The 72,089-nt window shown below is 41.2% G+C and overlaps 2 long non-coding RNA genes across 2 annotated transcripts; one reads left to right on the plus strand and one right to left on the minus strand.

The window, feature by feature from the left end:
• Window positions 1-10,798: 10,798 nt before the first annotated feature.
• LOC132648104 (uncharacterized) lies at window positions 10,799-41,238 on the minus strand. The gene is made up of 4 exons (XR_009586479.1): window positions 41,196-41,238; window positions 39,136-39,404; window positions 37,598-37,666; window positions 10,799-11,484 (listed from the first exon to the last, which is right to left on the minus strand). It is a non-coding gene; the product is annotated as an uncharacterized LOC132648104 (long non-coding RNA).
• LOC132648105 (uncharacterized) lies at window positions 33,478-37,488 on the plus strand. The gene is made up of 3 exons (XR_009586480.1): window positions 33,478-34,561; window positions 35,881-36,024; window positions 36,988-37,488. It is a non-coding gene; the product is annotated as an uncharacterized LOC132648105 (long non-coding RNA).
• Window positions 41,239-72,089: the final 30,851 nt, after the last annotated feature.

Genomic DNA, 72,089 nt, shown 5'->3' on the forward strand with positions numbered 1-72,089 from the left:
AGGGGGACATGGAAGGGACAGGAGCCCCACAAGGAGACCAACAAAGCTGAAGGATCTGAGCCTGGGTGGGGGGAGGGGGTCAGAGATTGATGCACCAACTGAGGGCCTAGACCTCCTGCTCAGATGTGGCCAATTGGCAGCTCAGGCTCCATGTGGATCTCTGAGTGGGGAGAGCAGGGGCTGCTTCTTTCATGAACTGGGTTGCCTGTCCTTTCATCACTCGCCCCTGGTGATGAAGCCTTGCCAGGCCACGGAGGAAGAGGATCCAGGAAGTCCTGATGAGACTTAACAAGCTAGGGGCAGATGGCAATGGTGGAGAATTCCCCCTTTCAGTAGATTACGGGAAGGGGATGAGGAGAAGGATGGAGGGTGGGACTGGGGGGAGTTGAGGGAGGGGGCTTCAATCAGGATATGTAATGAAAAAAAAAATTTAAAAAAAGGAACAAAAATCTAAAGAAGTATGGCTCAGTCATTTGCTCACTGGTAGATTTAGGTAACTTGCTTGGTCTCTAAGGCTCCTTTTCGAGGTCTGTAAAATGGGTTTGCTCATATACCTACTTCAGTTTTTTGGTATGACAATTATGTGACAGGTGCCTAGCATAGGTCCCCTTTCAATGGGGACACATTTAAGTTATATAAAGTGATAGCAGAGGCTGAGTGGAGCACTTGCCTAGTATGCATAGTGCTGACTGAACATGGTCGCACATGGCTGTAATGTCAGCACTTGAAAGGTGGAGGCAGGAGAATAAGGAGTTCAAGATCCTTTCTAAATAGCAAGTTCAAAGCCAGTCTGGCCTATACAAGGTTCTGTCTCAGAGAGAAAAGGGGGTGCAGGTAGGGAAAGAGAGGGAGGAAGGGAGGTGAGAAGAAGGGGGAAGGGAGGGAGAAAGAAGGGAAGATTAGCTATAAAAAAAACTGAAAAGAACAATCTCTATCACACACACACACACACACACACACACGCACAGACGTTATTATGAAAGCAGGCGTTCATCCACACCACTGCCTCCTGTCACTGTTTCCCTGCTGACATTACTGTCCTGTATTGCTGCTTAATGCTGAGTGTATGTGTTTGTATATTTCTAAGCTAAGCACAAACACTTCCTCCTCTGCACCTCCTTGGAACATTTTTAAAGGACCGTTCATTGCTTTTGCACAGATATCTGTTTCAGTCACGTAACTCAGCACTTCAAAGGGGCTCAGCGAACATTTTTCAATTGTTTCACACAATTATGTTCACCATGTGATGGATATGTTATAAAATTTAACGATATCATAAAATTTGAGGGTGCTATCGTAGGATCCCTTGAAGTCACACTGGCAGCCAGTATCCCATTTAGGGAAAGACCTGCTCTAATAGAAAGAAATCAAGCGAAGTATTAAAAAACAAAACAAAAACAAAAACAAAACAAAACAAAACAAAAAAAAACAACACTGGGGCAGGAGAGATGGCTCAATGTTGAAGAGTACTTGTTACTCTTCAGAAGCCTGGGTTCATTTCTCAGCACCACAGGATGGCTCACAGCCATCCTAGGCCTACTTCCAGCCACTGAGGCATCAGGCCCACATGAGGGACACATAGGTACACATGTGTGAGACGCACATACTCAGAAAACAAAAATAAATAAAATCTTTTAAAAGTAAAAAAAATACTGAAATGGTGGCAATGATGTTGGTTTCTGTGCGGGGGTTATCAAAACATTAACAAACACAGCGGATCATCTCTGGCTGTGACTTCATTCTGGTTCTCAGCGGCTTGGGTTGTCTGTGAGATCACACATGCTACTTCTTTACCAAAGGAATAGCTGGAAACTCTTCAGCGTCTCTTCAGGCCTCTGAGGTTGTTCTGCCCTCCTGGGTCAGAAGGGGAAATATATAAACAGTCCTTTTGTGCTTGAACTTGAAAGAGGAATAAGTCATCTATACATGATCAGTGCAAGATGTAATTTTTCCCTGTGACAATGTGTTTGTGGTTCTTACGTTATCTTGATTGCCAAGAGAAATCTGTTTCGTGTGGCAGGCTTTTCTGACTTTAAGATGTCACATGCCACCCCACCCCCAATCCCCCAACCTCTCAACTAAGTCACAAATTGACTTGACTCTCAGCTAGGTTAAAAAAATAATTTCCCGAAAATTAAAAGTCTGGCACAGTACTACACTAAAAATCCATTTATCTTGTCTATTTCTATAAAGCTTTGCTACAGCATCTGGCAAAGAGCCCACTTCGAGTAACAAAGGTCCCCAAGGATACTTGGCAAGAGGGACTTTGCTTCTAAGAACCTGAAAGTGATCCTGAGCTTCCTAACACACGGTTTTAAAAGCTTACAATTAGGGTCTGTAACAGTATCTTGTGTATGATCTTAAATACATAAAGAACAAGTGAAAGGATGGAGACCAGAAAGTGACACTCGAACGGCCCTGTATGTCACGCACGGGAAGGGCGCACTCACCTCTTCATAGACATCAGTCAGAGGAGAATGGACCCCTCAAGAGTCCTCTGTTATTATAAAAGATAATGGCTGGAGATTATCTAGATGTGGCTGGGCAATGATTCACTCTTGTTTAATTAGCTACAACGTGGGCTAAGCCCTCTCCTCAGCTCCGTATAAACCAGGCTAATCTTTCCACTTCCCTGCAGGAAACGACCACGGGCACTTGTTTACGAAGCACTCTGGTATTGAGTAAACCCTTCCTTTCTCTCCTGTCTTTCCCCCACCGATCAGTTGAGAAAGAGATTTCCAACGTCCCCTGGCTAAGACTGATTGTGCTTTCCTGTTGATGTCAAGTTGAAGCATTCCATCCACAAAGCAGCCAGGCAGCCTGAGGACTGTGGGCTTTCCTGGTGACTCTGGAACTAACCGAAGGATTACATGCACCCTCCTGCCTTTGAAGCTGTGAAAGAGAAATGGTCTGTGAGGAATCTTTTGCTCAGAATGCCTCTGGAGGAACGTTGTGTCCACCAGACTGCAGGCACACATCACCCCATTTGATAGGAGGTTTCCCTTTTCTGACCACAGCTCCACACAATAGATCCTTCTTTTATATTGGCATAGGCTAAGGCAAAACTACTTTGTCCCTGACATTCCAATCAATAGTCATTCCGCTTCAGTGATTTACCCTCAACCTATGACCCATAAACGCAGTGCATATTACCAGTGAATTCCTTACACCGAAACTATTGATACCAAATTCTTACATGATTGAGAATTAGCCTTTTTGTTTTATTGCATTTAGAATCTTGAAGGATCCCCCCCCTTTCTTTATTAAATTAAGTATTTTAGAAGAGCTTGAAACTGTTCTGGGGCATGACCAAAGACGTAATTCCATCTGTTTTGTTTTTCTTATTCATGACATAGATGATTTTTATTTTAAACAGTGCATGCATTTCACTTTAATTCTTCATGTCTGTCAGAAAACATCGCCTGTGATGTTCGGAGACCCGGCCACAGTTCTCTGCAAGGAGATTTAGGCAGAAAGTGAAAACAGCTTTGAACAAAAAAGTCAGCTGAAAGAGGAAGTAAAATGATTATGAGGTTGTTACGTACCCCTTCCATAGTGAGCAAAAGGGTTGGTGAGAATCTGGTGGGCACCAGAACCCTTTAGGAAGTTGTTTTCATCTAATTAGTGCATGTTGGGCCCCTTTGGCCTGGACAGGTGTCAAATGTCTGAGGGACTGTAGCCAGTGTCTCTTTTGAGTGTTTTGTGGAAAGGATGTAAGCCAGGGATGGAGCAGTCGTGTAAATGAAACCCTCCTTTGGGAATGCTCCTCAGTCTCCCCTCATTAGAACTGAGTTGTCCCAGGGCAGACACAGCTACCTCTAAAGCAGTGATTCTTGACCTTCCTAACACTGCGACCCTTTAATACAGTTCTGCATGTTGTGGTGACCCCAACCATAAAATTATTTTCATTGCCATTTCATGACTGTAATTCTGCTACTGTTCTGAATCTTAACATATACACCCAATATGCAAGTGGTCTTAGGCAACCCTTGTGAAAGGGTCATTCGAGCTCCAAAGGGGTCATGACCCACAGGCTGAGAACTACTGCTTTAAAGGATCTTGTCTGTCATTATCACCACGCCTCTGAATGCTTGGACTTACAAGACCTCCTCTAGCTACAGCACTACGGAGAACTGAATTCTAAGGTCCAATGGACAAGCAAGTAGTTACTCCCAAAAATATCAGTTTTGCAAGCTGGGGAACATGTGACTTGAGACCTGAGTTTAATTTCCAGAAATCTCACTAAGAAAAAGAATCCAAGTACAGAAAAATACCTGTAATCCTAGTACTTCCAGGAAGAGAGGAGAATGGAGGAGACAATGACACAGAAAGGTGCACACACAGGGCTTGCTGGATAGCCACTCCGAGCCAGTGACCTACAGGCTCAGTGAGAGATCATAGCTCAAAGATTAAGACAGGGAACCAGCACGATGGCTCAGCATGTAAAACCATTTGCCACCAAGTTTGATGACCTGAGTTCTATCTCCAGGACCCACATGGCAGAAAGGGACAACCCTAAGTTGCCTTTGGACCTCCATAAACATGGTATGATATATGAGCAAGTTCATGGATACAAACACACAAACACAGGCACACACTCACAAAATGTAATAAAACAAAATTTAAAAGGTAGCCTTGTTTTATTTTAAATAAATAAGGCAGAGAGTGATTGAGGAAGACAGTTGACATTAACCTCTGCCCTTTGCAGAGGAACACACACATATGCAAGACCACCAGCTTTACACACTACTGTGAAATTAAGAATACCTAATAAGGCAGAAAATACCAGGGAGCAGAATATGAGTTCGACAAATTTCTCAATATAAAAGGCTTTAAGGAATCATAGGCCTTGTGGGTGAACCCTCAGAGCACATACTGACTCCTTGCCTTGCTAAGATGATGTGATTCATGAGGTTGTCTTGCTGTTCTGAGTCTCCTCTTCAGAACTGTACCCGATCTCACAATGTCAAACAAGCAGCTTCCCAGTGTCAAAGGAAATAAGAGGGTTAGCTCTGCAGCACTGAGAGGCCACATAGCTGAACCGCGCATTATTACATTCTTTTGGTTTTAACCCCAGAACTGTCTAGCCCTTAAACTTCTTTCTTGCATTCCTTCAACCCCTACCCAGTCAAAATCTAACCCATGGAAACTCGAAAACTATTGTGGATTCAAGTTCATATGAGATGTATTTGCAGGTCATAATATTGCTCAGTGCTCACTTACACAGCTCCAATTATGAACCTTGGAAATAATTTGGGGTTAGTTTATAACGTCTTTCCTGGTAAGATTCACAAACCTCAAATATTTTGAAAAAATATGATTACAGAACTCGGTTTTCTTTCTTTTATTTTTTTCATCTTTATTGCATTTTGAACACTGGAAAGTCTTTTTTCCATTCAGTTAAATACTTGAGAAACTGCATCTCAAAGTCACAATTCTATTTAATTCAAGTATATTATATATATATATATATATATATATTATACTTAATATAATATATATATTCAGTATCGTTCTTGGGTTCTGGAAACAGTTTGACATCACTTTTATGGTGTGTGTCCAATAAGGTTCATTAAGGGCAAGCATTCAAAGAAATTGTCATGTTCCTAATTAGTCATTATATCACAATTTAATCTTGCACTAAATGCTCCAAGTTTTCCTGTCCACTCTCTTTCAAGGTCATTATTCCTTTTCCAATGTTACTCCCCAGATAAGAAGCTCATGGCATTTAAAACTCTGCTTCTTGTGGGAGACTTGCAGGATACACTAAAGAATAAAGCTACTGGCTAAGGTATTATATCATATACTCTCTGTGATTTGATCAGTCATATCTTACCTCAGGCTCCGATAAATATACACAATAACTGACTTTACCCCATTAGCCACCAGTAAGCAAACCCTACCTGAAACATCTGTCTTTTCTTTTCTTCCTAAAGTGGCAACTTCCCAATGCTTTATCACAAAGCCATCATCTTCATGAATGTGATACCTGTCATAGTACCCAAGGTAGGATAATAGCCATGGATGTATAGAGGGTAAATTGTGGGACTATTCGCTTATTTTAAGGTACCCAGAACTGGGGCAGAAGTGATAGCTCAGCAGTTAAGAGCACTTAATTGCTCTTCCAGAGGATACATGTTTGGTTCTTAGCACCCGTGTCTGGCAGCTCACAACTGCCAGATTCCAGTGCCCTCTTCTGGCCTCCTCTGGCCTACTGCTGCTCAGGAACCTCCTGGAAAGGAGTTATTCAGTGTATTTTTGTCTGTCTGACCTCCACACTCTGACAGCTGGGTCATGGTTGTGGTGATCTGAGGCATTCTTTTGATGCAGGAATCTCCTATACCACAGTAATCGTTGTTTATGTTTTTCAGCTTAGGTATCAACATGACGGAGTGCGGCATCACTAAACACAAGAACCAACATAAGAGTGTGAACTCCAAATAGTTTACCAATGAGCAACCAAAGCATAGTTAATGCTATCTATCAAACAAATTATAAGTGAAAGACACATATCTACATGAGATATGTGCTTTCCAACAGAGTTGCTGGGGCTTTCAGTGGGTGTGGTTAAAGCAGCTATTTGTTTTCAGGCCTACTTAAATTTGCTCTTTCTGTGGCACTATGACATTGTGTCTGTCCTATACCAGCTATCTTGGGATTCCTGCATCAGAGCCTTTAAAACAAACTGGAAACAAATATTGAATATTGCTACCTTAAGGAAACTGCCTACTTGCATTCACCCTCACCCAGGGAGCACAGAACTCCAAGCAAGGTAGAATCGGTTGCATAGACAAAAGTATGAGTGGCAGAGCATGAACTAGATCGTCTTGGTCTAGGGTCCCACATAGTTTACAAACTACCTTACTGTGGGGAGGGGAGTTTAATGTACAGGGTGGTCAATTTTAATTATTGCAATGACCCAGGACACTGTATTATGTTAGACGTTAATTCTTGGACCAGCAATATGATTGATGTTAACAGGACTCGCTTTGAGTGCCCTTTCCATCCAAGAATAGGTATAGAAGTTCTGTAGAGACAGGACATATTTTCTCTATTGTTTTGTCACCTTCTCTAGGTTCCAGTGGATCCTTAGAATAAACCTGGAGGGTTCATCAGCCTGGCAATCCTTCCCCTTATTGTAAAACACTGCTGGAAGTTTATTCCTAAAAGAAAGAACAGGGATAAGGTTGTTGTTCTTGATAAATTTTATTTGGGAGATTAGGTGTCATTATGTAGCTGAGGCCGACTTTGAACTTGTCATCTTCTTTCCTCTCCCTATAGCTCATTCCTATCTGTGTCTCTGGCTAGATTTCTTAGACACTTTTTATTCAAAGAAACTACATAAAGATCTAGAAAATTATTATGGAGTCTTTCCCTTAAAATAAGGAGGCAGAAGTAAAATTTTCCTTTCCAAGATTAGGTAGATAATATCGCTTCAGGACCTGAAGCCTTCCCACACGTGAAGGAATTGTTACACAGCTCATCCAGCCAATGGCTTTACATCCCCTTTCTTTCAGCTTGAATGTTCCACTGTGCATTTCTACCCCTCAGAATGCTTTCAATAGTATCATGTCTCACTGCAAGGATGAGAGGCTGTTGCCAATACAGCATTTCACCTAGCCCCACCATGAGTAGGCCAGGTACATCACTATGGTGTCAAAGTCTTCCAAAGCAATAAATTAACTGAGTTACTGCTCTGTGGTGAGTCGGGACGGGAGAAGCCTCATGACCACATCTGCTCCTTTCAAGTCGATGCTTAAATTCCCTGGGCACAGAAAGGAATTCCCTATAAACCCAACAAATGCTCCATCCCTGCATGATATATCAATGTTTAGTATACCCATAGGAAGATGATGATAGACCTTTTTTATCCTAAAGCAGAAATATTAACAAACAAGATGAAGCTATGGCTCTCAAAATGGGATGATTTCTTACTTGAATAGCTGTGGGATATATGCCAAGCTCAGGCACGAGCAAAAGAAATCAAGAAAAGAAATGGCATAGACATGGTCTCTTGAAAGTTCCCTTTAAAACCACAATCTCTTTATTTTGTACCCAGTAATCTTTCCCTCTAAACTCCAACTTTTGGTTTAGTACACTAAAAGAGTCTCTGAAAGTTTTTTTTTTGTTTTGTTTTGTTTTGTTTTGTTTTTCCCCTCTGTAAATTCAGTTAAAAGCTATTCTGAATTTCTCACTCACTTTCCAGGTAAGCTCTATATAGTAATTTCAGCAAGGTTGGAATACTTAGAGAAAATATTGGCAAAAACATTACAATCCAACATGATAAACGCTTTGATAAGAAGAGAAGTTTAGCTGTGACAAGAGTGTGGCTGGTCTGACCAGACTGACCTCCTTGCGGAGTTCTGGGGGATGCAAAAGAAACCAGTGATATAATCAATCTTCACAGGGTAGCAGTGACTTTGATTCTACCCCACACAACACTCACATCAATTAAGTGAAAAAACAAGGTCTGAACTACTCAGCTATGGGGTGAGTGGAAAAACAGCTGGAAAGTCAGACCCAGGGAGAGGTTATCAATGGATCAGTGTCAGCTAGGGGACATTCAACAAATGGTGCCATGGTTACCCCAGCATCGGCTCTGAGTGCTTGGGAGTTTAACATGTCTCTGGATGACCTAAGGAGACAATCAGTAGAGAAAATGTTCTCACTAAACTCTGCAGATAAGAAGGGGCAGGCAGATTCCTGGAATTTGGATGATATAGTCCAATGCAATGGAATGTGTTGCCAAAGCAATTGTTTACAACTAAAATAAGGTTTAATGGAAAGAAGAGAAGGGGGATGAACAAATTCTGCCGAACAAAGATGGGAACAGGTCACATGCCTGGAAGTCAGGCAGCAGGATCTCCACCAAACTGTGGGTCTTTGGTAGCTATAGGAGCTCTTCACGTGGTTTGTCCTCACATGAAGTTCATTTTGAGGTATATGTGAATATATATATATACACATACACATGACTGAGAATTGAAAAGAGAAGGCAAAATATTGTGATGAACACATCAGGTTGCTTTTTAAAAAATAATCATTTAAAATTTATTCCTTTTATCTGTGTTTATACCACTTATATGCAGTCGCCTTTGGAGGCCAGAAGGGCATGTTGGAACGCTGATGCTGTTAGAATTACAGGGAGGTGAGAACTGCTTTATTCTTCTGAGGCAGGGTCTCTCCCTGCATATGGAGCTCAGGTTTTGGGGTTTTGTTTTTGTTTTTGTTTTTGTTTTTTTGTTTTTTGTTGTTAGGCTGGCAGCACCAACAATCCACTTGCCTACATTGCCAAGTTTACAAGCAAACGAGACCACAATTGGCCTGGGATCTGCACCTGGGTCATCATGCCTGTGCAGCATGCTCTCTTACTCTCTTACCCGTGGAGCCATCTCTCCAACCCTATTCTCCTATATTTGTTTCTGTTGCTTAATCTTATCAACCCAGACTTTCCATAATTGCCAGGAAAGGAAAGTGAATTTTTTTCAGTTTCCTCTTCCATTATTCCTTCTTATAACCTTTTAAATAGATGATTATTTCCTGGAATCATTCTTGTCAAATGAAATACATTAGGAAAGATCTCAGACTTGAAGGGGTGACATGGACCAGCCATCTTTACATTAGTATTCAAAAGACTTGGGTGAAAGTACTGGAAGTTCAAGTTTAGCTGAACTATATAGCAAGACAGTATTTAAGAAAGAAAGAAAGAAAGAAAGAAAGAAAGAAAGAAAGAAAGAAAGAAAGAAAGAAAGAAAGAAAGAAAGAAAGGAAGGAAGGAAGGAAGGAAGGAAGGAAGGAAGGAAGGAAAGAAAGAAAGGAAAGAAAGAAAGAAAGAAAGAAAGAAAGAAAGAAAGAAAGAAAGAAAGAAAGAAAGAAAGAAAGAAACAGAAGGCAGAAGTGAAAAGATGGCTCTGTGGTAAAAAGGAGCACTGCATGTTCTTTCAGGGAACCCAGGTTAAATTCCCAACACCCACATGGCAGCTAAGAGCCAACTGTTCCAGGGCATCTGACTTCCTTTTCTGGGTCCCATTGGCACCTGGTACATAGACACATATAGGCAAAATACAAACACATATAAAAATAAAAATAAACAAACTGTTTTTAAAAAAGAAAGAAAGAAGGATGATGAGAGAAAAAATAAAGGAAGGAAGAAAAGGAGGAAGGAAGGAAGGAAGGTGGCAGGCAGACAGGCTCAAAAGAACACAATATAAAAATAAAATCTTCCATAAAATGTGCTATCTGTCACTTAGCTCTCTGCTCATGCAGAAAACATCAATGATCTTCCTTAGACATGAAGTATCAAGTGATTTCCAACATGAGAACTTGTTGAAATGCCATAAATTGGAGAGTTTTGAGTTGTTTTTACAAGTGTTAATAAACTTCTGTTTTAGGCCTAATCTTCCCTGCTCCTTCTCCATCTCCCCAAACTTTATGTTGAACATGGTTTCTCATGATGGGAATTCACACTTTCTTGAGAAAATCATTATCTAGAATAGTTACACAGTTTTCAAATTTTATATCTTTAATTATTAAATAATTCCAGGTGGCAATAAAAATATCCTGCTGAAGATTATACAGATATGAGAATGGGAAGGCACATTTTAATGTGATGGGAAACAAAAGCGGATTCTTCAAATATGCCTCATAGAATTTTCATGACTATAGATGATATTCAATTATAAGTGGCCAAGACAAATAATGAATATACAAGTATGGAAAAATCACTAAAGCACAGGTTTTCCATTATATAAATTTATTTATACATCGATGCATACATTTCCACTCGAAAATTTCCACACACATAAATATCTGTGTTTGTGCCTATATGCTGTTGAAACTGAGACGCCTGGGAAGGGAGCCATTAATTACAAAGACATCTTGTTTATTCATGATGTCAAATCAAATCATTCAAACATAAGGATGTTATTTATTTGGGTTCTGCAGAGCGATTGTGCTAAATCATCAGAGCTGACCAGTAGAAACACTTAGGTTCTCAAGATAATATACAACCATCCTTTCTCATGGATGTATGAAATAGAAACTAAAATCAACTGAAGTCAGAATGCATTATCCTTTCCAGATTGTGAGACAAAGTCTGAGACGTATTGATTCAGAATAGGTACAGGATGAAGGGGCTATCAGACAAAGTGCTGTAATTCCCATCCTTATCCCATCATCTGGGTTTCAAGTTCACAAAAACTGGATTGAAATCCTTCCTTCCTCTTGTGGTCTAGAAAAAAAATTACCTTCTCCATCCTCAAGAATTCCCAGAAGACATATCAGAAAATCTAAAGGCTTTAAAGGCTTTATGGAACAAAAAGAAGCATCCCTACACAAGTACAGAATAGAAGGAGGGGACACTAATGAGATACGTAGTTGGGGACAATGTGACGAGATTGCTCTCTGGCTCTTCGGCAATGATGGGTCCGTCGTCTGGGTAAGAGAGTGATGGTCCTTCTCAGGGCAGCTACTCAGCAGCTGTTCCTGAAGGGAAAAGAAAATGCTTCATTCGGTCCAAAGAATTAAGTTACAGAGTCTGAGGGAAGAATGAGAAGCCACATCGAGCAGAGTTCAGCCAAGTTAATGAGGAATGTTTGGCCAACATAAGAAATCCGTGCTTGTATTCAAGTTAAGTATAAGACTCTAGGGAGGTGATGGACGCCGGGAGCAGTCAAGTGCATCTCATCACTGAGGATGCTTTCTAAATTCATTCTGCTTTCCAGATCCTAAACAATTTCTGAGAATTTATGACTCGGTCATCGACTGATTTGGGTCTTTCAATCTCAAGCCAGTTGTGGATTTAAGTCTCTGCAGGCATATGGGGAAACTTTTCAAAGGTCTCCTTAGGGGAAATGGCTCAGTGAGTGAAGTGCTTGCCTTGCAAGTACTGATGCCCTGAGCTTGGTCCCCAGAACCTATATTCAAATGCTGGGTATGGTAGTGAGCACTTGTAATCCCAGCATGGGAATGTGGAGATATGTGATATCGCGGGCAAGATGGTCACCAGCCTTGCTTCCTTGTTGAACTGCAGACCACTTCATTTTTTTTTCCCCAAAGGAAAGAAAATGATGACACCTGAGAAATGACACCTGGAGTTGATCTGATCTCTCCACTACCCCCCCCCCCCCCACACACACACTGTGGAAACTTCAATTATATTTATTGCCTAATTGTTTAAAATTTACATTCTGGGCTGAGCTGGAAAGGACTTAGGGGCTACTGTACAGGACAAGTCAGAATACACTGATACAGTGTTTAAACTCTCAGAACGAAGCAGCACTTTAGAAAATGCTTAGAAGTAGAAGACTTTTTTAATGTTTAAAAAAAAAAAACAAGAAAGATCTCTGAAAGTAGGTTCCACTAGCTATGAGAAGGATGGGAAGAAGGAAAGTCAAGGAAGATAAGCTCTGTGGAAACCATGTTTGCTATACAAATAGAACTCTTGTTCACATAGACTCACATTCACACTAAGAAAACACTGATTAATAAAAAATAAGATCCCGAAAGACCTTGAGAAATACTGTCTTTGCCATGTAATTATTAAGAAAGAAAAAGTAATCCAGTGCCTTAGTTAATTCCAGATGCTATTTTTAAAAAAAATATAGACTGGCTGACTTATAAATAATAGAAATATATCTCATAGCTCAGGACACCAGGGATCTAATAAGAAAGTATCAATAGATGTGAGGTCTAATGGGTACCTATTTCCTAGTTTGTAGATGGCTCTTCCGTGCACATTCCTAGTAGAATTGGAGAAGAGTGTCTCAGAGCCTTTTACAAGGACAGTATTTCCACTTTTTACAGCTCTGTCCCATAACTAAATAGGCTCCCAAGGCTCCAATTCCTGATCCATTGTGGTGGGAGTTAATATTTTGTCATATTAAATTTGGTGGTTGTGGGGGACCATAGCATTTGACAAGATAGGAATGGAGAATACCTTAAAATATAAAAATAAACTTACCATAAAAGGAAACTAACTCTGCCTTATGTAAGAAGACTCTAAGAATATCAGAAACATTAAACAAAACAGGTGAGAAACTAGCAAGGCAGAATGCATCTATTTTCCACCTTGAATTGAGCTGTGCATGAATTGGTTTGCTGAGGTACCAGCTTAGGGTAACTCCCTGTCTTCAAAAATAATGTTGCTTACCTGGAAGGCCTCCAGATTACTTTAAAAGGGACAGTTTGAGAGACCAGTATTCACTCAAACACTTCTTAAGGTTACATGTAGAATGGTTGTATAACTGTTAATTCATAGAAATGCATGATTATATGTTTGTATATGAAAAATCACATAAATATATGTAGGGAACTTGCTATGCAGATATCCATATGCAGTTTAAATATCTTTATATGTACCATATGTATATATACCAGATATGTAAATCTCTATACCTACATTTTAAAATATGCACATATGTCACCCTGATCATGAAGCATAAATTTATTTCAAAGCATTACTAAACTCAAAGTTGTTTTTTGTTATACTTAAAGAATCATGAAATAGTGGAGCTATCATGTGAGAGTGTTTAAAAATGCTATTTTTAGAAGAAGGCTGTTTGGGCTCAAAAACTACATTTTACTGTTTGCTCTCTTTCCAATATTTGGCATTTCTAAGCCCTTTAAAATATATTAAAAACAAAATTCTTGGTACATAGGAAGTTCCCAGTAAATATTAGTTATAATTACGTATTATGCTTTAAGATAGGGCAGTGGTTAGCTTTTGGTCAACATGGCCCAGGCAAGAATTATCTGAGAAGAGGAACCCCAAGTGAGAAAATAGCTCCTCCATCTGATGGCCTCTAGGCAAATCTGTAGGAGATTTTCTTGGTTAAGGATTTATGTGGAAGGACCCAGTCCACCGAGGGGAATGCCACCTCCTAGACAGGTGGTCCTGGGTGGTATAAGAAAGCAAGCTAAGGAAGCCATGCCAGTAAGAAGTGCTCCACCATGGTCTCAGCTTCAGTTCCTGCCTCTAGGTTCCTGCCCAGTCTTGAGTCCCCATTTTGTCTTCCTTTAATGATGGGCTGTGATCAGGACTTGTAAGCCAAATTAAGCCCATCCTCTTCCCAAGCTGCTATTGATCATAGCATTTTATCACAGCAATAGAAAGTAAGTAGAGGCATAAGTTTTCCTCATCCTGGATTTCCAAGGCAATAGAAAATAGGATATGGAAGGGCACACTGCGTTGCTGTTTGATAAGACAGATTCTCACTCAACGCTGACTTACACTGATTGTGAAGAAACACTTACCATTAGGAAGAACACCATACCTAAGGGTTACCGTTCCACTTCAATGAAGACCGGTTTTGTAGATCCCTTTGTTTCTATATCATCTACCACGATGCACAATACATCATGGTAGAAAAAATAAGCTTAAATTGTTGGTTGATTATCCTAGTTTTCCTGTCACAAGCCAAGTAAGTAATGCCTACTTATTCTAAACTTGCAATTAAGGTTAATTTTAAGTTGAGGGTTACCCACAAAAAAATTTTTTTAAAGCCACCACTTTTTCCCACTGCAACTGTAAGATGTCTTATTATATATTATATTTCAGCCATTTTTAATCCTCGAGGTATACATGTTTCTACAGACACATAGATTTCTAAAAGTAAAGTAGTTCATGAACTTTCAGATACTGTAGGAAATTCAGTTTTTCCTGCCATTAAGTCAATGTCACAGTCTTCTGAGGGAATGAGGTGAGAGTTGTGGCTCACCTTCACAGAGAGATGTGCATACCTGCATCATCACTGGCCTTGGTCACCTAACTGAGAAATATATCAGAGATAATCAATATATTCTCTTGTAAATGTTATATAAAATGCCTTTCTCCAAATGTTTAATTTTTTTTAATCCCCCTGCCTATCTAGTGTTACATGTGAAGAATAATTTTAGGAAAGTAAATCCATTTGAAACCAATATGTGTAACTAAATCATAGGGTTCGTTGAAAGGTCATGGAGTCCAACTTTATGTTGAATGAACATATTTGGCAAAGCACATGACTTTGAGAAAATAGATGTATGATCTGTTTTAAAGTAAGTTCTAGTATAGCAAGCACCATACCCAACATGCTCACTACCTGGCATATGTATGTGTTATTAAATTATATGTGTATATAATATGTTATGTATGTGTATATAATATATATTAGGATGAATTACACCTTTGATAAAGGAAAAATAAAAAAAAAGTTTTACAGCAGATGGAAAACTATACCTGGACACAATGCAGAAGTCAATAGATCATGGAGACCACAGTGGAACTATCTGGAGCACAGCTCTTGTACGATGGTTCAGGGAACATCACAGAAGATGGGGAGGAAAGACTGTAAGAGCCAGGATGCCAGGAAGTCTGCAATGAGACTGCCTGTGCTAGAAAAGGCTTGCACAAGCAAGACCTGAGCAATGGCAACACCAACAGACATGCTAACTCAGAAGGGGTTTGATCTCATGGGGCCCCACCTCTATACAAAGAACTGCAGGAAAGTAATGGCTACTGAGAGAGGGAGAGTTAACCCCTCCCAGAGATGGGCCTCTAATTGGTTACTCAACACAAAATGGTCATCCCTGAAACCATATACATGCAAACAATGAATATTAGACTCAGCCCGTTGTATTTTTGTATTTGTGCATAGATATTTTAATCAAAGAACAAGGCTAGGAATTTGAGAGTACACTTGGAAGGAGGAGACATGGAAGAGGATGAAGAAAGAAAAAGGGAAAGGGAGAATGAGGTATTAAACTTTAATTTAAATATATTTAAATTAACAAATACATAATTTAAAACATTTTTAAATTATGTAGTAAGTATATGTAGTAATATATGGTAAATATATATAGTCAATATAAGTAAATAAAAATATATAGTATTTATAACCCACAATTCAGTTAATAACTTTTATCTAACAATGAAACAGCTATTAAAAATATCATTATAACTTTCTCTGTGTGTGAGTGTATATGTGTGTGTGTCTGTCTGTCTGACTATCTTAGCTGTCTATCTTAGCATGTGCTAATGTTTGTAGGTACCCTTGGAGGACAGGGGAGAAAAATCAGTTCCCTGAGATTTGGATTCAAAAACAGTTCCATGTTCTGCCTAACATAGGTGCTGGGGTCAAGCCCGGGTCTTCTGGAAGAGCAAGCAGTATATATATGTACTCTTAACTATCTCTCCATCCCCAGTCATTGTATCTTGACAGGTAAGTTGAAACGAATCTTTCAGCACTTTGCTTCTCTTCATATAATTTGCTGATGTGGGTGACTTCCTGTTGCTTGCGTAAGCTTTTAAAGAGATGTCGTCTGTCCTTATTTTAGGCAATAGCAGAAGTATGACAGTATATAACATAAACCTTCCTCTCAAGGAAGACATCACAAGCACAAGTTGCTTTGGAAAATTAAGTGTGTTAAAGCAATGCCCATTTTTAAAATAATGTCAGAAAATTAAGAGTCAAAAGACATAAGTTTGAAATGAATCTTCATGTCTGTGTGAGCATATATGGTGGCTAAACTGTTTCATCTCAAGGGAAATTGTTTCAGAGCCAACAACAGGTTTCTGAAGATGTATCTGTTCAGAGATTAAACCTGTAAAGAAATATCTATCTTACAAACAATGAAGATAAATTACAAATGCATTTGTAATGAAAATGCTTAGCTTTATTTATTTATTTATTTATTTATTTTAAGTGTCTGTCACACTCCAGGGTAAAGTAACTTCACATCAGTGGTCACAATTTTTCTGACTTGAGAAACAAGACATTGTTTGGACTTTGTGCTACCTAATATTACAGGATTCCTAAGGGAAATAAAAGTCTCCAGGATCAACATATATGAAAATATATAAAATCTCTATGCATACAATTGAACGAATATCTGTTATTCTTTTTTAACATCAAAAGATGGTGACCTTACAATCTCCATTCCTCTGGAATCTTATTTATCCCTACCTTTTGAGATTCATTTACAATGAGGACCAGATGGCTCAAGACCACCCATTTTCACATGCAGAACTACTTACCTACTTTTTTCCATCTTTTAACCCAAACATCTCAATTCAGCTTCTAAGGGCTTGCAGAAAGTATGAAAATACATGTAAGGCATAAGGAACATGAAATAACATTTATCTGTGGATTAAGATATGTACTCATAAAAAGAGAGCCTTTCCATTTCAGTGTAAATAGACCGTGTTGGCTATGAGACCTTGGTACATGATGCTATACATAGTAATGATAATAGACTAGGCTTAGTCTACTTTGCAACTCAATCTCTCTGACCTTGTTTTAATGGTCTGACTCCTCCAATATTCATTTCCTCTTCTCCACATGGACATCTTAGCCTGAGTGAGTACCAAGACCCCCAGCTCTAAATGCCAAACTGGCGGTCAGTGGAGACACGATGAACCGTGAGATCATTCTCACATGCAGAGAAATCCATGGGCTGAGGTGTATACAGCTCAGAGGTAGGGAGCTTTCTGAGCATGTGTGCAGCCATGGGTTCAACCCTCAGCATTGCAAAAACAAACAAATACAGGGAAACCATCTTTGTCACTTTTAGTCAAGGTTCTTTACTAACTGACAATTGAGGTGTCTGATGATACAGTGTTTGTTGGGGCTGCCCCAGATGTCACTGGTACCTGATCTTTCTGTGCCAGATTCAGTAATATGTCTCTCTATCTTTTCCTCGGTCTAGGCCTTTCTTCCCTGTTCTCTCTTAAAGGATGTATGGGAGAATTTAATCCACGGTGAGAAGCGGCATTTGCCCCCATACTCCCCAATCCATGGCAGGCAAGGGGTGTGTGTAGGCTACCATTGGGAGGATTGTACATCTGCTAGGCACACTTTGCAAAACACAGCATCCAATTATGCATATCCTTATTATCACTAATTAATTTTCATGAGACATTTTTGTAGCTCTCTAGAGAGACTAACTACACAGTACTATGGAAGATGAAACAAGTGCTGAAAGTTGACATTTTGCAGAAGTCTAATCGATTATAAGTACTAGAAACACGCCAGAATCTCATTTGTCCAGTCATTTTGACAATGACCTCCCATCTCAGAAGTGAAGGCATTAGAATCCTCATAAATGAAATTTGTGGCTAAGCCTATGGCGCAATTCTGTGATCCCAGCTGCTTGGCTGGATGGCATAGAAAGATGGGCAAATTGAAGACCTGGTTAGGTCATACAGTGAATTCAAAGCCGTTTGGGGTGGCTTCCTCAAACACTGTTTCCAAATAAAAACAGAACGAGCAAGGGTGGAAGGGTTGTAGAGCTTACTGGTAGAGTACCTGCCTGGGCAGGTTGTCAGGTTCAACCTCAGTGTCTCAGGCTAACTCATTAAATTCGTACTGCCAATCATGAGTTGTAAGCCTTTTGTCCAGCCACTCAGGACTAAATAAAATGCCGGATCTTTTCCAGGCATTATGGCAGGCAATAAAAATATAGTGTCAAAAAAGGTAGATACTGTCCTCATGCGCAATGATACTTAAAACACTAATTATTTTTCCATCTTGGGGTGACATCATTCTAATAGATTTTTATTTGCTTTTTAATATTTTGTTCATTGTCTAAATCTAGTATGAGTGTAATAGCTTGCAAAGCCTGGAAAAATACTTAAAGCAACATTTAGTCTTTCAGAGTTGTGTATAGGGTTAAACTCATTCTACTGCCTCTGGCTTGGCTACAGTTAGCAGAAGCTAGGCATGATTTTTAACAAAATTTGTTATGGAAAGCATCTCATTGCACTGAGAAATACACAACAGAAGGGATATATTTTTAAATGATTTATGTTAAGACATTCAGGGTTGATGAGCTGTCTCAGCAGGTAAAAGCAGTTGTCCTCAAACCTGGTAACTTGGGTTTGATCCCCAGGATTCACATGGTATAAAGAGAAAGCCTGTGTATATGTGCGTGTGTGCACTCGCGCGCGCACACACACACACACACACAACTATATAACAAATTTTTTTAAATATACTCAGAAGTGAATATTTGAGGAGAAAAAAAATCACATTTGTGCTGTAGATCTCTCATGGCTAAATAAGTTGAATATCTTATTAATTCCTTAGCACCAGGATCCACCCACAATCCTCATTTTCTATTCTGGTGTTCTCAGTTTACTTTTTATGTTTTATTCTGTCTCTGTCTCTGTCTCTATCTCTTTTTCTTTCTTGTGTGTGTGTGTCTGTGTGTGTCTGTATTCGTGTGTGTGTGTGTGTGTGTGTGTGTATGTGCATGCTCTAATGTTCTTGTGGGGATCAGAAAACAACATTCAAGAGTTGGAACTTTCATCATGTTGGTCCCATTGATCAAACTCAGGAACCAGGCTGCTAGGCACTGTTTTAAACTGTCATTTGATTGGGTTAAATTTATGGAACTAACCAATCTCAAACAAAGCCTTTATATATTTCAGAATATTCCTCTCCTTCTTTTTCTTAACAGTGAATGGAAGTAATTTTATGTTCTATGATTTCTTTCGAGATAGTGAGCTCCGTAAGTCAAGCCCTTTTATAATTATATCCTTTTTCCCCAGACAAATGCAAGGGAATGTTTCCCAAAAATCAACCAGTACATGGACAATAATAAAAACAGCAATCTCCATGTCAACTCCTGACCCAGAAGCAACAAATTCAACCCTCCCAGGTGATTTTCTCCTCCATTATTTCAATATTCCTTACTGATTTCTTACTATTTGATTTATAATTCTAGGCATTGACTTTTTGTACCAATAACTGCACTCAGGCAACATGCAGCATTTTTAGGCCCTATATCCTCTCTCTTTTTCCCTCTTACACTATGATGTTTTTCTTATATAAAATGCTGCTAACCATTTTACAACTATCTAAGTATTAACAGTTGCTGAGCAAAAAAATATGTGTGTGAGGCTCATTTTCTTTTTTATCAACATGGCTTATTTTCTAGGAGTTAAGGGTGTCCTTTAAAAGAATTACATAAAAGTTCTCTGTATTAATTACTAATTTTTCCCAAACCTTGAAACTGAATTTTAAAACTCTTAAGTGGTTTTTAATCACCTGGCCAAATAATTCAGTATTGTATAAGTTGTTTGGATTTCTTTTTTCTTTTTCTAAATCTTTTCTCCTTAGAATTCCTTGGAATCCTTCCCCAATTAGTGACTGTTGTCAGAGTTTGATGATTCTCCTAGTGTACAACACAATTATGTTTATCAGTTAAATAATTTGAGGAAAAATCATAAAAGTTTGAGTGTACCATTTAGTGCTTTCTTAGAGTAAAATTTCATGATGATCTACACAGAGTAAGCAGACTGTATTTGAAGATCATAAAAAAGAGAATGTTCGAGGTCCTTCAAGGTAGAAAGCCACTGTGCACATCGGTTTATGAAAGTTAGCCTGCCTTCTAGATTAGAGCAGTCAAAAGCTCTCTCATCAAAGTACCTGTCATCCTTCCTTCCACTCCCCCTAGGTTTTTTTTTTGGTTTTTTGGTTTTTTTTTTCTGAAGAGGAAGAAGAGAAAGACAATTGTGTATTTTATAGTCAGGGGATTGTATACGAATTTAATACTTTATGACTGGAGCAGATACTTCAAACACAATGAAGGTCATAATTATTAAAAATATAAGGCTGGGGACTGGCCAGAGAGATAGCTAAGGGCCCTTAATGCCCTTACAGAGGACCTGTATTCAATTCCCAGTACACACGTGGTAGCTCATAACCACAGTTCAAGGAGCTTTTTTTTTTTTTAGTTCTAATTTTTTTTAATTTAAAAGGGAAATAGTAATTCTTTATGCACACAGACAGATGCATAAAGACCTCACAGCTGTGAGCCAGAAAGATAGTTTATGTTGCAATGTATTATCATTAAGTATGTTTTTAAAGTAACAAGAAATACATAAAAATAACTTTTTATTATATTTAAGTCGATATAGCAAAAATACTGTCCCAATACATAATCAGCATGTATTATCAACAAGAAATCAGTTTCTCCTTGTGTTAAGGTTTGAAAGTCAATAATTAGTTTACATTAACATTTTAATTTGGATTAGCCACAGCCTATGGGCCAGGGGTAGATACTGGCTACAATACTCACTGCAGGGTAAATAATCTATCTTTGCCTGACGGTTTATTAGCTGTAGAAAGTGTTTCTTTGCTTGCGTTGGTCTTTATTTATTTTACAGAGAAAAAAAAAAATGCTAAGATAGGAGATGTCATATGAAGATCTCAGATTGTTAGATGTCCTTGGGAACTGGGGATTTGAACAACATTGGGCCATTTGGCCACATTCTCCATTTGGTGACCTGGGATCAGCTGCAGCTCAGCTGCCCTGTCACTTACACAGCATTTCACACATGAGGGTCACCTGCCTGGCCCCATAGGGATTTATCTTTCAGATAAGAAAAGAGAGAGAGCCCGAGAGGTCACTAGTCATTCAACCTGTGGTTGGTGACAGAGCTCAGACTAACACCAGAGTCTCTGATAAGCCCTCCCAGGAGCGCCATACTGTTTTCTTAAGAGCAAACACAAATTGTCCCATTTTAATTACCCAATTTTTACTCCTTTCCTTCACAATGTGCCCCATTCGGTATCTTTTCTCTAAACGCAACTAACTGGGCTGCCTGCAGAACCACAGTTTCCAGCTAGGCTTCTCGTCTCTTAGTCTGACTTTAAACAAACTTGACTTGAAATCAACAAAAGAAGCCCATGAGTATTAAAGTTTTAGAACATCTGTCTTCCTTTCCTAATCTTGGTTTGGTTTATTTAGAATTTCTAAACAAGATTTAGGGAAAAAATAATTTCTAAAACACATGTTTACTGTATGGTAGAATTCCTTCCTAGAAATATGATTAATGCTGAGCATGGAAAAATATTTTACCTGTCATTTTCCTTTATTAGATTGAGATTAAAGTAGTAATAATTTTATATATGAATCTAGATGCAATATATATGGGGGGGTGTGTTTCAATTAAAATAAATGTTAAACATAAAATTATTGGTTACCATAAAAATTAGAATAGTTACTGCTTTCCAGAAAAGGAAAGGTATATCAAGCTGGAGAAACTTCCCGACTGATGGACATGGGTACTTTTTATTCACATGGTGACCACACAGCTTCTGCAAAAATGAAAGTGTTTATGTTACTGCGGCCTCCTGCTTTATTATAGAATGCAAGTCACTTCTTTCATCGGTTCCTAAGGATTCTCTCTTCTTCTCCTCCTCCTCCTCCTCTCTGTCAGTCTCTCTCTCTGTCTGTCTTTAACTGCCAGGTAAGATGTAAAAGGATTGCTGAATGGAGTTAAGCATATGCCATAAAAAAAAAAGCAACAAAGCTCAGAGTCCTAGGCCACAAGAGTTAGAAAACAGTAATATATGCCCAGCCTAGTTGGCAGACATCTTTGGTTTCACCCAAGATACACAATAATCAACTTTCTATATGGTAAAATATACAACCATCTAGTTTGGAATCTTCACAAATCAGATTTTACATCAGCCCATGCCCCAGGCCATTCAGACAGTGACTGGTGCCAGTGAGGGTGATGTGTGACGAATATAGGCAAATTGCATTTTTTCTGGTTCATTTATTTTGTTTAAATTGTGTTAAGTACCTAAATAATTAGTTTAAACATGTTCAAAGCCAAACTAAAATAATAATAATAAAAAAATACTGCAAAGGGAAAGAAAGAATATGTTTGCCTTTATCCTTAAACCAGTGGTATACTGTGGGGAGTTGAGCATGACTGACCACTCTAATTGCTGTCGCAGCAACCAGGGACAACCATGCCCTCATTCCTTTGCCACCACAAGTACTAACCAGTCACTGGAATGTCTCCTGTGGTCCATCTGTGGCTTCATATCATGTCACTTCTACTAGAGTTATAATCATTAATTGCTTAAGAGTTCATTCAGTTGAAAATATTTTCCATCAAAAGCCACTCTTGAATAAAAACTCGGAATAAACTGGGAAGTGCATACAAATGGGTTTGGAAAGCAAAGCTTAACCGCCCCATACCCTGCACTATAAACTGTTTCAAAAGCAACTTGCACAGCAATTGTCTTCTATTTATGAACATAGAATTATTTCTTGATCTCATACTGTTTTCATTCCTGTTGGTTTATAGTATTTCAAACAATTTTTTAAAAAGGCATTAAGAGAGAAAGTCCTCACGGTTTTTGGCAGCTAATCCAGAAGGTTCCTTACAACAAACCTGCAGGGGATAGATTCCAGTAGGAAAATTGCTTTCCACTGGTTAATTTTCTTTCTGATGTTTCAACAATGAAGAATCAACCCATGTTTCAAGTTAATACGAGGCACAGAAAGAGATAATGTTCTAAGATAAATTTCACTCTTCACCTCCAAGTCTTTAAATATTAAAATTTTCCTCATTCTTGTAGAAAATAATAAATTATTACCCTCTGATAGAAGGAAAGAAATAATTGAGGAACGCTAGCTCTCTGTTCCCTTGACAATTGATCTCCCAGTATTCAGAAGCTGTTTATATAAATGGGATATTTGCTTTTTAAGCTTTATTTACAGATTTTGCCAGATGAGCATGTACCCTGTGAACTATAATTATTGGTTTCCAGCTGTTCCCAGAAATCTTGGTATGCACAGTTTTGGAGCCTGAAGCATGCTTAAGAATCAGCCACTGGTTAGCCTAAAATAATATCAACTATTAATGACTGGTAAACCTACTGAGAACAGGCTGCTGATTCATGAAGACCATAGAATTATAGGGGTGAATGTGCTCTTAATAAGCTTTTTTTTTTTTCTCCACTGCAGGCTTGAATCCACTCTACTTACATGAGCCTAAATAGGGGAGACATTCTGTGTTTTAAAGACCAGCCATTAGAGTAATTGAGCAAGTCCTTCAGGAGAACTCTATGGTGTTTCTCCTCTTTTCTTTTTAGAATATTTTTTTCCTTATTTATAATCAAAAGCCTTCTGCTTGCAGTTGAAATATGGGCCATGTCTGCTATTTTTTTTCCATTTTTTGTAGAAGTGGAATCTTTTCTGGTCTGTTTTTCATGGCTTTGGGGCCAACTTTTAAAGCAGAGAGACCATTAGAGTCTTAGAAGGGGCACCAGCGGTTTTTCCATCCACCATCACTAAGTGCCTTCACTCTTTCTAGTCTTGTCCTGAGCATGACGACATGACTTTATTTGTGAAACATAACTACATAAACTCGCCCTGAATCCTGGATTAGGAAAAGAGGTGACTAGTAAATATTAAATCTAAACTGAGTTGTTCTGGATAAGTGACAATCAGTAGTAGGTGAAGGGCCAGTACCTGAGGCCAAGTCAAAAGTCCAAAGATAACATCAGAAGCACAAAATACAGAAGTGGGGAGCAGGGTAGATTCCTAACCCATCTGGGGTCGAGGGTGAGCCTAGCTCAGAGTCCAGGAGCTTCTAAGCATTCTCTTGTTCCTCAGGACACAGTTGATGCTTAGAATGGAGTGAGAAAAGTATGATGGCATGAAAATCATTGCTACCTCTGAAAACCGAGAGGATGGCTGTGTAGGTGAGGGCTCTCCCAGAGAGAAAGGACCAATAAAACCCCAACAAAAGAGGACTTGTACACGAGTTTACATACTCAATATGATTAGTCCCACCATGGCCACCCTCGGGCTATAGAGCTACAGAAACCAGTAGCTGTTCAGTTCAAGAAGCTAGAAGGATGTGCAAGGAGGCTGCTCCAAGCTGAGGCTGAAGGCCTAGTCCTAGAGAGTCACTCGTTGGTGTGAGTCTGTGCTCAAAAGCTGAAGAAGCTGGCGTCGCAGGAAGTTGGAGTCAGCTGCTCAGGGTTAACAGCAGTGGCAAAAAATCTCACCCAGTTGAAAAGAGTCCAGCATTCCCATGTGAACCCACTCCTTTGATTGTCAAGTGTGGGTTTTGGCTTTCTTCTGGCATTGGTTTTTGTTTCATATGCCAATTGGACCTGATACTCGGGGCAGGTCTTCCCCACTCACTTTGCTGACCCACATGCCAGTCCTCTCTAGAAATGCCCCGGCAGATATACCCAAAAGTAGGCTTTAACCAACTTTTTCATTTCTTTTTTCAGTCAAGTTGTTAACCAAGATTAAGAGCTACAAAATTATATATTTGTACGAAAACAGTCTTATGTAACTCTGTATAATAAAATTTGTTAAAAAAAGAAACCAGCCTGAGCCTGGAAAGGCTGTTTACATTGGAACAAGAACAATGAAGTTCTGTTTGAATTGTAGACTTTGCAGCATCTCTGGGGCATAGTACACAGCCGTTCATACATGTCTGTGAACAGGCAGTCGTGTAGTCCTGTGCGAGAACTGGTATGGTTTTGGTGGTGGTGGTGGTGGGCTTTGTGTGTGTGTGTGTGTGTGTGTGTGTGTGAGAGAGAGAGAGAGAGAGAGAGAGAGAGAGAGAGAGAGAGAGAGACTGCGTAACAAAATGCCACAGAGTGGGTGGGTTTACCAAGCAGAAAGTAAATTTCTTGCAACTCAGGAGGTCAGAAGACTGAGGTACAGGTGCCAGCAGGGATATTTTCTTCTAAAGTCCCCTCCCTTGGCTTATGAATGATCTCCTTCTGATGGTGTCTTCATGAAGGTTTTTCTCCATGCAGTTCAGACCTGATATCTGGGTCTAAATTGTCCCTATCAGGGTTACACCGATCAGAATGGACCTGCCCTAAGAGGGCCTCCTTTTAACTTCTTGAAGGGGGTCTCTCTTCAAACATAAGCTGTAATCTGAAAAAACAACCTATAACCTAGTATTTTCCAAAGTGAGATCCCAAGATTCTATGCATTAAAACTACCTGGAATGGTTGTTTCAAAGCTGATTTCCGAGCTCTAGTCTAGTCAAGACCGGTTGACCCAAACTATCTGAAGGCTAAGGCTGGGAATGTCGATTTTTAAAACTTCTTACACCGCATTGTATGTGTGTGAGTGTGTTACCCGCATTCATGCCGATGCATTGCATGCATGCAGCATCCGTGGTGGCCAGGAGGGGTTGTTACATTCCCTGGGACCAGAGTTATATAGGGTTGTGAATCTCTTATGGGTGCTAGGGATCTAACTTCTTCCTCTGGAAGAGCAGGGCCATTTCTCCAGGCCGGAATCTCAAGTTTTAAGAAATTGACACCTAAAATGTGTGATTTCTTAGTCTGTAGGTGACCGTGTTCAACTCCACACTGACTGCCTGCTGCAGTAAAATTTACCCCCACAACTCAGTGGGGCTTATAACAACAAATGCCTTTTATTCCACAGTGACTCTGAGACCAGGGACTGAGTACAACTTGTTTGTATGTCTTTGCCTCAAGGATCCACAAAACCTGCCAAGAAGGCACCTCAGAGTTTTGGCAAAAGGAAGATGAGCTTTTAAGTCCACTCATGTGGTTATGGAGGACTTTTACCAGCTAGGGGACTGAGAGCCTTTGTGCCTTGTCAGCTACAGCCAGAGACCTCTGTTAATCTTGCCACAGAGTCCTATAGACATGACAAGCAAAAGCCAAGAAAGATCCTTTGTGTACCCTGCTTTTAAAAGGGTCACCCCATCCACTGGCCACATTTATTACTCGTTGAGTAGCCCTGTCTGAAATGCTTGCAACCAGCAGTTTTTAAGATACTAGATTTTTGTGAGATTTTGGATGGTTTTTATAAATATCCTGAGATATCTTGGAGAGAAGCCTGGATATAAACATACAATCCCTTTATATTCATATACAGCTTATAAGAATAGTTTGAGAGTAACTTTATACAATATTTTTGATGTGTCTGTATTTTGGCTATGATATCTCATCAAAGGTCAGGTGTGGAATTTTCCCACTTGTGATATCATATCAAAGCGTAAAAGTTCTTAGATTTTAAACCATATGGGATTTCGAATTTTAATATCAGGAATGTTCAACATATAGTTTGGAGCAAGTTCTAGCACAAACTCAAGTATAACGATATGGACAAGAATGCCAGGAAGTAGAGAGCCTTCTCAGAGAGCTTCCATTGCCGCTGGCCCTCAGCAAAACTCTAATGTCAGACTTGAGGACTAGAGGCAATGTGAGGAGAAAAAGAAGAGCCCAGGGATGATGCTAGAGAGTGAGGGGAGCCCTAAGACCAAGGCTGAAGCAGAGACACTGCCTAGAAGGGAAACAAGCTTCTCCTCACATCCCACTTGAATTCACGGGCACAGTTTGTGCAAATCTGAGGACTTGAAAATAGTCCTCATTTTAAATAGAAAATCACCCTCTGTATTACAGGTTATAGAGCTGTATTGTCAGGATGTAGATGATTGCTTTCCAAAACAAACAAACAAACAAACAAAAACACGTTTCAATTTTACCAAAATCAGGCATAACAAAGAGCAAACTTGGTTCGTGTTTTTATTATTAATTGAAAAAAAGTAAAATCGTAAAAATAGTTTCAAAGTGTATTTAGTTGTTGGACTATTTACTTTGAATCTGCCCTTGTCACAGCATCAGTCTGTTACTCATAATGAGGCTCTTTTTCTTTGCCCAATTTCAAGGTTATTTCTTTATAGATACATAGCCTAGTAAAAACCACAAGAAAGAGAAAGGATAAAGAGAGGGAGGGAAGAGGGAGAAAGGAAAAGAGAGAAGAAAAAAAGGATGGATGAAGTAAAGAAGGACAAAAGGAAGAAAGGAAAAGAAAATCATTGGATGTTTGGACTCTTGTTGCTGACTGAAAATTTGTCTCTCCACAGAAGCCAATCCAAGCAGCAGCGTGGACTGGAGTGAATTCATTTGGAACTTTCAGTGTGTATCATATAACTCCCATTCAAAGAGGGGAATTGTGGTATCCTGGACAAATGCTCTGGCCTTAGTGTCTGTGAGACTTGGGTTTTGCTGTTGTCAGTCATTGGTTCACTTGATGAGTAAGCATGGGTAATTCAATTAACTTGGCAAGGTTCGTTCCCCAGGCTGGTAAATAAATAGTTTGAGAGACCAGAGCGATGGTCACCAGAGCGATGTGGTGAGCGGGACAGTGTATCAACATCGCCTAAAAAAAAGTTGTTAGACATCCAAATTTGGGTGCTGGTCTTACTCCTCCTGAATCAGAAAACATTACAGAAGTAGGGTGTAAGAGTCATTTCAACAGGCAATCCAGTCTTTTCTGAAACATGTAATGTTTGGGGGTTTCCAAAGCATATCATGTTGTCTTTTACAAATTACAAGTCTGTAGGGTTTAGGAAGTTCTATAGATAGACTGATAAAAAACAATACAATGGTAAGATTCTCTAATAATTTTCAAAAGGTTGTCTTGGAAACACTCCAGTGAAATAAAAGCAACTGTAGCATGTCTTACCACGGAATCAGCAGGACAGTGGTGTCTAGACACACTGATAAGTCCTTGTGTTGTACAAGTGAAACTGGACACTGTAAGAATGGGCATGGTGTAGCCAGCTGTGGTGGAACACACCTTTCATCTCTGCACTTAGAAGGCAGAGGCAGGTAGATCTCTAAGTTTGAGGCGGGCCTGGTCTACAGAGCATGGTCCAAGACAGCCAGGCAACACAGAGAAACCCTGTCTCATAAAAACAAACAAGCCAACACACACACAAAGTGTAAGCATGGTCATCCAAAGTCACAATTTATGTGATAGCAAAGCCAGAGCTCACATCCAGAAACCCTGACTCCTAGTTCAGGACATCTTCCATGCCACAGGCTATTACTGCATTTTCATCAATGTTGTTTCCCCCAAATACTAGACACATAAACCAGACACTGTATATAGTAGTCCATGTTAGCTCTGACACCGATGGTGTGTGTGTGTGTATGTGTGTGTGTACATGGATGCACAAGTATCTAGGGCCAGGGACAACCTCAAATGCCATTCTTTAAATGCTACCCACCTTTCTTTTTCTTTATACCGGGTCTCTCACTAGCCTGGAACTCTCCAAGTGGACTGGACTGGCTACTCAGTAGACCTCAAGGATGATCCTATCTCTATTTCCCCAGCACGGAGATAGGAAGGGCACATCACCATGGCCTGCCTTTTTAATGTGAATTATGAGGATCAAACTCAGGTCCTTATGTTTGCAAGGCAAGCATTTTATAGGCTATTTTCCCAGCCACAGCGGTCTGTTTTTTAAAAAGAATACATTCACATAGAACAAAGATATGATCATATCAAGAAACACACACATGTGAGCTCAAATGGTGGGGCTCTTAAGCATGGTAATTCCACTTTGGCTGAGTGCCTACAAGGAAAGTTTCCTAAAGTTTTTATTCAGACTTTCATCTATAAAATTGATGGTGCCATTAAAATGAAGGGACATAGGTATTAACTCCTCAGTAATTACTGACTATTAGATCTTTCATGGCAGTTGAAAACATCCTCCCTCTTAAAAGATATAGCAGGTAGTAATGGCTAATGGCTTCCTTTTCTTCTAACTTTTATCAATGTGTAGTAATAATATTATTAGAAGTATAATAAACAGAAATCTATTTAGCAAAGATGATGAAATCCTGGGCCAAAATACATTTTCAAACTCCCTTCTATAAGATGAAAAGGATATTAAGCAGATGTTCAGGGCCAGTTGTCCTCATTTGAGATCCCATAACCTTTGTCATGAGGCTCAATTTGTTAACCCCAGTGCCCTGCCAAATTCCTGCATGAGTAAGCCAATTCTGTCTGCTTAAACTCCATTACAACTGGAAGCAAGTAAAAGCCTTTCTTTTCTGAAATAACTGTATAGTTTTACATGTCATCAGCCCTCATTTTCTCGTTCTCACCATCCACCATCTCTGTTAATGTTTGCTACCTTCCACCAGGACCCCGAGTTTAGAATTAGAAAACAAAGAGTTAATAGAGAAACATAAAGTCTACTGTATTGCTGGCTCTGTGACGTCTTGAAACATTCATCAGAGTGGAATATGGAGAGTGACACCATCATTTTTAAACCTTCCATTATTCTTATTGATTTATCTATCTTTAATTTCCTATATTTTGAAATACACCTGTCTGATTTGAGCTGTCTGCCGTCTTCTCAAGGTCATTGTTTAGAAATCCATCCCCACCTGACGGAATGGGGGCTGACAGAGAAGGGAGGACCAACACTAGAGCTGACACCAGCAGGGTACTTGACTGAGGCTGTCTTGGATATCCTAGGCCCCTGGGCTCTCCTGAGTGAAGGTAGTGGGAGCCCTCAGCTGAACCCACACAAACAGATAAAAACACTCAACTCGGATCAGCTGACATGGAGAATAATAAATCAGTGGGTTAGGACATGGTCTGTTACTCCACAGCAGAAATGAAAGAAAAAAAAATCATGTACTTCACCACTGAAGCTTACAATCTTACCTCTGCTATTTCTGTACTATTCCTAAAAGTAATATGCTATACAAAGTCAAATGCATTTTGTTGACAATTCCTTTATTCTTCAACTTTCTAATGAAATTTCTCAGTTCACCACACACTATTTAAAATCAGCTAAGATCTGCATATGAGCCAATTTTTGTTTTCACTCTTCTATATGCTGTCTCGAAAGTGTCAGTTAAGGTGCAAAGTTTTATTGCTCTTTTGACAATTCCACATGCCTTATAGCATTTGTCCACGACCTCTACCCCTAAGCACAATATCACCAGAAAAAAAAAATCAAACAAAACAATGAAAACAAACAAATGAATGCCACTATGCCGCTGAGCTTGGGTACACGCACATTTGGGTGTAAATGTGTATGTGTGTGTGTGTGTGTTTTAACCTGTGTCTACTGTAGTTAAACTTGTCCCTGCTTGTTGTAATCTGCGATCTGAAAGGCTTAAACTAAAATTCATCTGGCTCAATCCCCAGAATGTCTAAACTTTTCCCGGCTCTAAGAAGAATGGCTTTTACACCCTCTGTTCACATCTGTCCCCCATACTCCCACAGTCAGCTTCCCCCACTCACCATTAATCCCTGAGATTTTTCCTTGCCAAAGATGTTCTGTTGTTTGATAGAACACTAATCTCCCAGAATCTCAAAGTATCAGCTTACCTGTGAACGCCCAGAAACTGTCTCCATCCTTAGCCTCATCCCTTTTATGTTTTCTTCAGCTTTGAACACATGTATTGCGCTCTGTCTGAGAATGAGACTTACATTCTGTTGTGGTTAGGGAGGATATTGACCTGAAGGCACACTGCTCTCACTTAGCTCAAAGGAGCAAGATCAACATTCCGAATTGCTTAGCGACAAATATCAATCAGTGGAAGAACAGGGTACCCGTGGACAGGAAACTCGGGTAAGGTGGGGAAGAGTCCTTCGTTTAATTCACTTGAAAGCCTTTGCTGGACTGAAATACGTCATAGAGAAAGTAGTAAAATGCGCAGGTATGATGGAACAGGGGGAAGGTTCTCTTTCAATATTAATATCCTGTCATGGCCCTACACATTTGTGAGGAGAGAGTACAAAGGAACAGTGCAAATTGACAGTCACAGGACTCCGATTCCGGTCAATTTATTACTAGGAGAGAGGGTGAGCTGTGAAATGAAAAACTCAGTCCCTAAGCCGATGAGGAATCTAACACTATAGAGTTCCTTCGCTGGGAAGCTGCAGTGAATTTAATAGAGCCCCATCAAGTGCAGCTGAGGGATCCATCCTGCCCCGTGGTGCAAGCCTGATTTCCAAGTCTAATGAGGGGCAAAGTCCTCATACTTCATCCTAAATGGCAATGGTACCAAGCCTTGTCTTTTGCTGGGATGACATCTTTTACATTCACCAAAATAATATGGAACCTCTTGGGGCCCATTCATGACGTGGGGATTAAAGGTGACATTACAGTGTCCAGGCACCCCGTCCTAATCACAGTCGTACCTTCCCTTCCCACCTTCCCAAAGCTGCACTTCAGAGCTCTGCAGAAAGCCCTGGAATTTCCTGGAACTTGAAGGTAAGGTTGTATTTGGAATGTTTATTCATGCGGCTCAGGAAATACTCTCATCTAACAAGTTTCAACAAGTGTTCTGATGTTCGCCAGATGATCCACAAACCACATATATCCTCTCAGCTCTTGAAAATAATGGGGAGATTTGAGACAAGGTGAGCTCTTATTAGAAAGGCCAAAGGCCCCACGGGTTAGCAGAATATGTCTTTGAGACCCAATGTCTTGAAAGATAACTCCGGGCCCTGGGATACCACCTCCTTTAAAATGTGAGTCTGGTCTGACTGGGATGTGATGTGGAATAACAAACAGAAGAGATTTTTCTTCTTACTGACGGAGAAAGACTGGGATGCCTGCAGGAAGAGGGATGCTGAGTGTAAGGCAGAAAAGCCTGTTTGGTTTTGAAATGGAAATCAGAATAAGTGTAAGGATCCTCAAAGACTCCTTAGCTGGAATTTCCCCTCCTCAACCCACAGAACTGTGAGAAGACCACTCCTAGACATCTGCCCTGTAACTTGAATACTTGCCGACCCAATATCTTGAGCTGAGTTCAACGAAGGTAATGAAAGGAAGGAGAACTAGAAGGGCCTGACTATCATCAGGAGAGAATAAAAGAGGCAAATCAGGGAATCTGACAGAGCTGTAGCTGGGGGGCAAAATGATAAAAGCTACAAATACCTGAAATGTGCAAACTTCAAGCAAGGAAAATACCCCCTGTTGTAAATTAGTGTAGGAAAGAGTTGGCTTCCAAGGAGAAAGAGGTTGTGAGAAAAAGCATTCAATTAGCCCACCGATGGCTGCCTAATGAAAGTGGAGGCTGGAGCAGGAAGGGCCTTTTACAAGCAGGCAGGGGAAAGCTCCGGAAAGCACATGGTAATGAGTGCCTGGGCACTTAGAAGGCACAGCCTCCCCCAGCCAAACTCCAGTAATCGAGGCTTGTCAAGTTACAGATCATGTTCGTTGCGTCCATTCCTTTCAGTCTTTTCAGCAGTAACTGATTAGCCAAGGACGGACAACAAAAATCTTCAGAAAGCTGACTCAGAAAGCCAGGTTTCACGTCAAACAATTTACTCCAGATTATAACACGAGAATTAAATGCATAGTATTTTAGTGAACTTAATGAGGTGAGCAACAACTCCAAAGGCTTCTAATGAAAGTGAAAATAATTGAAAAAAGGCATCCCTTGCAAAGGCTGGCTCCGGTAATGAGGACTGCAGCTGCTTTGAAGGTTTCAAGCAACCAGAAAGGATCCCTTATGCTGGAGAAAGTCTCTCTCTCTCTCTCTCTCTCTCTTTCTCTTCCTCCTGAAATTCTGATCATGAATTTGCTGATAAAGGTGTGCAAGTTTCTCCCAAAGAAATATTTTCTTTTTTAGACTCTTCGAAGGTTGTAGACCACTCAGGATTTGCATAATTACAGACCAACTAACTTGCAATATTAAACCCCATCCCTTAATTTAAGTGTTAGACCAAAATTGCTTTTAAGGATGAAATCCTCCCCGCCCCAGACCTGGTTTTAAGAAAGTCCGAGTTCGATAGAAGGGGAGGAGGACCTCCCCTATCAGTAGACTGGGGGAGGGGCATGGGAGGAAAAGAGGGAGAGAGGGTGGTGTTGGGAGGGGCTGAGGGAGGGGGGCCACAGCTGGGATACAAAGTGAATAAACTGTAATTAGTAAAAAATAAATTAATTAAAAAGAAAAAAAAAAGGAAAGTCTGGGTTCTAAGGACTATTATGAAATCCAGGAAAAGGAACTCAAACTCCTTTGTAGCATGAGTCCTAAAGTTTACCTTTTTTACCTCTCCACCTGGCAGCTATGCTCTCAATAACAGTATAGCTGGTGAGACAATTTCAACTCTTTTTTTGTTTTTGTTTTGTTTTGTTTTGTTTTGTTTTTGATGCCCCAGTTCTAATTTTGCCTCACTTGTTATCCCTATATGAGCATTGGACAATTCTCTGTGATCAGCTTTGTCCTCTGACCCCATTTAACTCTGCACACCTCCATTTGCTCAGTGGTAAACTTTACAAGGGTCCTCTACCAGAATTAATAACGGTGAGCCTGCTTTAATTTGAACTCGCCAAGTCCTTTGCTACAATAAACACCCCCAAGATTTCCTCCCGAAGCATTTAATAATCTGTTTAATTGGGCTGGCAGCAGGGGAATGGTTTTCTTGGAAGTCTGGCTGTTCCCTCCTGTTGCTACTACCTCCTTGACCCTAATCATAAGCAAACAAAAGCAGTCAAAACAACAAAATAAAATGTGGGACACGGACACGATACTTTACTGCACATGATAAATGCTATTTTTTTAATCACTATTTATTATCTTTACCACCTTGCTCAGTTTTCTTTCTCCAAAGAAACTTTTGAGCCCTTCGGAGTTGAACCTTCCTAACTAAAGCATCCACCAGAAAGCCCCGTCTATTTCTCGTCCCACCAGCAATTTCAGCATCCTTCTTTTGGAGTGCGGTTCCCTTTTACATCAAGAGTGTTTCCGGAGCAGATAACAGGCGCTACAATCAAGGAGAAGCAGGAGACAGCATTGCTCACACTGCCGTCACTTCTAAGTGGGAAGAGAGCCCAAAGATCAGGAACAGGGCCGGAGCATCTGAGAAGCCTAGTGAGAAGGACAGAATGTTTTGCAGAAAGTCTTCCAACTTCAAAGACCAACGGTCATCCAGTGTCCAGAGAAGAGAGGCACATCCTGGGTCTCCACTAAAAGAGTTTCTCAGAAACATTCCCTTGTGCTTTGGGGTAAGAGGCAAAGGGGACCCTCCCTGGCAAATATATTTTTAAATCCAAAAATCACTTCTTGTTCCACAGATATCCAGAAATTTACCTCTGTATCCTTTGCCATCTGGGATTTGCCCAGCCTGGAGAAAGACTGAAGGAGGTTTCTTTTTTTTTTTTTTTTTTTTTCTTTTTAATTTCAAAGTTACATGCAGACTACTTTAACTTGTTTTTATTACCTTTAATTAGCTTAATAATCTTCACATATCCTTGTTGAATAACCGCTAACTTAATGTGTTGCCATAATGCATTTTTAAATTACTGCTTTAAGAAATTCAAGCCTGATTTCCCATTCCTCTCTCTGTATTAATTATCTATAAATATGTGCGGATTCCTCGCAGCAGATTCTTGCAATCTCCTTGTTAGCCCTACATAGACACTTAGAGGAGCTGGAACAAAGCGGAGTTCCACATCCCTATAATTTACTCAGCTTTATAATTGATATTTATAAGTTCAGCAAACCTGGACGGGCAGAGCAATATCTCCATTCAAGTTCAAAGCCCTTTAATTTGGATGTAAGTGTGGGGATCTTGTTTTGCAGAGATGAACAGGCCCGCCCTCCTTTGTGCTCAGTTATGTGGGGCTCTGGGGACACAGTTTCTTCTCTTCAGCAAAAGATGATCTCCCCTGCCCTATTCATTCTTATAAGCCCGAGTTGAAAAGGAAAAGTGAACAAACCAGTTTGGGAGGTATGCAATGCAGCCCACAGAGGCTAGGCTCTTTTTCAGCTTGAACCTGGTAGAAGGAGGAGTGAAACGAGTTGGTAGCTTGGCAGGGTGCCAAGGAGACTGTGTCACTCTTAGTGACAGGAAACTGTGCTTTCTCCCCCACACGGGGGGGGGGGGGGAGTACCCAAGATGAAGCCCAGCACTGGGAAACTGAGGCAGGGTAGAGACACGGTGGCTCACAGAGCTGAGCAAAGGCTGAGCAAAGGTGTCACTATTAATGTGAGAAATCCCCCAGCCCCGAGGAGCGCCTAGACCAGTGGTTCTCTGGATGTGTTTCCCTGGTCGTCGTCGTCAGCAGCAGCAGCTTTGCCAGGAAAGTTGCTGTCTCCCTCAAAACCAAAACTTCAAGAGGAACCCAGCTTTAAGAACAGGCCTTCTGGGTAATTCTAAAATATACTGCATATACGGATATATGGTTCTTTTCCATGCAGATCCAGGCAAACTGCAAGCACAAATTCACAGAGTAACCCCAAATAACCTCCCAGGGTAGAGGTACCCCAAACTCTCCTTCTTGTCTGTTTTTTTTTGTTTTGTTTTTTTGTCCTGGTGCTCTAGGTATGACGTTCCGCCACACCATTTTGGATCTAAATGAAAACTTCCCTGTCTATCTTCAAGGAATACCGGTTGGCATCAGAGAAAAAGAAAGACTGTCTATGTCTAAGAACACACAGGATCCATTTCAAACAGAGAAAAGCCTCTGTAAGGATTCAACCATTTACCGGGGAAAGCAGGTCATTCATTAGCTTCATAAACAATGGAGCACCCATTCATTAAGCGATCTGTGAGGCATTCAGAGTTTCCAGCATTGCACTTTCCAGGTGCAATGCTCAGTGCCGGCATTAAGAGGGTTGCCACCGCCAGAAGCAGATAGTGGCATAGCACAAAGAAACACATGTGCACGGAGAAAGAAAAACCTGAGAAGCCTGTGAGAGGCTACGATTAAGGCCAGACAGCCAGCAGCTCTACCAAGAAAGAAGAAAGGACTCAAGGGCTTTCAGTGTGGCTTCAGGAAGGATTATTCCGAGATCTAAGGGCAAAAAGAGATGCCCTGAGGGGGAAAGGGAAAAGGCTAGGTGGAACCAAAGAAACCAGAGGAGACAATAGAGACAGAAAGGAAAGTCAAGGTGTGTGTATCCCCTAGGGTGGCTCAGCACAGTCTTGTTTTGTCCTATCAGGACAACTGGGAAGGAATGCTGCCCTCTCATTAGTGCCCCATCTTTCCATGTAGGGAGCAGCTGCCTTCAAGTTCACTCATGAGTCAGTGAGTTAATGTCAGAACGCATTTTTCTCGTGGAAATATTATTCATGGTGGTTTGGCTTTCTGGACAAGCCACAATAGGATATTTAGCCCAAAATGAAATCGAATATACGGCCTAATCCTCAAAAATATGATTTCAACTGTGTCTAAGCAGCATTTTTTTAATACTGTGTCTTTGGAAAAAAATTTTTTAAAAAAATCAGAATTTGAGTTCAAAGGTGGGACACACTGACCGGTCCCGGGCCAGAGGCCTACAACTTAGCCATATCCATTCTGTCTCAAACTCTTTTTCCCCAGATGACCTCAGGCTATAACACAAGTAGCACATTCTCAAGAAGGTTGTTCCTGGCCCTCTCATCTATGCATCTAACACTGGACCTTCTCTTCTTGTTTCTTTTCTCCAGAACACGCTCTTTTACCTGGTGCTGATTTACATGCCTTTGGAGACTCATCCACCCAGTGAAGGACAGGGATTCATGTCAGCAAAGCAATGTACCACCAGTGTCTGATGCACAGTAGAAGCCACTATATAACTGTTGCTTTTAATTCTTTAAAAATAAAATCTGTTTATTAACTATAGGTGGCCAACGTGGCAGCTGAGCCACAGGTCAGGGAAATGGGTTCCCTAAATCAGTCTTTCCCAAATGCTCTGAATTCAAGATGGAAATATTTGTACATTGAGGAGAAGTTGGGTAGAGGGCAGGCATCATACATAAAAGCTCCCTGGTCATGGTGCAAATCAACTCCTAGATTTTACAGTTGTTTCAAATAGTCACTAATACATGACCTTGAACTCAAAACATCAATGCACCAGCATCGTCCTTTCCCACATTTTATCAAGGACAGAGTGTTCTTTATACACTCAGGAGTGCTGGTGAGTATCAACTAGGTAAGGTGAGGTATGAAGATGCCTTGAAAACCACATACTATATCTCAAAAGAAGGAGAAGGTTATGATGAAAGCATGAGGTCCATGAAGAGGTGAGCTCTGCCATGACCTTTGTGGGATGCTGACCTGGGTTGCTCTATGGGTCATCCAGGTATTTTCCCATATGTAGCCATCAAGTCGCTCAATAGTCCATCCCTGAAAAATTAGAAGGAAGTCTGAGGAAAGGGTGCATACCATTGATATGCTCCGTTAAAGGGAAAGAAAGACTTTAGAAAAAAATGGTTTAGGAAATATGATACAAAAATATTTACAGTAGGAAAATTATATGTCCGTGCAACGACAACTTTCCCAGGAAAGACTTTCCCAAGATAGCCACACCTCTCGCTCCTCTCTCCATCAAAAGTTTAATCTCTGCTTAATAGCCTCTATCACAATGGGTAATTATATGGCTAAAACGTGTAATTTATTTGTTTATTATCTATCCCTTTCTTCCATCTCTATATGACAACTTACATTTTTTCTTGCTCTCTCTCTCTCACACACATATCTGTATATATATATATATATATATATATATATATATGATCTATCATAGCACCAACCATTTAGAAAGCTCGCAAAAAATATTGTTCTGTCTGAGCATGTAAATGAGTAGGTAAATAAGGGACTAAATAAGCAATGAATGAGTGAAGTTCTAAATGTATATACATATACATACAGGCATATAGGCTAGACAGAGTTTTAAAAAAATCTTACTTTTGGTGGCAATTCCTTCCATTTATGAACTTAATAATAAAATATGATGAGGCTGTGTTTTGTTTTGCCAAAGAGGGCATCCCTAGTAAAACAGTGAGCCAAAGCCTAATGACCTGGGCTGGATTTGCCTGTTAACCCCTGGTTTTACTACTAATTTTCATTCAAGCTTTGTCATCAGCACATGTACAGTAAGTTCTACATGACTGCCTAGACCTGTCAGGCAAAGCCCTGCTTGATTACAGGCAAGGAACCTTGGCACACCGTCTTCAGCATGTCTTACAGGCGGGTGTGGGTGTGTCCATCAAGTCCCACCTATGTGGACCTGCTGTTTCACTCTGGGTAACTAACTAGTCTGCCGTGGGAGGGTCAGAGGTACCACTGGGCAACTGAAAAGTCAGCATGGAAACCAGCAAACCCCAGGAAACTGCCAAGGCACAAATCTGGCCTGAACCGCGGGAAACCTGGTTGCAGAATAGCCAGGGATGGATGAAGTTAAGGCCAAAGGGAATGATACTCCCTTCTTCACAAATCTGATTCCACAAATCTTCAGATCCACCACACGGTCTGTGGGAAAGGAATTCAATCTGGAGTCACAGCCCTAATTGATTTGGGGCTCATTTGCTCACTGCCATTTACAGTTTTATGTTTTCTTTTCAGTAAAGACATAGATCAAGTTACCTATTTCTCCACACAGTAAATTCTAGAAGGAGAACCTTGAGGCAGATATATAATAAGAATTCAAAAGTTATAGTCATTATTTCAAGAAGTTATTTTTTTTTCCAGTTTCCTCCTAAGTCTAAGCTTAGCAATATTTTGCACAAGGTCACCTCCATTTTCTAGTTCCGTCTCAGCTTCTGGAAGCAGATAATATGGGAGGAGGGGCTGGCAAAATATGGCCCAAGACTTACCCTCAGAGATTCTGAAGAATCAGGCCTTGGTGGCAAAATTTTCCCAGATGATTCTGACAGGCAGACAAGGTCAAGGTTTACAGCAATGGCTGGAGACCTCACCACCCCAAGGCTGACATCAAACACAAAATTCTCTCTCTTCCCCACGAGCACCAGGAATCCTTCCTAATGGAGAGTCTGCCCTTTTGTTCAGCAAGGAGTCTAAGCGGAAATATTCTTTCGAAGTTGTTCACTGATTTAAGCTGACAGGAGGGCCTGAGAGCATTTCTCTGGAGCAGATTTGGAGAGGAGAAAATACAATAAGCAATCAGGAGGGAGATGTGGTTCCCAGAAGGGAGCCTGGGAACATCAAATACACCCTGAATCTTCCCGTTTCCCATCATCCCTTTGTCTCTTTGAGGTTACCAGCAAACACAGAGCTCAAGTTCATCTTTCCCCAGGCGAAGCTATGCCCCCAGCCAACATCTCTCGATAGTTTTCCTTTTGCCTTTTTCTTAACTGTGATGAATACTTTTTTCTTTCTCCTGTGTACACACCATGCATGCATGTGTGTATGCACATGTGTGCATTTGGGTGGAGACAAGAGATTGACATCAGCTATCCTCACTCATTCTCCCCTTTATTTCCTCAGTCAGCTCTCTGGCTGAACCCAGACCTCTCTGACTTTGCTGGTCTCACTAGCCAGCTGACCCCAGAGATCCCGTGTCTGTGCCTCCTGACTGTTGGGACTGTAGACAGGTTACCACACCCGCTTAGCTTTTCTGTGCTTCTGAGAAACCAAACTCTCATCCTCACTCTCCTCAGAGGTGATTATATTTTTTTCTCACAGAAATATTTTGCCTGATCTTTTATCAAAATTCCTATTTAAATTTTTTAATGCAAATAGGGAATAAATGAGCAAGCAAACATCACTACATTCCTGAGGCTTTGTCCTGAATTATTTCATTAAACAACAAACAATGATCCTGTTCATTACCAGAAACTCAGATATCGTAGGAATAGTGCTATTACTACAAGGAGTACTATTCCCATACTACAAATAATGGTGAAGATGGTGATGGTGGTGGTGATGATGATGATGACAGTGGTGGTGATAATGATGATAAGTGAAAGTAACCATGTTTCAACATTTTATCATGGACGTTCTGAAGAGGTTCCATCCATTATTTTATTCCACCTTCAAAACAGAGCTATGAACTAAATAATCCCTCACTCTATCATGAGGAAAAACGGTGCTAAATGACTCTTTAATTTCTACTAGTTAGTGATAATATAAAATACCCAGTCAAATGTGAATTATAGATAAGTGCTTTACGATAGCTGTATTGCAGAACCACATAGGAGAATAATTACACTTACTATAGTCATGTGCCATGGGATAGACAGAACAGAGTGACTGACTCTAAAATGTTCTTCATTGGTTTACTTGAAGCTTAAATTCTTCTTAACATTCTCAATGTTCAACTAGCAGATGAAAATGAACAATAGCTATCAATCCAAGAGCCCAAAGGTACCAAGTCTGACTGCAAAATGTGTGTCTGCTATCCCCATCTGCTATCTGGACTTTCAATACTGACACCAATTGCATGGTTTGTGAACAAAAATCAAGGCAGAGGTTTGGTTTCCACTTGTACATCCCAGAGCCATTACTTAAACTCTCCTTGTTTCCATGCTTTGAATCCCAGGTCCTAAACTAAAGCAGTGATTTTGAGCCTGCTGGCATCAGCACTTGAGTGTCCCTTTTCAGTCCCCTCAGTGATAATGTGGGGACTAGAACTGAGATGTCATGTTCTTTCCCATCAGCAGTCTACTCTAAATCCTACCCCCATAGCTAGACATTGGCCTCGACTGTTCACTTAGTAAAGGCGTGAATGTGCCTCCTTTACATGTCTGGCTTGGCTTTGTGACATGTTTGTGTTTTTTTCTTCTCAGGAGACCCAGAGCCATATCCCCAAATTTTAACCCCAAGGATTACTACGTGTTGATAGTCTTCCATGAGACTCATCCACTTTCGATTTAATTTTGGACATGTCCTTTTCTCTAGATTCCCCATTACTTACCCTTACTTGTAAAGGTACTCTCATTCTTCATCATGGATTCTGTCTAACAGTCATTGTTATGCAACTTCGGTTCCCAAATAACCAGACTTAGATGTCAGACACACCCTCCTCTGTGTAAATTTGCTTTTGTTACTCCCTTGTGAGCTGGTGATTAACAGCAGAGGAGAGCTGAGCCCTAGGTCTTCGTCCTTGACACCTGCCAGGCAAAGCTGCAAGCACACAGTCAGCAAGCCCTGGCTGGAGGCCACAGTACACCTAAAGAGTCTCTTTCCTCAGCGCCCCCCTAACGCCACATCCATCCACTCTCAGTGGTGCCTAAGTCCCCTACTCTGGGGATTCCCCATCTGAAATTTATGAGTTCTCTGGAGATTCACAGGAGCAGTGACAAAAACTGTTTACCTGCCCAATAAACTCTGACGCAAATATCTGAAAGGGGAATAAATAAAACCTATCCAAATTGAAAAACTACAGGAAACATTAGTCTATTTTTTTTAAATAACAAATCATGCCAGACAACCTAATTAGCATTTTGATGATGTTATGACATGACTAGTTAATGTAGCAGTTGGTGGTAATATCCTGGATCCTTCTTTTAATGAATCATTTGATAGCATCTCATGAAATTTTTACTCGTGGTTATCACTGTGTGGTTAGTTGCAATTTGCTCAATGTCTCTTAATAAATGTACAGACAAACAAGTCTCCTTCCTACCGAAGGGAACGTACCAGCAACAGAAAGTCGGCAAAAGGGTTCTCATAGGAAAGGGAAGAAAACCCACCATGATATTGCCTGCCCAAAACTGCCTAGCGCACAGGCTGGCCTATCCTTCATCTTTGCAAATACTCATTAAATGCTAATTTTCTAGTGGGCTTCGTGTTTAAGGATCTAGCTCAAGGGAGTGAAGCAGACTTGTCCATGCCCTGCAGGAACCTGACAATGCAGACAGCTGTAGTTATAGACCTAGGAGAGAGGGGAGAGAGATTATGCTACCTTCCTTTCTCCACCACTGCCAATAGCGCTCTGAATTAGCAAGACTTTCACATGACAAAATCATAATGTTTGCTGGGATGGTTGTCCTCTCTGTGCTTGGGAATGCAGGCGATAACCTATCAAGCTTCTGAATCTTCCTGCCCTTAGAATAAATTAGATTTACCTCTGAGTTATTTTGTCAAATCTGAGGTCCCCCTTGATATAACTAAGCCCCCTTTACAAATCTCTCATTTGGGATTCTTATTAATTTTTAACACGTGTTCAAGTGTGCCCCATCCATCTTCCAAGGGCAAATACCAAAAGAAACTGTATAGTAAAGTATCCTCTTTCCAACAGTGCATTGCACCTTAATATGATTTACATGTGCTTTAGTGAGTGTGTTCACAAGTGTATATGAGCGCCTTTACCCTTAATTATGTCTGATGTACAACAGTGCAAGCAATGGAATCTTCCTGGACAGTCCCAAGGTTATAAACACAGTGCTAACATTCCTGTCATTTCTCCTCTCAAAAGCAGGTGGGGAGGGTAAGAATGCCGTCTACACTTCATAGGTGAGATGAGAATACGTCCCACCTCGTCTCACAAAGCTGGGGTTCAAACCAATAGAATGCTCCTCAGCTGGGCTTAGAACCACCACGACACTGTTCCCCTGAAAGAAATGTGGTTCTTCAAAGTTTCTCATTATAAAAGTCTTTCCAGGTGATGCTGACACTCTACCAATATAAAGAATAATGATGTAAACAAATAACATAAAATGCTGCTACCCCATTCACCCTGAGAAATGGGACAGTCTCTAGAACAGAGGCCACCAGTTAGGTCACCTCCATAGGGCCCTGAAGACGTGGTAACACAGCCATCCCACCACTGTGCTGATGCTAGACGCGGGAAGGGTGCCTCTCCAGCCACACTCTGCCTTCACATCTATCTTCTAGGACCCGAGCTCCTAATGACGACTTTCACCTTGAGAACTCAATGCCTCCCTTGTATCCTTCACACTCTCTAACGGCAATGTATTTCCAAACAACTCCCCGGCACAACACAATTTACTCTTCTGTGTTGGTGAAGATTTATGAGACTACTACGTGTATCAGCAAGCAATTACAGCACACTAGAGAATGTCTTTGCAGAAGGCAGAAATCTGATAAGCAGAGGGAGATTCTCAGAGGGCGCATGGCTCTCATTCTGTTTTTCCAATGTTAAAATCATCCCAGTTTGGGAACCCAGTACTTCTTAACTCGAAAACGTCAAATATTGTGCTGTAATGTATGATATGCTTTAATATATTTTCCAGACTCCCAGCACTGAATCTTACTTTCGCTGGATTGGGCAGGGCAGGTCCAATGTTATCAGTCATCCCTGAGGCACTTTAAAAAGGCTTCCATGGTTCTCAAGGTCACAACTCTTGCAGAAGGAGGAGGAGGAGAAAGTGGAGGAGGCAGAGAAAAAGAAGAAAAGGCAAGTAAGCCAGAATGTTTTGTCACTGTACATGTTTCCCACTATCACCGCAAACCTTGCCACAAACTGATCAGACCACAACTGTCACATGACCTAGTGCAGCCATTTATAGAGCATCTAATGACCCATGAAACAGCTGCACCTGAGAATTCTAGCCAACAAGGGATTTCATGCTGGATAATTATTAATCAACCTAAACAAACACCACCCTCAGAGACTTTGAATTCGAGATGCAGTAGAAAAACATAAGTGTGGAGGCAAACACAGCCAGGAGGCCAAAGTCAGGAAGAGAGAGAGAGGAGCTGTGTGTATTCACTGGAGGAATGAGGAGAGCAACTATCAACCTAAGGACTGTTGAAGCAGTAACTAGCTGTCAGGGCGGAAAGATAGAATGAGGAACTCGGTGTAGCCCTTCACAACTCTACTGTCTGGGCTGGTTTCATGGGTATAGGACCCATGCAGGTTCATTGGCCCTGAGTCAGAGATACCCCTCGAGGTAGCTCACTGCTCAGTTGCTCTTATACTGAAATCATTGCCACAGTTTAGATGTGGTGGCCCACATCTGTATTTGGCACCAAGCTACGGAGATAAAGCCACTACTTCCGTTTCTTGTTGCCCGCTAAGAACTGACATCAGGTAGCTGGGACTGTTGTTGGTCTTCCCAATAAAGAGCACCACAAACTTCGATCATCACGAGGGTCCTCACTTTATAAAGGCGTACAAGTTGTAGGTCTGAAGTGAATGCTTCCTCAATCGATGAATGGATCACAACAAACACTGTAAATGAGGGAAATCCACAAGCATAACTGCCTCCTACACTGCTGTGATGGCTCGGGTTTTCAGCCCCACTCCCCTTTGCTGCCTTCCACACAGCAATGACTATGGCATTTCCTGTCTTCCTTTTAGCCCAGCTGCTGAGCTTTTGTTGTTTATTGACAGAGACTTTAATTCAATTCAAAGCACCAACGCTCCATCATACCTTCCTCTTCTGAGAAGTTAGAGAGGTTGGTGAAGTTTTCCTTGAAGACTGTCAGTCCAGCTGGGAGAAGTTATCAACACTGTCTCGGTTTCATGGAGATGATGATTGGATAAACCAACATACAGGAAAGTTCTCAGCTCAGTACTCTCTCTATAATAAGAACCCAATGAAGCCTATACTTATTCAGTGCCCCTGGTCAATGGAATACAAAATAAATGCACCGCTAATATTTTAATTATTTAATTATTTAAAGCATTTAATTGTCTAATGCCAATTGAAAAACAAGACACGATCCAGTTTTTCACCTATCTGCAAGACTGAGCTGGACAGTTAAAATCCTACTCATTGTCTCATTTAATTTTTTCCCCCTCCAAGCTGTTTCAAAGCATAGTTCTTACTTCTAAAAGGTACAGGATGGCTTTAAATTAAGTTAATTGCCAGAAACAGTCGAAATATTTCATCATCTCTTCCACTATGTGATAGCACACTGGCTTCCAGCAGTTAATAGTTCTAAAAAAATAAAGTATTAGCAGTTGAAAATATGAATCAGTGATAAGACTCCCATATCATTTCAGGAAAACCTAGACTGGCTGAATTAATAACATCCTATTATTTTATTATTGCATGAGAATTTATAGTGGTGCTGACACCACACCAGGACAAAATCTCTCTTTTACTGGCCTTTATGGCAGGACCTTCTCCAGTGTCCCTAAGGGGATGGGGGGGGGGGAAGTCACAGTGACCCAGGCAAAGTCAGTTCCTTAACCCTCACCCAGTTGTTCATCATTTCTTTGTCTCTCCAGGTTCGTGGAAAGTTCATCTGTAAAAATGTCTGCCCACATTCAAGGTCATCTAATCAACAAGGTACCACCAAGCACTTAAACTTAAACACAAGTTGCATTTGTTAAGAAATGTATTATGGGGTTCCAGGGTGCCATTAGTTTTGTGCGATATGTCTTTCAATTTTTCCTAAGCATTGAACAAAGCTGATTTTTGTCCAGCTGTACTGAGGCCAGATTTGCTGATCTATAGGCTGAAAACATGTGGGGAAGAAAGGCTTCAGTGGGTCATAAATGAAGAAAGAAGTCCATGCTTCTTAGCCTGCAAGAAAGCTTGAAAGATTTTTTTTGGGGGGGGGAGGAATCCCTGTGTCAAAAAGTTCATCCTTAATTGTCTTAGAGTATTAATCTAAAATTAAAATTAATGTTCTTACCTTCTTGAATATAAAATGTCCTCCACAGGCTTATCTGTTGAAAGTATAGCCCCTAATACTATCAGAGATGGTGGAAACCTTGGGAAGTAGAACCTGACTAGAGATAGTCATGGAGGTCATGGAGGTCATGGACACATACCTTTCAAGGTTATGCCTGGTCACCAGACAATCTTTCTCTCCTTTCGCTTCCCCTCTGTCATGAGATGAACAGCCTCCCCCTCACAGTGTCTGGCCTCCTTGATAACCCGCCTCTCCATGGGCCAAGCACTAGTGGCAGCAATGACTATGAACTGAGACCACTGAGCCAAAATAAGCCCTTTTTTCAGAAAGTCATCCTTTTCGGTATTTGGTCACGTCAAGGGCTAATCAGACTTGCCACTTCTGTCACCTGAATCTACGATGCTTGATTATGATTAGAAGAGGTTGATAATAAAGGTGATCATCCTAATCACCCAATTCTTTTCACTGTCAACTTGATACAGCCTAGAGTCACCAGAGAAGGGAATCTCAACTGAGGGATGTCCGACATGGCCTGTGAGCATGTCAGAGAGTGTTGTCTTGATTGTTAATGGAAGCAGGAGGGTTCGGCAGTCCACTGTGGGCAACACCATTCCCTGGGGAAGTGGTCCTGGGTTCTATGAAAAACGAAGCTAAGCACGATCCTGAAAGGAAGCCAGTGAGCTGTGTCTTTCCATGGTTTTTGCTTCAAGTTTCTGCTTGAGTTCTTGTCCTAACTTCCCTCAGTGATGGACTGTAACCTATATGATGAAATAAATCCCCTCTTTCCCTCAGTTGATTTTTGGGCATGATATTTGTCATAGCAAAAGTAGGAAACTAAAACACTTACAAAGTACATAGTGTGCATTGTGTATAGTGCTAGACGTTGGGGATCAGACATAGAACAGGAGGAATTACACTCTACACCCCTTTCCTGACCCACTATACAGCTTACAGAACATTGGTCCTTCTTTGGCTAGAGACAGAAGGAGAGAACTTCTGGTGCTCTCTTCTCTAGGACACCTTGGACTTAGCATTAGAGGGAGCCTTCTTCCTTTTAAGTTAGTAAGTCATTTGTATTCAAAGCATTTCCCTCATAGTATATAGCAATAGCTGCAGTGAGGCATAATGATACTTTAAGTATTTAATAAAGTTTTATTCGTGGAAGATAATGAAATCAGGCATATCTCATTCCACTGTAATAAAATCTCAGACACTAAAGAAGAGATGCAGAAATTATTGCTATGTTCAGCTCCATCAACACAGGTTCTTTCTTCTGCTTTTCCTTTGTATTCTTGCTTGATAGCTCTAGGGGCAATATTCATTCATATTCCCAAGAGGTAAAACAAACACAGAATAACACATAGACGCCACAAGAGACCTTGTGAATCACAAATCCAAGAATTTCAAATTACACAGAAGAAAATAGCCTTTGCTCATGTGATTGCTACTCTGGAAACACTGATGCTGCTCAATAGCAGAATCTATCTCTCAGCCTGCAAGAGGGGCCACAGGGCCTGTGAAACCAGTATGACCTCTTTCAGTTCATACCAGGAACTAACAGTGGATCAGAGAGTAAGACAGTTCTCTTCATTCAGGCCAGGCACCTTTCTAAGACACAGGAAGGTACATGGGAGAGGAAAGAGGCTCTTCAGCTGACAAGGAAAAACTTTGAATTTTTTTTTTTTTTTTTTTTAGGCAAAATGACTAAAAGTTAATTGATGTTTTCCCCTCAGATCCCGAACTATATGTAATCCCATAACTGGTCTTCAGCTGACTAGAAAGAGCAGTGTTGCCTTCTCTGACAGAAGTCAGGCAAGGACGCCAGGATGCTCAGAGCATCTTCTATGCACTAGGGAGTTCATCATAGGCTATCTCCACATTGCTGAGGAACTAAATTCCACAGCAACAAAGTCTAACGGGTGTTCTTTCCATCTTTTCCGATGAAACCCTTTTTAAATAGTTAGAAGGAGAATAAGAGAAAGTGGAACAAAAGAGATTTGACAGATCTAGGCCTCCTGGTAGCCATCAGGAATGCTCATAGCCTGGTTACCTGCTGGAGGATTAAGTGACGTGGTAGAGTACAAGATGGAGACAGGAAGCCGGTCACTTCACAATCAGGTAAACTATGAGATGCAGTCCATGCAAGTTCACCTTGTTTATAGACCTAAAGTAGACAACAGACAGGCTGGAAGTGGTTAATGGTGGTGTTTGTTCAGACAGCCTGCATATCTGCAATCCTCTTGGCCTTTTTATTTCTTTCTAGATGATCACTTCATGATCCCACAATGGCTTCCCTTGAGCCACATATTTTGTTTAAAAAAATTACACATGTCTGTAATACCAGCAATCAGGGAGACAGAGGCAGGTGGATCTCTGTGAGTTGCAGGCCAGCCTGGTCTACAAAGTGAGTGCAGGATAGCAAGGCTATACAGAGAAATCCTGTCTCAATAAAATAAAATAAAAAACAAACAGAAAAATAAGAGGGAAAGAGCCAAGTAATTTTTAGCCTTTTTTTTTTTTATGGAATAGGCATATTATCTGTTCCCTTTGGACTCTTCTTCATTGGTCAGAACAGTAACACATGATCATTCCTGGATATGTGTGAAAGAGAAAAGATAAATACAATGGAAGGGGGAAGAAAAAAAAATCAGAAAGCTATTGAGAACTGATGGTTCAGCCAACTGATACTGTGTGCTGTAGGCTCCTAGAACTGAAGAGACAGTGGCTGGGGGTCCTCAAGAAAACCATAAGTTTTAAGAAGAATGCTTGTAATTCCCTCCTTCTCATATTCTTAGAACAAAGGAGGGTCATCAATAAATGATGTATCAGTGATTGAAGAGATAAATGAAACCAGGAACTGGAAAAGTAAGCATAACACACAGAAGAAGAAGAGGAAGAAGAAGAAGGAGGAGGAGGAGGACGAGGAGGAGGAGGAGAAGGAGGAGGAGGAGGAGGAGGAGGAGGAGGAGGAGGAGGAAGAGAAGGAGAAGGAGAAGGAGAAGAAGGAGAAGGAGAAGGAGAAGGAGAAGGAGAAGGAGAAGGAGAAGGAGAAGGAGAAGGAGAAGGAGAAGGAGAAGGAGAAGGAGAAGGAGGTCTGAGATGGAAGTAAATGTGGTTGAGGACTGACAATATTAATAAGTGATCAGAGGTGGCAGGAAGGAGGGGACATCCTTCATTTCAACACATTCCTCTGCAATGTCACTAGTTTTCTCTGTCGTTGAAACTGTCTCTGGCCCTACAGCAACAGCAGAGAAGACTCGTGTTAACATTAGGAATCGCACGTTCTGTCCCTGGGTCTCCTACTTGGTGAAATTCAAATTGATTCTGTTAGGTGCTCTGCACAGCTGCTTGGCAGTCTCCAGAAAGCTTAAGACAACTTTACACGCCCTTCGTCCTCCACTTTGCCCTCTCCAGCCCACAGGCAGCAAGAGATTCTGAGTTTCTGTGAAGAGTCTGAGTTTTTAATTCTCAGTTCCTTTTCTTTTGCCTAGCTGTATAGAAATTTGCTTAATTGGGTCTTTGTCATGCAGAAGATGTGAACAGATGGAGGAAGGAAAACTATTAACTCCATTTTTCCACCTCATTGATTGAGACATCACAAAGATTAAAAAACTAGAGATTCCTTATGCATTAGAATACGATCACGTTAAGCCGCTTGTAGTTTTAGGGAATCTTAATACAAAGCTATGTAACTGTCATTGTAATTTGCCTGACCCGCATCTCCATGTGGGGACACAAAGACAAATGCATCTTTTGCTTTGCCCCAAACTTACGTGCTCAACATTTTACCCCACCCCTGCTCACCTTATAAATCTAGTGTCTCCCTAGGAGATCCTACTCACTCCATAGATAACCACGAATCAGGTAGCTCTTTCAGTCCAATAGGCTCAGTGCTGTCTCTGATGCCTGCTACAAGTTAGGGATTTTTAATATTTACTAAACTTGTAGAAAGAAATTATTAATCTGATACTTGCATTAAATGTTGGTGTTGTCACCTAAATACTATTTGATTGCAAAGTATCTTGATTTGAAACTGTTAAGATGATTTCACCACACGACCCATTTCACTTGAGGAATGAGGGATTTAATGTTTAGCTGACGATGCCATTTGGCATTGTTGTCAACAACAAACACACTGTTTCATTGATAACTATTGCAAGGACATCATCTAACCTTCTCTAGAAGGCGGTGCTTCTCTCTTCTGACCCCTCTACAGCAAATACTCCTTAACTATGCCTAGAATGTGGACACCTTCCTGTGCGCAAGGGCTAGAGGAAGGTTGATGGGTACCACCATAAATGTCTCAGCTGAGTCACGAGGTGAGCAAGGTACCCACTGTCCCTCTGGCATGAGGTCAAAGTTCATATCTTAGGCTCACCATCCTCCCAGAGTCAGCTCCTGCCCACTGGGATACATACAGAGGCTTCTCATGACAGCTATAGAACCAGACTATCATTGGACCACATGTGAACCCAAGTGTCCCTATCATACCTGTGACTGATTGCTTAAATATAAAAATAAATATATAAATAAAATGTTGATCTGCCTATTTATAGTCTGGTCTCTGAAAAAGGGGCAATCACATTTATACCGCAACCTCAGGAGTATAGAGAAGGAAAGGACTGGCAGGGGATGGGGGTTAAGTCCATAATGTGTAAGTGTGCAAAGGCAGGGATCTGACTTCAGATCTCCAGCACCCAATAAAAACTCGAGCATGTTGAAGCACGTCTGTAAACCCAGTCCTGGGGAGCAGATTTCGGAGGATCCCTGGGGCTTGCTGGTCAACTAGTCTAAGCAAGTCAGAGAGCTCCAGGTTCGATGAGAGACATCATCTCAAACAATAAGGGAAGTGACTGACAAAGACACCTAGCATTGACTAGGTGCGCACAAACATTTTCATACATGTGTGTGCACACCATTGCATGCATGCACACACACACACACACACACACACACACACACAAAATAACAATATCGCTTCATCAAATCAAACTCCCTAGATCCCTTTGCTGATGAAAGTGATTATTAGGTTAGGACTAGGACTCTGGCTTGCTCCCCTCAATCTGGGTTGCTTCAAACAAGTTAGGGCATCTTTCTCTATGGCCAAGTCTAGCTACTGCAGGTAGAAATCACTTCTATTTTTTTGTTATTGTTGTTCCCAATTTGAAGTTTATTACAAGTTGATGAGAGACCAGATATTGTTTGGCCAAAAAAAAAAAAAAGTAATAAGAACCATCCACATTCAAGTACAATAGGCTCGTCAACGTGACCTCATCATCCCTATGAGATCTCCCTGCAGGGTCTCTTCCACCGGGAAGGTACTGTGTGTCTGAGAAAGCACTTGGCTAAGAGTGAGACACCGCCGCCCTAGCAGGGAGCCCTGTAAGAGTTTCATCATTAAGACTTTGTTTTCCGGAGTCAAAGCTGCCCTCCCCACTTCCCCTTAGAGCCACTCCAATAAAAGGTCTTCCTAGTGGGCACTCAGAGGAAGTCATTTTTTTGATGTATATATTTAATTTCTTGTACGTTTTTGCGCCTCATCTGCAAATTCCACTTTCTATATTTATCTTGAGCCCCTCCCAGGGCCTGTTGATAGCCGTTCCTTCTTTCCAAGAAAAAAGATACATGGGCCCAAAGGGGCCCATACAAAAACAAGGATAAAGAGTAGGTAAAAATCACTGTCGAGGTTAACATTGGAATCCTCTTCTGAACTTTACAGTCGAGGCAAAATATTGGACTCATTTTCTTTCCTAGCTGATGACTTCATTTCTGGATTGAATATAAAACATCTTTGCTCTGAAAAAAAAAATGAACACTTTAGAACAAATTTTTCCTGAATCATTTTTCAAGATTTCCTGTTACTTCATCTAAAGCTGCTTTCCATTAATAATCCCTCAGTACAAAGCACCAAGACACACAGACCCTGTAATTAGGGAGATTTCAATTACCTATGTGAACAGGCAGGTAATTGACAATCTAATTAGCCTCGTTTCAATTACCATTTTTCTCTTCATTAGAGCAGTTAGTTGGAGAGTGGGGAAGGTTTGTAAAATATTCCAAGACCACGCATTTTCAAGCTAGATTTACTAAAGATTGTGGCTGGACCATTCCAAGACAAGGGTGCAGAAGCAACAGAAAGGCAGGGGCCAAGACAGCAGCTGTGCGCGACAACCAGGCAAGCATATTGGAAGCTCATCAGGCAAAGCTGTGATTCAAAACCCTGGGGTGGAAGTTGGCAGGGCCTTCAGACGGGAATCGTTCAGTGTCCTGTGGAGATGTTGCTTGAAACACGCATTGTTGAGTGAATTAATAATTGCTCTAATGTATCGGGTACTCGCTATGGATCGAACGCCACGCAAGCATGTGACACACAGCATTCTGTCATTTTTATATCCCCATCAGTTCCCCGAGGATAATGATGTTATTATCATCTCCAGGTTACAGATGAAGAGCCTGAAGGGCACAGAGGCCGTGCCATTTTTACCTAGGTATTGTGATTCATCAGCCATGTTTTGAAACTCCATGTACAGAGCAGAAGGTGGTTTTGTACCCCAACAGACCTGAAGGTAAATCTCAACTTCACCTACCAACCTACTGTCCCAGTCTGGGCAAGGCTGTGAGCTTATTAAATTGCTAGCCTTTCACTTATACAATAATTATATGATAGTCTTATTGCTGAGATAATTAAGAAAGCTAAACTGTAAATACAGAGCGGATTGGGTACCTAAAACATAAAAGGCTGTCTGAACCAGGCAACGTTCCCTCCCTCCTAGCTAAATAAATGAGCTTGCCTTTTATTGCTACTAAACATATGTGACATAGCGGCACATACACATATAATGCGAATAGGTGGACCCATAACTATGCATAAAACACCTGTGTCTACATACATGTAGTACATTAAAAATCCCTAAGCACAAAGTGGAGAGAGATTGATTTAAACCCAACAGTAACATGAAACCTTCAAAGGAAATGGAGGTTAATATAAGCCAAGAGAATCGTAATGTAAAACAATAGAATTATTATGGACTCTCAATATAAGACATGCCTATATTTTTTAAAAAATTAAAGTCATTAAAACTAGTAAGATATAAATGCAAACTTATTTTAAGGAAAATATTATTTAGCTCAACACATCCAAATATCATTTCAATGTGTTGTGAATGTAAAATTTAATTTCGAGCTAGTCCACATTCTGTTTTCTCTTGACATTCAGGATCACTGATCCAGCTACTTGTCCCAATTCTGACCCACCAGTTTCAAGTGAGCAATTAGTGCAAAAGAGACGATGCATTGGGTGCTAAAGGTCTAGATTTCTCATGACTATTACTCCCCAGTCAGTCAGAGCCCACACGGGTGGTGGCTTGTCTTCTCCAAAGATGAAGCGTGTCCCTCTTACACAGGTTGGAATTCTAACCGAAATGCAGCAAGGTAAGCTTGAGAAGAGTGAGCATCTGAGACAAGGGTGGCTGCCTTTCATTTGTGCGTGTATGTGTGTGTGTATGTGTGTGTGTGTGTGTGTGTGTGTGCACATGGGTGGGGTGTGTTGGGGTGGGATGCATGTGCATGCAACAGTGTGCATGCATTGGTGTGTGTGTGGCAGTCAGAGAACAACATTTGAGAGTCAGTTCTCTCCTCAGGGAACAAATCAGGTCTTCAGGCTTGGTAGCAAGTGGCTTCACCCACTTGGCCATCTGGCCAGCCCGCTATTTTGGATTTTGTCTCTTTGCTTGTCTTGTTTGTTTGTTGTGAGGCAGGGACTCTCACCAGCATCTGAGGCTTCAGGATTTGACTAGGGTGGCCAGGCAGGGAGCTCCCAGGAGCTCCCTGTCTCTGCTTTCTCAGCACTAGGATCCAAGTATATACCATGATGGTGCCTGGCCTTCCATGTGGTGATGGGAGTTGAATGCAGATCCTCTGAACTGTACAGCAATTTACCAGCCCCTCAGCCCATCTATTGCCTTTGTGTTGCTTGGAAATGCTTGAATCTTCATAGTTTACCATATTTTGTAATTCCCCCTTCACAATTTAAGGCTCATCTGGTTACTGACAGATTCAAATACTATGTTTCAATGATACAATTTTGGATACACTGACACCTCTGAGACTCTCTCTCTGTCTCTCTGTCTCCTTCTCTATGTCTTTCTCTCTCTCTCTCTCTCTCTCTCTGTGTGTGTGTGTGTGTGTGTGTGTGTGAGAGAGAGAGAGAGAGAGAGAGAGAGAGAGAGAGAATCCCTGGTGTGGAATGTGATTATGAAAACTAGAAAGGATCATATAAAACACTATCAAAGAAATGTTTCAATGGGGCAATACATACTAAAGCCAGGCAAACTCCAAGTCACATGTTTGTTACTGTAAATCATGCTAGCTGCACACCTGGAAGAACACACACTTGCATGCGTGCGTGCATGCGCATGCCCTGGTGCACAAACTGCAAAGACAAAGGGTAGTGTCTGGCAAGGCCATTTCTCATCCAGCTGATATAGTCTTTGATGCTAGTCTCTTGTTTTCTGAGACTTGTTGCCCCTTAACAGTTCTAAGTTATAGGCCTGGCTTTGTAGCTTCTTTGTCTTGGACTATGAGATACCAGTCTTTGGGGTGGGGAGAGGGGGAAGCAGGGGACTGTCATTTTGATGTGATACTTGATGGACTTGCTTCTCTTAATTCTATGAATGTTTGGTTTTCTCCCTTTGAATGGACCTCTAGCTACACAAGCTTTGTTTAAATCGTGCTTGATCTCTCTCTCTCTCTCTCTCTCTCTCTCTCTCTCTCTCTCTCTCTCTTTTAATTGGTTTTTGAGACAGGGTTTCTCTGTGTAGCCTTGGCTGTCCTGGACTTGCTTTGTTGACCAGGCTGGCCTTGAGCTCACAGTGATCCAGCTGCCTCTGCCTCCCTGAGTGCTGGGATTAAAGATGTGCACTATCATTCCTGGCTGCTGGATTTTTATTTAATGATTCATTTTATTATCTTTAATTAGGTATAATGTGGGAGGAAGTATATGAATGTCGGAGGCCAGAGGTGTCCGATTCTCCAGAGCTAGACTGAAAGGAAGTTGTGAGCTTCCTGATGTGGGTACTGAAAACCAAACTGGAGGGTCTGATGTAAGATTAGGCTCAATCTTAATCACCGAGGCTTGTCTCCAGCCCCAAGTCCTGAGTTTCTTGGTGTTGATTTTGCTTCTAGAAATGAGAACTTTCATCAGGTGTCAGTCATCTCTGACTCACGAGTAACCCGGGCAATAGGGAGTGAGCAGCAAACAGGTTTTCACTTTACAAGTTTGGCATTGTGCATGCAGTGCCAGGCAAGCACCTGCTTCCTCTAACTATGTGAGTCTTGTTCTGATTGTCATAAAAGCTCTGGCCCCGGGCTCGACACCCTTGGGTTTCACTAGAAATAAAGCTTTTGCCTTTGGTATTTATTTGGTGTGCAAAGTTCACACATTAACATTCCTGAATTCTTTAAGCCCTTTCAGGACTTCCACATGGTGAGAGAGAGGCAAATGGCTTTTGGCCTTTTTACTTGTAATTCCAAAATATATCCTGTTTATCCTAAACACTTGTTGTGGTGGCCATAACCTGAGTTCCGAGATATAAATGGAATGTGAACAGGCTTTGAATCCAGGGATGGGGGAGCTGTTGAAAGAGGTTAGATGTATATAAAATCAAGGCTCTTGAAGGTTGCCAGGGTAAAGTAGAGAGACCCATAGATGATGCAGAAATTCATTGCTCAAGATGTAGGTAAATTGATGCTGTCTTGTTAGTTTCTCAAATAAACTTAGTCTCATGCTAGAATGGGTTTCAGAAGCTCTGATTTATTTTTTTTTCTCAGTAGACCATCCTTATGAAGCCTTGCCAAGATCTCAACTGCTGTTTACCTAGTTGTTCTTTGAATAACAGCACACAGGAGTTTTCCAACCAACCTGTCACCCCTATGGGACAGCTGGCTCAGGTCCTGTACTTTTGTGGCTATGCCAGCCTGGATCATAATCACAGGGTTTGGCTAATGAGATATTTCCAATCACCTTGACCAAGAAATGTGCTGTGTTCATGCAGTAGCCTGAAGTGTGCTCCCACAGAACTATAGTCTGGACTACAGGAGTTTTATGGATTTAATCTCAAGCTCAGGCCATCTATTGAGGCACTGGGGTAGCTCCATTTCCATCTTTAGCCTGAGCACTCCTACCTGGGGATGTGAAATTGCTAGGGTGCTTTTTAGGAATATTACGAATATGAGTTTTAGAATGTGGATGGGCTTCAGACTTCCTTTTAGTGTCACTTCAAAAGGGAGAGAAGAAAAGACCAAGTTTATCCCCACCAACAGAAAGACAACATCCCCTTAGCCTTATTCCTTCCAATGCCCATGGCTTCTGTGTTTCACCAACTGCAGTAAATTTGCTCCGACAAGCACAAACTCTTCCTTTGAGGTTCAGAGGTTGAGTTTTATCTTCCTCCAGGGATACAAGGTCGCTCTCTGCTGTATAAGAGGCCCCGAATACTCTTGTTGGCATATTTGGAAAAGAGCTTGGTTTTCTAATGAATGAGTTGTGAAATGAGTTCCAAGGCTCCCTGGGAGACAGGCGAGGCTGCCTTGTCTTCCCCAACACCAACTGCATCTGTCTATTACACATCAAAGCGAAAGTAACACCTAAGCAAATCAATCCATCCCTCCACCCTCTGTAAAGCATTAACTCCCTGAAGCAGCAGAGAGAACGGCAGCTGTAGGGGGACTCGGCGTTCTCCTTTAAGCAAAGAGAAACTGTTCAGTGTTACGTCCTGTTTGGATCATTCCTGGGAGCAGATTCTTGGTGGTATTTGTCATAACTGGGCCACTGACTAAGATCAACTTTTTTGTTTAGTGAAGGAGGCAACATTTCAAAAGCACTCTGAGGACACTAATAATTTGAGATCACCTTAAAATGTACCACCTTCCAGACACTACACTGTGTTATTCAATGTCCTGCTGCAAAGGAAGTCTGTACTCTCTTTGGGTTTTTTGGTTCTGGTTTTAATTTTTTGTTTTTTTGTTTTGTTTTGTTTTGTTTTGTTTTTGTTTGGAGAGAGGGTTTCTCTGTGTAGCCTTGGCTGTCCTGAACTCACTTTGTAGATCAGGCTGGCCTCGAACTCACAGCTATCCACCTGCTTCTGCCTCTCTGAGTGCTGGGATTAAACACATGAGCCGCCATACCAGGCTGGGTTTTTTGTTTTGGGGGTTGTGTGTGTGTGTGTGTGTGTGTGTGTGTGTGTGTGTATGTACATGTGTGTTTTGCTTTTTATGTATTCACCATAAGAAGTCTGTAGCACTATAGGAGGATGGACATGGGAAATAACAGAAACTGAAGAAAATAGTGGCAAATTATCAAAAAGGAACAAAAGCCTACATACAACTCTTTCTCTCTCATGCTCTCTTTCCTGCTCCCACCCTGGCAGTTTATATAACAAGCTGATTTCACTCAAATGAGGAAGGGAAGAAGAAAAGAAAGAGAGAAAATTAAGGGAAGGGACTGTGAGGAGGGTAGGAAAGAGGAGAGGAGGAGAGGGAAGGTGAAACTCTTCACCCCCAGTCAGAATCGAAAAATACTTAAGTTTTGAAACGTTGAGATTGCTTGATCTGTGTGTGATCTGCTCTTCCATTCTCAGCTATCATCAATAGACTAGGTCCACTGAGCTTCACATGGGGCTTAGCATTTTCTAATCAAACATACTTTGAGTATAGTCACAACTGCCCATTTTTGTTGGGCGACTGGGTAGATGTCCAGCTGGACCGAATTTCACCTAAGAAATTCAAGTAATTTCAAAAACAAGCACAATATAACAAATAGAGTAAAAGTGGTGGTGTTTAGCTGAGCAGCTGAAGGATTGTATGGCGTAAGTAACTTCCCTGAAAGGAATCCAGGAAGCCCTCAGAACCACTGAGAAGGGAGAACAGCACTGCCAGGCACCCTAGACCACTGAGGCTCGCTATCATTACGTATCCTCAGATAGCACAAGTACTCGAGAGCCTCAGGTCAGCGACTGGATCTCTAAGCAAAGCTCCACTTTAGAAGGGCAAAATTACTTTCAGGGGGACTATTTGAGTCTATCTCCTTTTAAGCAATGTAAAAATATTCTTGTAACCGTGATGGCAGTGGATCTCAGTGATTGTATTATGCACAATCAACTTGGAGCCACAGGGTTGTCAGAGAAACGAATGTCATGGAAGGCCCTATAAACATTCAGTGGCTGGCTTTGATGGGGAATTCACTTGGGTCCCTTCTCTTATCAACCTCCATCTATACGTCTGCTCTATAGTGTCGCAGACTATGGATAGTCACCATGGAACCTTACCTGTAGAATACATACAACTCCTTCTCTCTCATGCTATGACCTGGTATTAAGGGCTGTGACACTCGGAAGGTCAATCAGTCTTTGCATGTATTCAACTTGGAATCCAATTGTTCATTTCTGTTGAGTTTTTGTTTTTAAGCAGCAATGACCCAGCATTGGTCTTGAAGCAGTTCACTTAATGCCAATAGTAAAGTGAAACCAGCTCTGAGTGGGTGATCTAGAATTGCATAAGACAGGCAAAACTGTGATCCTCACAGGTCTACATTCCAGCAAAGAAGAGCAGGAAATAATACAAGCAAGTCACTTTAAGGTGGTGTTCGATGCCATGACCACACGAGGAGCAACAGGGGAAGCAGGGAAGGACACTTGGTCAGTGGGATGAAAGTTCAGCTCAAGAAAACCTGCCTGAGGACATTATCTGCCATCAAACAGGGTTTGGGAATGGTCTCTTGTATCACCTACCTAAAAACAAGTGAATGGTTTAGGTACCTCTTTAAAACCAAAGTATAATCCCAGCAGCCAAGGACTAAGACTATGTGTCAGTGGAAGGCAGAGGCTGGCCCGTATGAAGGGAATCCAGTTGGCAGAACTCTCCAAGCATGCCAAGAACACAATTAATGTCAGCCACCCGAGGCTCTCATGTCCTTGAAATAGTTCAAGTTGAGCTTCCTAACTCTGAACATGCCCTTTCCCAAAGGTCTTCTGGGAAATACCTTTTCTTATCTGAAGTTTTCTGCTGTAAAGCTCATATGATTTCCAACCCCCTTCTGACTTTCAGCTTCCTGTGGCATTTTCTGTCTGGGTTGCATCACCCAAGGCCCAGCCAGTTTGGCACTGTAGCTGTTCCCCATGCTATCCTTGCTTCTGACACACATTTGCAAACCTTTCCCTCAACAAATGTCCCTGCCACATCTCCAGCAGCTCAGCAAAATTTTCTGCAAAGGAGCAAATCTTAAACGTTTAGATTTTGTGGGTCACATACGGTCTCTGCTGCACATTTTTAGTTTAGGGTTTTTTTTTTTCTTTTCTTTTCTTTTTTTCTCTTTTGCTTAAAAATACTTTTACAATGTTACAATGTAAAAGCCATTAGCTTGCAGGCTGTACAGAAAGTATCTGTGGCCGACTTGGTCTGTGGCCCACAGTTTGCTAACCACTGCCTAGAACATAACTCACATAGTAAATGAGCGGCGTTCGTTTGCTTATTGAAAGCATCTGCATTTTCTCGAATAATGTATGTGATGGGCAGAGGCTTACTTAAGTGAAGACGTTGGGCTTACTTACACATTTGCATGAAGTCACTGACATGGACACTTTGGCACGCGTGAACCAATGGTTCTCATCCTGGGCTGGACACCACAACAAAATCATCTGAACAGTTCTTTCAAAGCACTCAAGATCGGGCGTAGATTAACTGCATCAGGCTGTCTGGATGGAGCCCAGGCATCTGTATTCTTTTTAATGTTGTCCGGGTGATTGTGTTTATGATTATGATTGGGTTAAGAGCCAACGGATTAGAGCAATACCTTTCAAACTCTGACCCTCGGCAGAATTCCCCATTAAACGTTGTTGGTGTGGCATTCATAGCCTCCTATTCATGAGCTCTGGGGTGGATCCTAGGGCTGCTTTTTCCAGCGGTTTCCCATGCACTACTGCTGACCTGAGGACTGCTACACTTCAGAGCCATTGTCATAGAGAATGGAAAATTGATCCAGCTAAGACTTTGCCTTCAGCTGAGATTTCTCGGTTGGCTTGCTTAGCTGGTCTTCCAGATAATGTTTTTATATCATTGTGCTCTGGGCTCACCCTTCCCTCCCTTAACTTAGAAGTTTGTAGGCTCAAGCAAAAAAAAAAGTTAAGAATGTGTCTTGAAGGCAGGGATCATGAGAAATTTATAGAAAATTCTGAACAAATATTGATTTAATTTAGGGAATGGTTAAGTCTGCTGGGAGTGGGAGAGGAAAATGGTCTCATTCTAGTGAAAGAACAAATCCTGAGCCAACAGCAGATGTTTCAAAGGCTGCATTGTACATGTTTTCTATGACATATAATGCCTATATTAAGGGTAACTGACTAAATCCAGCAATACCAGTTAAAACAGTTAGCAGATTACATACATACTATGGGCCAAATGTTTACAGGTGAGTAGGGCTCATCCAGAAAAGAAAATATGCCAACCTTCATGAGGCAGGGCCAGGAGAACCTGCAGGATCATGTCCTACATTGAAAGGTTCGTGTGCAAAATGTTTTTCAATACATAGAGAATCCTGTAAATGCTAAAGGATTTAAGACAGTTCCCCCTCAATCCCTACAAGAGAGACCCTGGCAAAACTTTGCCATTTACAATTTGAGCCCTGGACCAGAAACTGTGTTCTCCCATGATTGCTATTTAGAATGAAAACAAGTCATGATGGCTTCTGTGGGCCACAGACACTTTTCCCTTCATGGGTCCCCTCTTCCACGAAATAAATAAATAAAATTATGTGTAATGATCCGGCTATTTTAAATATAATAAAAGGATGTCATAAATCATATTCTTTATCTTGAAAGTTTTTACTTCTGAGTCAAAAAGAAACTAAAACAGCCAGGTAGGGAGGTGTATCCATATAGTCTTAGAACCAGAGAGGTTGAAATAAGAGGAGCAAGAGGTCAAGGTCATCATCTGCTGCATAGAGAGTTCAAGGCAGGCCTAGATTACATTTGACCTTATTTCAAAAAAAAAAAGTTTGAAAGTAAAAATAGATATAGTGGGCAAGGTACTATACAAGAACACAGAATCTTCACCCCCTCTTCACAGTTACTGAGTCAGAATCTCCATTCTGACTGATCTCCTCCAAAGACTGAGCCACACATTAAGCGTATGCCACTACGCATTGCACACCGTGCAGAAAGCTCAGCGCAGGCTAATAAATAAGCAAAACTAGTCATTCTGACTTTTGCTGAATCCTGAAATTTTACCACTGCGTTCTCTGCACCACACAACCCTGTGCTTCCAAAGTCCCCATCGTCCTTGAGGCTGCGCGCTTGTAGCCACGTGGGAGGCTACTGCTGGGAGAGCCGTGGAAGATGAGAGGAGAATTACATCAAGGTCCTTCCACTTCAAAAACCACTCACAGTCACTCTGTGTAGCTTACTGACTGGAATAGCTCACAGAAGCTAGGAGGGGCCTGGTGTGATTTTCTGATGACACTGGTGATTGTGAGCATCACTGAATGACAATAGGACTGATTTTGGAAGACCTGAGCAAGAACTGAGGCTCCCTTTCTTAGGTGACCATTGGGAGAAACTTGCATTATATAACAGAAATAAATATTGCTGGTCTATTCTTCCAAAAACATCATGGATACAATAAAAAGTTGCCTATTTGTGTTTGTTTGTTTGTTTTTAAGCTTTACATATAAGAAAAAAAACTAGGAACTCAAAAGCATGGAATTTATCACCAGTTTTTTGAATAGCTGTGCTAAATTTTCTTGCTTTCTGTGATTCTTAAAACGTTAAAATTACGTTAAAATTCTAATTGTTAAACAAAACAAAAGAGATAGAGCTAGGGGTGTCATTCAGTGGTAAATCTCTTCCTTATATGTGTGAAGCCCTGGGTTCAATTCCCAGCATCAGAAAGAAAGAAAAAAGGGGAGTGGAGGGTTAGTGGACTTAAACATAAAAGGAAAGCTGCAATACTTGTAAAAGACAGAATAAGAGAAAATCTTGGTAACCTTGAAGGTTTCAATGACTTTGTGCATTACAAATACAACATCATACATCACTGTGGTGGTTTAAATGAGAATCACCCCACAGCCCATATGCTTGAACGCTTGGTCCACAGTTGCTGGAACTGTCTGGGAAGGACTCGGATGCGTGCCCTTGTTGGAGAATGTATGCTACTGGGGTAGGGCTTTGAGGATTCAAAAGATGCCTGGATTTCCCTGTTTCTCTCTGTCTCTGTCTCTGTCTCTGTCTCTGTCTCTCTCTCTCTCTCTCTCTGCCTTTAGCTTGTGGATCAAGACATTCATTCTCAGCTTTCATCACCATTCCTTTTCTCAATCATGGACTCTAACCTCCTGAAATCATAAGCTCCATATGAAATGCTTCCTTTTATGAGTTGTCATGGTCATGGTATTTTAGCACAGCAATAGAAATACATCTAAGACAGCCATGGAGGGAAAAACCTGACAAGTTAGACCTGACTTTCAGAACAGGCTCCTAACTTTTAGAATGAGACACTAGTAAAAGAATAAAAGAAGAAGCTACAAATTGTGAGAGGTTGCTTCAAAAACATGCACAACTAATCGAGAACCAACGCTGAAAATGCACACCGAGCAGTTGAAACTGAACAGTAACAAACCAGATCAAGTTCAAAACATCAAAATTCCACCAGAGAAGATACACAAGGGAAGTCCAAAAGGATGATCCACAAGTATGTCATTGGAAACTCCAGGACAGAACGATAGGATCTTCTATCTGTTATGAGGGCTAAGAAACAACACACTGACCACACCAAATGTTGACAATGACATGTCCACTGAGAGCTTTATTTATCATTTATCACTGGTGACACTGCAACACAAGACAGCTACACAGGAAGAAAAAAAACTGGTTTTGGTTTTGGTTGATTGAGACAAGGTCTCGTGTGCGTCCTTGTGGCTGACTTTGAATGTCCAAACCTTCTGTCCCTTCCCCTTTTCTGGGCTTACAGGTGTACACCATCATGCCTGGTGTGTGAGACCTGAGGATCCTCCTCAGGTCTTTGTTCATGCTAGAGAAACCATCTGTGAACTGAGCTGTGCATCCAGACCAACAGTAGAGTTGTTTCTCAGAAATCTTACTGCACTCTGAAGTGAAAAAAAAAAAAAGAAAAAAAAAAAGAAAAGTGTAGACATACAAAAATTCATGTGCAAACAATGTTCAAAGCAGTGTCATACTTTGATGAAAATACTTGGAAATAACCATCATGTCTCTCAGCACGTAAATGGGTAAACTGAGATCACACACCTAAGTATTATTTACTCACCAAAAGAAATAAGCTATCAAGTTATGTGTGTGCATGAAAGAGAGAGCAAAAGAGAAAGTGTGTGTGTGTGTGTGTGTGTGTGTGTGTGTGTGTGTGTGTGTGTGTATGTGTTTAGCCCAGGCTGTATTCAAACCCACTGCAACTAGTGTACTTTTCTTCTATCTCAGGTTCCTTAGTGTTAGACATGGACCATTATGCTTGTGTGCAATCAAGCTGTCTTTTTTTTTTTTTTTTCTTGAGACAAGGTTTTTCTAAGTTAATAGTCTTGGATGTCCTGAAACCCACTTTATAAACAGACTAGGCTGGCTTCAAACTCACAGAGATCTGCCTGCCTCTGCCTACCAAGGGCTTGGATTAAATGCATGAGCCACCACACCTGGCTGCTCTCAAGCCATTCTTAAAGAGAAAGAACTTCCTAGTCAATTTTCTAAAAGTCTAGGATAACTCTAAGTAGTGAAGTCTGTTAATGAAAGACAGTTAAGCCACAGTTCCCTGCATAGCTTGGGAACACAGGCCAAGAGCAATCCCCGTAAAGTCCTTCCATAAACCATTATTCCATGCACACTATTGACCTCATTCATCAATCTTTTCTAGCAAAACAAAGCGAAATGATCCAAACGGAGTCCCGGATTTCATTTTCCCTTATCTCTGGACCCAACCCATGCACACAACTACTGTGTAAGAAGGAATGCGTAGTAATAGCCATGACTACCGCAGACTAGGAAGTGGAGCAACCCACTTTGAATTATTTTGTTTAATCTTCTCAACAACCCGGGGCGTGGATTGTAATCAAGTCCTCTTACAGGGAGTAAAACAAACCTCAGAGAATGTGGCTTCCTCAACCTTTCCTGCTAATTATCGTGGACCTGAGTTTTAAACTCTAATCCCTAACATACCAATGCAAGTACTCTCTTCATTGTGTGATATATTTTTTTTAACTCTAGTGGAAATGCTCTAGAGGCATAACCTTGGATTTTTGTTGTCGTTGTTGCTATTCATCATATTTCACATTGGTACATGTACTCAGAACATTTTACTTGAAAGGTGCGTGTCTTCTCCAAAAAATTAGCATTCTTTCCACAACAGTTCTGTTGGTACCACAATCAAACGACAACTTGTCAGTGTTTAAACATGCCCCTGCTCTAACCAAACATGGCCTGTGTCTTGTTATTTCAGATCATAAGTAGCAGCAGGACCAGGCTACCTCAGAATGTGCTCAAGATATAAACAAATCAGGGGGTGGGGTGGGGAGATGGCTCAGTTGGTAAAGTGCTAGTCACATGTTCATGAGGACCTGAGTTCCAACCCCCCAGTATACAATGAATGTAAAAAATCCAGGTGTAATCCCAGGGCTGGGAAGACAGAGGAAGTGGAATGCCAACCAAGCCAAGTTGGCAGCCCTAGGCTCAGTGAGAAATTCTATTTCAAGAACATAAAGTAGAAAGTGATTTAGGATGGCATTCTATTTCAATGTCTGAACTCCACATACGTGTGCACATGGAAACATGATCACATAATACGTAAATAAATAAACCAAATTGCAGTCTCTGTTCGGGAATCCAAATGGTAGCACACTTTCAACGAAAGTGGTGACTGTAAAGGAATCAGGAAGTAGGACTGAGATGAGAAGCAACAGAACAAGGGACCAAGATCTGTCCCTAGCACAGGAATAAAGCAACCTAGGAATAAACAGATAAGCAAATGAACTAGACCTCAGAGGCACTGAGCTCTCCTGAGGCACCCCTGGAGTTTTCTGTTTCCAAAGAAGAGCAGCCAGCCAGACTGAAACACACAGAGCTCCTGGGCTGAAATGAGCACATCAGCAGGGGACCGTCTGAGATGTGAGTGCCAGTTCTCACTGGGGCACTAGATGACATCAGCCTTAAAAGGAGAGAAGATTGCTTTTGGTAAGATGGCCATTTTTACTATGTTAATCCTGCCAAGGCATGAGCATGGGAGATCTTTCCATCTTCTGATATCTTCTTCTAATTCTTTCTTCAGAGACTTGAAATTTTTTTCATACAAGTCTTTGACTTGCTTGGTTAGGGTTACACCAAGGTACTTTATGTCATTTGTGGCTATTGTGAAGGGTGTTGTTTCCCTAATTTCTTTCTCAGCCCTTTTGTCTTTTGTATACAGAAGGGATACTGATTTTTTTTGAGTTAATTTTGTATCCGGTCACTTTGCTGAAGATGTTTATCAGCTGTAGGAGTTCCCTGGTAGAGTTTTTCGGGTCACTCATATATATTACCATATCATCTGCAAATAGTGATAATTTGACTTATTACTCTGCAATGAAAAATAAGGAAATCATGAAATTTGCAGGTAAAGGGTGGGACCCCTTTCCAGGATCATCCTGAGTGAGCTGTCCCAGAAGCAGAAAGACACACACGGTATATACTCACTCATATAGACATATAACATAGAATGGAGCATATCTTTATAAAATCAAGATGTAACCATGCACCTTCGCTGTCCTCTAAAACATCATCTCAAATAATGGTCAAAACAACTGAAAGCAAGGCTGGTGAAACACCTCCCCAGGAAGAGGTGCTTGCTGACAAGACTGATGACCCGAGTTTGATCCCTGGGTCCCATGTGGTGAAGGGGAATGGGTGCTTTCTGAAATCTACAAGAGCACCATGGAACATGTACACACACACACACACACACACACACACACACACACACGCAAACATGCACACCTGCACACTAGCGTGCAAACACACGCAAAAAAAAATAAATAAAAGTAATTTTCTTAATTTAAGAAAGAAACCCAATGCTGGGGAAACAGCGTTACCTCATTTCACACATAGTAGCTGCAAGGTATTCCTAATAGTGTGAGCCAAGATTCTGCGGCAAGAGCTCCTGACTCCACAACGGAGGAGCCAAGCCACTGTGGCACTTTGCCTTGCTATCATGTATTGAGTATCAATAAATTACTGCTTTCTCAGATTTTATAAAGATATGCTCCATTCTCTTTGACAATATTATGAAAGACAGTGAAAAGAGGGTAACTCTTTGGGGTCTACTGCCAAGCGGGCGGAAAGCCTAGTGGGCTCAAATCAGGCTAGTCAAACCTTAATATGAAGCAAGGCAGAAGCCCTGCTGGCCTTGCCATCCATTCTTGTTCTCCTCTGTTGTCCCCAGCAATGAGCATCTGGTCTGGAAGTGAGAGTTTAACAAATGCTCCACAGTTACTATTCAGATTTTTAGCAGTGAAATTTCAAGAGTGGATATAAAGTCAAATATAATCCTGTTCAAATAAAAATTCTGCCTTTTCTTTCATTTCCCATTTTCTTTTTTTTTAATTAATTTATTTTTAATTAATTACAGTTCATTCACTTTGTATCCCAGCTGTAGCTCTCTTTCATCGTCACCTCCCAATCTCACCCTCTCTCTCTCATCCCCTCCCATGCCCAAGTCCACTGATAGGTGAAGTCCTCCTCCCTATCCCTCTGACCCTGGCCTACCAGGTCTGCTCAGGACTGGGTGCATTGTCTTCCTCTGTGGCCTGGTTAGGCTGCTCCCCTTTCGGGGGGAGGTGGTCAAAGAGCCAGCTACTGAGTTTATGTCAGAGACAGCCCCTGTTCCCCTTACTAGGGAGCCCACATGGAGACTGAGCTGCTGTGCACTTTGTCTATGCAGGGGTTCTGGGTTATCTCCATGCATGGTCCTTGGTTGGAGTGTCAGTCTCAGAAAAGACCCCTGGGCCCAGATTTCTTGGGTCTGTTGCTCTCTTTGTGGAGCTCTTGACTCCTCCAGGTCTTTCTATCTCCCTCTTCTTTCATAAGATTACCTGCATTCTGCCCAAAGTTTGGCTATGAGTCTTAGCATCTGCTTAAATACTCTGCTGGGTAGAGTCTTTCAGAGGCCCTCTATGGTAGGCTCCTGTCTTGTTCCTTTTTTCACCCTCTTCCAATGTCTATCCCATTTACCTTTCTGAATGAGGATTGGTCATCTTACCCAGGGTCCTCCTTCTTGCTTAGCTTCTTTAGGTGTACAGATTTTACTATGTTTATCTTGTCTTATAGGTGTAGTACCCACTTATAAGTGAGTATATATATTGTGTATATATATTCTGCTCCTGGGATACCTCACTCAGGATGATCTTTTCTAGTTCCCACCATCTGCCTGCAAATTTCATGATTTCCTTTGTTTTTATTTACTGAGTAGTATCCCATTATGTATATGTACCACAATTTCTGTATCCATTCCTCCTTTGAGGGACATCTGGGCAACATTCTTTCTGTTTCTATTTTGTGGAATAGTTTGAAGAGAATTGGAGTTAGCTCTTTTTGAAGGTCTGGTAGAATTCTGTACTGTCATTTCCCACTTTCTATGGTCATATAACCTGTTGAGTCCATTTAGAGATGCTGGTGTGTATATGTGCTTCTGGCTATATGTGCTTGAGGCTGGATAAACCTATCAAGGAGTTCATCACTGGGAAGGGATCTCTCTTCACTATTAGTGATCTGTAGCTCTTCCTCTAGGGGTAAAGACTTATGAAATTTCCCCCATCCATGTTGGCATGGTGTTGTCATTGACCAAGTTTTGTGCAAGAGGCCATATTGTTGAGATTTTATTTGTACTTACTTAGTGTGTGAACTCAGTACATTATCTTACCGAACATGAATGCCCTTGTCAACAACACATCATCCAAATACTGTTTAATGTTACTAGAATGATTAAACTGAAATTAGATACTTAATCTAGTTAGTGAAAAACCTGGTATACAAAAAGAAATGAATAGTAGCTCCTGCTTTTTTATTTCCATGCTCCCTAACCTGTTGTTTGAAAGACCAGAAAACAAAACAAAACAAAAAAAAAAACTCTCTGTAAGATAAACTGGGGATTACAATGGTTTTAACACAACAATGTACACATCCATGACAGAAATTAACAATGTCTTGTTTGAGGCATTCAGAAGGATTGCTAGTTCAAGACCTCTCAACACACAATAGGTTATTTAATCTGCAACACTGGTCTCTGCAAACTGAAATCCTGGTCCCGTGGATCTGCTTTCGGCTCATCTTCTAAATTTCATCCATCCTTGGATCTTTGGGCTGTGACTGTTTTATGGAGGCCATGGCAGCAGAGCCCTAGCTTGTCAGTTACACCTCAGAGATATGAGGGCACGCAGATTAAATCGGTTAGGCCAGCAGGGCACCCATTAATGTTCAGTGGCGGTAATTAAATCCGGATGGAAAAATAACTACAAATATTTCCCCGAAAACATCTGAACCAGATGTCTTGGCAACTGGATGAGGACGCAGACCTAAAACACCCCACATGCTACAGGCAAAGGCCCCTGTGAGAGGGACCCTTCTATGGGCTTGGAGTTGCGCATTGTCTCAGCCTGCCAGCAACAGGATAAATGGTCAAAAAAAAAAAAAAAAGTCTCTCTTCATGTCCTCTTCTGTGTAATTGTGGTCCAGTGAACACTCAGAGCAACAACTGGAACCGTAAATTTACTTAAAACCCCTCTAATAATAAAGCAAAATGACGAGCATATTTACATTGGCAGGTGGGAGGCTTCAACCAATTCCCAGTGGCACTGCAGCTTAGTCATGCCTCATAGCTCATCTGCCCAGGTAGCATGCCCGTGATACTACTTCCTAATTAATAGGCAGTAAAAATATTAATTATTGACCTTTTCATTTAGTGCTCAATTAACAAGTGAAAATATAAAACGTATCTCGTGGCTGGCCAAAGGTGACCTGGGGACCTCTAAATCAATAGCATCTTTTTCTGCAGTTGCCTTTGCATTTGTTGCTTCTCTACCCCACTGTGTTTTGCTTCTTTGAGACACTGACTATGACCTGTTTCCCCTCATTGAAATATCTTGATAAAATGTTTTCCCAGGAGGCAAATGCTCCTTCTAGTCCTGGCATGAATATCTACAACGAAGCAGCTGTCATGATATTCTGTCCGAAAAATAAGATTGGGGGAGGGGGGGCGGTGTTTGTTCTGCGGGGACCTAAATTAATAGCAGTGATGCTGATTTCTATCTGCAGGGTCAACAGCTATAGGGAAGGGTACTCTGGAACAGCTGGACTTTGATTCAGAGCAGTGCACCTTGAATTTAAAGAGGAGGTGGAGAATTGGCCCACCAGCTAAGGTATCAGGGCCACTATGCACAAATGAGTGATACCAGCTACTGGCTTGGGGGCGGTTGGTGAATTTCCTCTGTGGAGTCAATTGATACCCTGGTAAATAACTGATTAGAGTTAATGTATCTCTAGTGTTAAAGAGGTTAGTGCCACATTATTTTTTTTGCTACTGAGTTTTCCTGTATGGCTATGGGATTACATTCTGAGTCACCTTTTCCAAGGGAGGTATGAGAGAAAGAACCTGCTTGGACAATAAGCAACCTTAAAAAAAATAATGTGTGAAATCAAGCAAAAATAAAGTTAATTGCAGAGACTTTGGAGGAAACCATCAGTGAGGTTGATGGTGGTACACACATTTAATCCCAGCACTCAGGGGGGGCAGAGGCAGGTAGATCTCTGTGAGCTTGAGGCCAGCCTGGTCTACATTGTGAGTTTCAGGATAGCCAATAAAGCTACATAGAGAGAGCCTGCCTCAAAAAACAAAACAAACAACAACAATGACATGCTCACAATTCTGTAAAATACAGTACCACACAAAATTCTATGCATTACTGAAGCTGTAATTCCGTCGGTTCTGATTATTTCAAGTTGAACCTTAAGAGGTACAGATATATTCTAATCATCCTTCAAATTTCCTTTTGCTGTATTTTCCCTTCAAGCATTGCTTAATAGTCCTGAGGTCCCAATAGTGAAAAGACACACTCACATATTCCTAATTCCTATATCAATACATCATATATCCAAATATTGCAAAATGCCAGGTCATGATCTGGCCCATGTTTCTGTTTTCTCTCTTCAACTCAGAGTTTGTATAACAATTTGTTGATCTGGTAATAGCATGTGTTTGTAAAAGTATGTGGTACTGGGATGGAGAGATGGCTCAGAGGTTAACAACACTGATCGCTCATCCAGAGAATCCAGCCTTAATTCCCGGCACCCACATGTCATTGAGAACCATATCTAACTCCATTTCCAGGAGATCCAGTGCCCTCTTCTAGCCTCCACAAATAGTACACACACATAGTACTCAGATATATGTGCAGAAAAGACACCCATACACATAAAATAAAAAATGAATTTCAAAAAAGTTTGTGGTACTATAAACAGTTTTGAATGTTACTTTTCTTTTCTTTTTAATATTTGCTCTATTTTAGTAACAGCATTTTTTAAATTTATTTTTTATAATGTTTTCACTTTACATCTCGATTGTAGGTCCCTCCGTCATCTCCTCAGGGTCCCACCCTGCATCCCTCTTCCCCCCCTCCCCTGGTCCTCAGAAAGGGGGATCCTCCTCCATACCATATGACACCAGTTTATCAAGTCATCAGAACTGCCTGCATCCTCTTTCTCTGTGGCTTGGCAAGACAGCCCCAACAAGGGGACATGATCAAAGAGCAGGAACAGAGACCATTTCAGAGGCATCCCCTCCTCCACTTACTAGGGAACCCACATAGAGACTGAGCTGCCTATGGGCTACATCTGAGCAGGGGGTCTGGGTCTTCTCCATGAATGGTCCTTTCTCGGTGCATCAATTTCCATTGTTGGTCTCCTTGTGGAGCTTCACCCTTCCACCCTCCATCGGTCCTTCTATCCACCACCCCTTCTTCCATAAGATTCCCTGCACTCTGCCCAAATATTGTGAATGGTACTTTTCCATGACCCGATAATCCAATTAGATGGACCATTTGGAGCTTTCTGTTGCTCTTCAAGCTGGCAATTCTCATAAGGTCTATTCTTGGGAACCATGAAGAGGGTCAGCCTATAAAAGCACTGTAAAAGTACCTGCCTGATTGATGACCCCCAAAACCCATATTAAATAGATGGATGGATAGATAGATAGATAGATAGATAGAGCCAGTGTGGTGGTACAAGTTTGTATGTAATCCTAGCTTTTCTATGTAAAGAGGAGTTGGAGACAGGATAATCTCCTGCAACCTTGCAGTCCAGCTAGCCTGGCGCACACAATACAATAGCAGAAACAAGATGAAAGGAACCATGTTGTCCTCTCCCCCAGAGAAAATGTTTGTTACTAAATTACATAAACTCTAGAATATTTTCGTGTAGCCTCATGACTTACTCCACCATACAAATACATCAAATCATTCCTTCCTGTAATGATTCCAAGCCTTTGCAGAGATCGGGTCCAACTTTTTAAGATGGCTCTTGTCTTCAGATTTCTTGTATGTGTGTGAGTGCTTTGCTTCCATGTACACATGTACACAGCATGCATGCCTGTTACCTGCAGAAGCCAGAAAAGGATGCTGGTTCCCCTGAAACTGGAGTTACAGATGGTTGTGAGCTATCATGTAGATACTGGGACTGGAACCTGCGTCCTTTTCCACAGCAGCAAGTGCCCTGAATTGCTAAGCCATCTATCTCTACAGCCCAAGATAGCTTTTCTTTTATTTACAAACAAGCATCTGGTTTTCTTGTAGCCCCTTACTTCCCTTTACTCCTCTTTCAAGTCTCTTTTCCACAGAAAATCTGGAATGGGATCAGCTCATGAAATTCTCACTAGGGTGGGGGCGTCGGAAACAAAGGACAGCCGTCACTGGGAAGCGGAGGAGTCCACTGGGCCTATCCGTCAGCTGAGACATGTGTCCTTTCATGCCACACTAAGAGAATGCAGTTTGAGCGTTCACACACTAACATGTGCCTGGTGCGTCACCTAAGGGTTCATGTGCTGGCAGCTTCGTCCTAGGTGTGGTGACATCTTAGGTACACCTAGTGGAAGGGGTTCATGTCCGTGAGTCGGAGTCTTGGAGGGACTAAAGCAAATTTTGGTTAGTTCTCTAAATGGCCTTAACAAATGAATG

The sequence above is a fragment of the Meriones unguiculatus genome, chromosome 15 (genome assembly GCF_030254825.1).
Source record: "Meriones unguiculatus strain TT.TT164.6M chromosome 15, Bangor_MerUng_6.1, whole genome shotgun sequence".
Lineage (NCBI taxonomy): Eukaryota > Metazoa > Chordata > Mammalia > Rodentia > Muridae > Meriones > Meriones unguiculatus.